Source organism: Perna viridis, chromosome 7, assembly GCF_037379345.1.
Source record: "Perna viridis isolate PV_CMFRI_1.1 ecotype Kerala chromosome 7, ASM3737934v1, whole genome shotgun sequence".
In the NCBI taxonomy this organism is placed as follows: Eukaryota; Metazoa; Mollusca; class Bivalvia; order Mytilida; family Mytilidae; genus Perna; species Perna viridis.
This window is the reverse complement of record NC_142451.1, coordinates 44,345,018-44,413,083: the sequence shown is the minus strand read 5'-3', so window position 1 is coordinate 44,413,083 and position 68,066 is coordinate 44,345,018. Positions and strand designations below refer to the sequence as shown.

Sequence of the window (68,066 nt, the reverse complement as noted above, 5' to 3'; positions counted from 1 at the left end):
AAAAGATAAAAAAATTTGATCGACATCGTTCACCACTCCTTTTCCTTTATTTCTATTTAGATAACTTGTTAAAGCTGTTCGTATCAAAAATTAATATGTGAATCGAAAAAAAGCCACATGAATCCAGTACATTTTAATAACAAAACGTTTTTTTTTTTAATCAATATGAACAATTACGGTAAATGAAACCACCAAATACCTTTCGCTCTAACGTTCATCTAACTGTTTTAAAGTTCTGATCAAATTTCAAGTTATCACATGTAAACTATTCGTTTAGAAATTAAGGGTCATTAAAACGAAAAGGCAAAATACCTAGCAATGAAAATAGCCTTACAGTAAAGTGATCAAATATAACTCTTAATTTTAGGACTTATATTTCCAAAGGCATACAACACGTTTTTAAAAAACTGTTTATGTGGGAAATACTTATATATTTCTCACTTTAAATTGGTAATTGTACCCGTCTCCCACTTTGAGTCACATGAGTAACAGGTGCATATGACGTCAATTGTGCGTCACAATTAGTTGCAGTAGATAGTTCAATTTTTTTTTTCGTCAGACCAAACATCTCCTCTACACAGGCAAATGTGCCACACGTGAGAATCATATGATTATCATATAAACCGAGCACCATATGATAATCATTTTCACAAACATATGATTATCATATGTTTTCAAGCCAACATTAACATATGAGAATCATATAATATTCAAATGTTACATATCATGTGGTTGCCATATGATTACCATACGATTATCATATGAATCGAAAACCATATGATTGTCGTATACGGCACATTTGGCTGTGTATTGCAAATCACTTTTTTTCACTATTTCTTTTTCTAAATTTGATGAAACACTTCCATTAAGAGTTACATTTGATCACTATATGTATCTGAAAAACATTACCATTTACTCTAATTGCTTCTTTGTAATTGCAGAACTTCAAAAAGAATTGAAAGCGCTTTTCACTTAAATGAACGACCGTTTTTCTGTAAATAATTAATTTGCTACCTTGAATTAGCCGGTAATGTGAACGATTTAGATCTGTAACATTTCGAATTCAGGACTATAATCAATAACTGGCAATGGCATCTAACACATTTCAGAATGTATGTTTCAATGCTGATTCATGGTTATTTTTTATGCTGATTCATGGCAGCTATACTTTCAAAGGTGAAAACAATTTAACACACCATTGACTTTTTATGACAATCAGACAAGAGGTGATTCGTGCTAGGATAATTCCATCGACTTCACTTTTATTTCTAATACAGAAACACTTACAGACCTTATGAAAATTCATGTTTTGTACTTGAGATAAATATTGTATAGGTTGTGTATGATATTGGCACTTGTACTTGATTTGGCTTAATTTAGCTGATTTTGTATGGTTTTCTCAAAAATACATATCTGCATATAGAAAGGAGCATTGTTATGCCAAAAGGTAAAAAATGTCAAAACTGCATCGTTTGTCCGGTGGGTTTTCCTATACCGTGCATCACCTCTACCATAGGTATTGTCTGGATTTTACCTTGACTAGTATACTTGCATTTACATAGGAATAAAATACAAGGGTTGTCTAGAATGTGTATCTGGCTTAAATACATTTGGGAATTTAGCAACTCGATATTACTACAGATTCATTGGGATGTAGGTACCAATGGAGAGTAAATATCAAACACATTTTAACAATTACCAAAATTTCAAAGTATTAAAAACAGCTAAAAAGGAAAAGAAGAACAGAAAAAATATAAAGCTAGAAAATCAAATCGTTGCAGATTGATTGATTGTTGGGGTTTAACGCCCGAACAGCAATATTTCAGCTATATCCAGGCGATGAACATGAAATGGATGATAAAATGAACATGAAATGATGATGAAATAAAAAAGGGATGAGACACAAGGGCAACAGGGTCAACAAATTTAGATTACCACTAGAAAAAGGGAGGGATGGGTAGGGTCGGGCAATTTAGCCACCTTTTGCGGAGCGCAAAGGTTCCTACTCGTATTGAATACCGCAGCAGGGTTCTTTAACGTGCGAGGAACGTAATAGCTTACCTTCATTCACCTTTCGAGACCAATTTATCAAATTATGAGTGCAATATTTGAGCAAAAATCACGAACAAGAAACGTTACATGTGAAACGAAGCATAAAATATACCAATTTAAAGTTTGAAGTCATCACCTTGTCCGTCCGTTTGCCAAGTTTTCTGTCAATATTGCATGTACAAAATAAGTGCAACTTCTTCTAAATCGTTCCTGGAATACAATTGCAGCAAACACAAAGGTGCAGCATCAAATTTATAAAGATTAATTAATGTGTCATAATAAAAAAGAGCTATAAATTAACTGTTAACAGCTTTGCACAAAGTGAAAATTATTGTAGTATTTATGAATGCCGTACCTTTGGTTGATTGATTTTGATATTTCAACATTTTATTTAGCTCTGTGCAGGTCCGGGTGTTAAAAGAATAGGCCTGCAGCAGCGCTAAGCTTGTCGTATAAGGCGACTACAAAGAAACTGGGATGTGTGCCCCAGGTGGTGGAATGGGGTACCCCTGGCGTGTTACATACTGGTGTTGTCAGGCTATAATACGGAAATCCTGACCGCAAACCATAGTGGTGCACCGTGTAGGGAAAGATGTCACGTTCCTCGCACGTTAAAGAACCCTGCTGTGGTATTCGATAGGAGTAGGAACCTTTGCGCTCCACCACAGGAGGCTAAATTGCCCGACTTTACCCACCCCCCTTTTTCCAGTGGCAATCAAAATTTGTCGACCCTCTTATCCTTGTGTCCCATCCTTTTTTTTATTTCATGTTCATTTTATCATCCATTTCATGCTCATCGTCTGAATATAGCTGAAATATTGCTGCTCGGACGTTAAACCCCAACAAACAAACAAAAACAAATGTACATTTTATTCATGCTAGTCACCTTAAAGAAGCTAGAGGAAAATACTATTACCGTATATTATTACAAATCAACATGTAAGTTTGGCATTCGTTAGAACATCTAAAGATCCTGGGATTAATGAATTTCCACTACAGTCTTACAAAAACAAACCATTTTTGTACATGTTAGTGTTTTTTTTCTCTGCATTAATACATATTATATGAAGTTACTTAATCTGAATTTGAGTCTTTTGCTTATAATAGTAACCTCTGCAAACACGAAATTTTGAAAATTTGATGATATAATTACTGTAATAATCTATATTTTATCAGGAAGAGGCTTTTAATTCTCTGTGTTAAGTAAATTTGGTCGACGATCTCATCCTTGGGGAAAGCATGCACATTACCAATGCAGCCTGAAATATTTCTAATAATATATCATTGGAGTTAACACAGCTTTTTCAATTCTAACACAGTAATAACGGTATTATTATTAAGAACATTTTGTGAGTTGAGACATTGCAAAAAAAACATCGATGCTTCTTCTACTCAGCATATAGTTTGAAACTCAAATGTACCAATATTTGTAATAAGATAATTCAGATACTAATACATTGTGAAATAAGAAGCTTTTCTAGCAAAGAGGACAGTGACATGGTTATAACAATAGAAATCAGATCACGTGATCATTCGCATTTGTGATCGAATGGTTTTAACACACTTCCTGAGACATGATTTTGTAAACTAAATACCGCAGTAAAGTATTTATAACAGTGTCGACAGGACGGGGTTTCAAACCAGACAAAAAAATTTAAGGCCTTTTCTGCACAAAGATAATAGGGTCGACGAGTTCTGGATGCCACTGGAAATTGGGAAATGTAATATAGTTTTTTTGTCCTAGGCTTATCCTTTTGATATCCGAACCTGCACGAGGCTTTTTGTAAGAAAAAATGTATGGGATAAAAAGACATACACAATATTTTTAACATTACAATTTATTCATCGTTATCCTAACATCCTCTCAAAATCCTCTAGGAAGATTTAGAAAAAAACATTCGGATGTCATTCTTTGCATATATTTATATTCGAAAGGAAGAAACTTGTGTTTGCTCATTTTAATACCAATTTAGGTGTAACTTTAAGTTAACATCAAGCTAATTATTTTACGGAACATTATTTTTTTATTTGTGTACATATGACAACTGTGTAAAAGAATATTTATGTAGGTTTTAGAAGCACAAATATATGCAGCTGCTTTATATGATTACTCTTCATCTTTCCAATTATGTCTGTTTTAGAACGAATGTAGGCATGTGCTAATGGTTTTTATGTAATAATCTAACTGAACTTAAGAAGTTTTCAGATGGAATGTTTTAAAGGTGAAAGTTCGATTCAGTGGGGAGGGGTATCATTTCCATCATTTAGCCGGACATTTAAAAGAAAAATATATATTTAACCATTAAAACAGTAATGTGTAAAAATGCAAATCGATTCAATGCTAAACAGCAGGTGGTAACTAGGTACGTTAAACCAGTAACGTGTAAAAATGCAAATCAATAGATTGATTTGCATTTTTACACATTAATGTTGATTTGCATTTTTATACATTACTGTTTTAACGTACCTAGTTACCATCTGCTGATTAGCATTGAATCGCATCAAAATGAAAGATATGGGTAGACATATATTTTTCTCGTAAAAGTCCGGCTAAACCCCGTGCAGGTCCAGGTGTTCAAAGAATCGGCCTACAGCAGCGCTAAGCTTGTCGTAAAAGGCGACTAAATAGTGCTCAGAAACCTAGCCGGGGGATAGGCGCTCTGCCCACAGAGCAACTGGGATGTGTGCCCCAGGTGGTGGAATGGGGTACCCCTGGCGTGTTACATGCTGGGGTTGTCAGGCTATAATACGGAAAACCTGACCGCAAACCATAGTGGTGCACCGTGTTATGAAAGATGCCACGTTCCTCGCACGTTAAAGACACTGCTGTGGTATCCGATAGGAGTAGGAACCTTTGCGCTCCGCCACAGGAGGCTAAATTGTCCGACCTTACCCATCCCCCCTTTTTCCAGTGGCGCCCCGTGCAGGTCCGGGTGATGAAAGACTAGGCCCGCAGCAGCGCTAAGCTTGTCGTATAAGGCGACTAAATAGTGCTCAGAATCCTAGTCGGGGGCTAGGCGCTCTGCCCACAGAGCAACTGGGATGTGTGCCCCAAGTGGTGGAATGGGGTACCCCTGGTGTGTTACATGCTGGGGTTGTCAGGCTATAATACGGAAAACCTGACCGCAAACCATAGTGGTGCACCGTGTTGGGAAAGATGCCACGTTCCTCGCACGTTAAAAAACCCTGCTGTGGTATTCGATAGGAGTAGGAACCTTTGCGCTCCGCCACAGGAGGATAAATTGCCCGACGTTACCCATCCCCCCTTTTTCCAGTGGCAATCAAAATGTGTCGACCCTATTATCCTTGTGACCCATTCTTTTTTTTTTTCATTTCATGTTCATTTTATCATCCATTTCATGTTCATTGTCTGAATATAGCTGAAATATTGCTGCTCGGACGTTAAACCCCAACAAACAAACAAACAAACAATTTCCAGTGGCAATCAAAATTTGTCAACCCTATTATCCTTGTGACCCATCCTTTTTTTTTCATTTCATGTTCATTGTCTGAATATAGCTGAAATATTACTGCTCGGACGTTAAACACCAACAACCAATCAATCGTTGATAAAGAAGTAGCCCGTTAGACCTCCCATCCTAAGTAATGTTTCTCTCATGTCTGCTGCATGAAGATCGCTGTTAATGTGCATAATGCTTTTTGTTTTATCATTTCTCCAGAAAAGTGGATTTTTTTTCTTATATTAGCATTGTGACCTAAGATTTGCTTTGGTTTTGCTGTTTCAGTCGGATATTTAAAAGTTGATTAAAAAAAGTGTGAATAAAAAATGAATGATATCGCAATGTGTAATTTCGTTGATTTAAATCATACTACTTGTGAAAAGTTTTTTGACATTTATTAACAGTTTAAAGAATGTTTTTGGCGTTTATTGATGTCATAATTGACATCACAAATCCGTTTAGCTTTTCTTCTTTTTTATTTAGACATTACAAGTGCCAGGTGAGTGATTCATACTCTCTAGGTCTTCAGTGTTATGTGTTTTTCCTGAAACAAAAGGCATTTAATGGTGGTTTTGTTTCCGATCCATTAATCATTCTTTTTTCATAAACGTCACGTATTATAAAAAAAACCTTAAACTTTTGGAAATAAATTCGTCTGTATTAAATGTCTTCTACAAATCATATATAATATTCTAAAAGTGCATTATATCCATTATAAAGTGATAAAAGTGCTGTGACGTAAAATCTAAATAAAAATATGTAATATTTATCAAGGGATATTGAATATGGTATGTGGTTCCTTGGTTTCATAAGAATAGGTCCTAGTCTACAATTCAAATGCATGGATTTGTTTGTTGGGGTTAAACGCCCGAGCAGCAATATTTCAGCTATATTCAAGCGATGAACATGAAATGATGATGATGAAATGAAAAAAGGGATGGGGCACAAGGACAATGGGGTCGATAAATTTTGATTGCCACTGGAAATAAGGAGAGGTGGGTAGGGTCGGGCAATTTAGCCTCCTGTGGCGGAGCCCTGTGGTTCCTACACCGGGAGAATACCACAGTAGGATTCTTAAACGTTTGTTTTCTTTGTTTGTTGGGGTTTAACGTCCGAGCAGCAATATTTCAGCTATATTCAGACAACGACCATGAAATGAAAAAAAAAAGGATGGGTCACAAGGATAATAGGGTCGACAAATTTTGATTGCCACTGGAAAAAGGGGGGATGGGTAAGATCGGGCAATTTAGCCTCCTGTGGCGGAGCGCAAAGGTTCCTACTCCTATCGAATACCACAGCAGGGTTCTTTAACGTGCGAGGAACGTGGCATCTTTCCCAACACGGTGCACCACTATGGTTTGCGGTCAGGTTTTCCGTATTATAGCGTGACAACCCCAGCATGTAACACGCCAGGGGTACCCCATTCCACCACCTTGGGCACACATCCCAGTTGCTCTGTGGGCAGAGCGCCTATCCCCCGGCTAGGTTTCTGAGCACTATTTAGTCGCCTTATACGACAAGCTTAGCGCTGCTGCAGGCCTATTCTTTTATCACCCGGACCTGCACCGGGGGGAGGGGGTTCTTAAACGTGCGAGGAACTTGACATCTTTCCCAACACGGTGCACCACTATGGTTTGCGGTCAGGTTTTTCGTATTATAGCCTGACAACCCCAGCATGCAACACGCCAGGGGTATCCCATTCCATCACCTGGGGCACACATCCCAGTTGCTCTGTGGGCAGAGCGCCTATCCCCCGGCTAGGTTTCTGAGCACTATTTAGTCGCCTTATACGACAAGCTTAGCGCTGCTGCAGGCCTATTCTTTTATCATCCGGACCTGCACCGGGGGGGGGGGGGGGGTTCTTAAACGTGCGAGGAACTTGACATCTTTCCCAACACGGTGCACCACTATGGTTTGCGGTCAGGTTTTTCGTATTATAGCCTGACAACCCCAGCATGCAACACGCCAGGGGTATCCCATTCCATCACCTGGGGCACACATCCCAGTTGCTCTGTGGGCAAAGCGCCCTAGCCCCCGACTAGGGTTCTGAGCACTATTTAGTCGCCTTTTACGACAAGCTTAGCGCTGCTGCAGGCCTATTCTTGTAACACCCGGACCTGCACGGGGCTAGAAAATAATACCTATAAGGCCTATACTGCTACCACACTCCTTACAGAAGAGATTGTGGAAATCCATTAATCTGTTCTATCCTATTTTGGTCGCTCTACCACAGTCGATTATTGTGATTTACCGTCTATGTACTGCATTCCTGAACTCTACACGAATATATACAAGCAAGTTACATAGCTGGATCTGCAAAGTGTACCACCAAATTTCTTTCAAAACTTTTAAATTTATACTCACAGCTGTCAAAGAGGGTCTGCATTCCTACTTCAACACTTGTTATTCCCGTAATGGTATTAATTCAATGTGAATCTTGAGAAGTTCGGAAGATCTTCTGGGGACTATTATCAGAAAATTATAGCATTAAAACCTATTATTTTTCAACACTCTATACTTCTATTCCCCATACTCAGTTAAAATCCCGATTTCAAACATTATACATCGTTGTTTTTCAAAAAAAAAAGGTACACCAAGATACAAATATATAGTTCTTGGTAGAGATTCCTCATAATTTTTAAGACATAGTTCCAGATCATCTTCCCTATATATAGTGAAGATGTTTACAAAATGCTGGTATTTTTGATCGACAACAGATTTGTCCAGTGTGGTGGACGCGGTTTTTCAACAAACAGTCGGTAGTCCAATGGGAACAAATTGTGCTCCTGTACTTGCTGACCTATTCCTTCACTCTTATGCGACTGACTTTATAGCTGATCTGATCCGAAAAAAAGAATATCGTTTAGCTAGATCCTGTAATCGCAGTTTCCGATGACGTATTATCTACCGCTATAACCTTGGTTTCCTTGATTACTCTTTAAACAATCGTAATTTCGGGGGTTTGATGCATCGCATCTTCCCTCAAAGAACTTACAAGAGATACTGTGAGGTCAGCCTCATATCTTGACCTACACTTAGAAATCGTTCGTAAGGGAAAACTATTGACCAAACTTGACGACAAACTTGATGACTTTTCATGCAGAATTGTTAACTTTCCTATCATATGTGGCAACGTCCCGTCAGTACCCGTGCAGGTCCGGGTGTCAAAAGAATAGCTTGTTGGGGTTTAACGTCCGAGCAGCTATATTCAGACGATGAACATGAAATTGAGGATAAAATAAACATGAAAATATGATGAAATGTTTGTTTGTTGGGGTTTAACGTCCGAGCAGCAATATTTCAGCTATATTCAGACGATGAACATGAAATGGATGATAAAATGAACATGAAATGATGATCGAATGAAAAAGGGATGGTACACGAGGACAATGGGGTCGACAAATTTTGATTGCCACTGGAAATAGTGAGAGGTGGGTAGGGTCGGGCAATTTAGCCTCCTGTGCCGGAGCCCTGTGGTTCCTACTCCGGGAGAATACCACAGTAGGGTTCTTTAACGTGCGAGGAACGTGGCATCTTTCCCAACACGGTGCACCACTATGGTTTGCGGTCAGGTTTTCCGTATTATAGCCTGACAACCCCAGCATGTAACACACCAGGGGTACCCCATTCAACCACCTGGGGCACACATCCCAGTTGCTCTGTGGGCAAAGCGCCCTAGCCCCCGGCTAGGGTTCTGAGCACTATTTAGTCGCCTTTTACGACAAGCTTAGCGCTGCTGCAGGTCTATTCTTTTAACACCCGGACCTGCACGGGGGCCCATTGTAGTTCACTGAAATGATTATGCTAAATGCGCATACGAAATCTAACACTTTTGTTAAAAAAAAATAAAAAGATTGTAAAAAAAATACATTGATTTGCCAACAAAGAAATATTTTGGCAGGAAGATTTGCTAATTGCTGTTGCTTTTGATGATAGTTTTTGTTATTGTTTGTTTTTCTTGATATAATATGAAATAACAGCTTTAAATAGACCCTTGAGGTACCTGTCCATAATTCAAATAACTCTAAAACGAAAATTCGGGAACCTTTAAAAAAGTGGGAAGGAGCTCTCTTGCATCAATGCAAATATTATCAACCTATTTTAAGTTGAGTGAACATCTCAAATCGTTTCTCTGATAGATTTACAATGCAATGACGTTGATTCGTGAAAAAGAAACCGTGTTCAATTTTTCGCAATCTTCTAAAACTAAACTAAAATTTCTGGTAGATAGAATTTCTTACAACGTTATATAAAGAACACTTAACTCACATTCTCTCATATATTAAAGCCAAAATTGGGTGTCGCGGAACTCCTTTTCTTGCAATATCGAAAAAACTGAAATTGCCTATACATTTTTAGATAGAACGTTTTCCCGCAAATTATCTCTCCTTAGAAAAAAAATCCCACCAATTATATCCCCTTGGAAGAGACTTCTTTAAAATAATGTTCTTGATTTTATAATTCTGTATTTTTATGTAAAATAAATCATTTAGAATAATTTAAATAATATTTGTTTGTACATGTATAATGTTGTAAGATAACAGGAAAAAATATTGTGTAATAGTTACGATCTACCTAAAACTATTGTTTTGACGTTCCCGAATTACCAATTAGACCTTTCCAGTAGGTCGAATGAATTAAATTAGCTTCAGGTAAATTGGGTATTTTTTGCATTATTAAATTTATTTATTCAGAACCGTGCAGGTCCGGATGTTAAAAGAATAGGCCTGCAGCAGCGCTAAGTTTGTCGTAAAAGGCGACTAAATAGTGCTCAGAAACCTAGCCGGTGTGCCCCAGGTGATGGAATAGGGTACCCCTGGCATGTTACATGCTGGGGTTGTCAGGCTATAATACGGAAAACCTGACCGCAAACCATAGTGGTGCACCGTGTTGGGAGAGATGCCACGTTCCTCGCACGTTAAAAAACCCTACTGTGGTATTCTCCTGGAGGAGGAACCATAGGGCTCCGCCTCGAGGCTAAATTGCCCGACCCTACCCACCTCTCCCTATTTCCAGTGGCAATCAAAATTTGTCGACCCCGTTATCCTTGTGTATCCCTTTTTCATTTCATCATCATTTCATGTTCATTTTATCATCCTTTTCATGTTCATCGTCTGAATATAGCTGAAATATTGCTGCTCGGACGTTAAACCCTAACAAACAAACAAACGCATTGGACATTCTAGATCTACACATGGTCATTTGCTTGTTGGCGATCCTCGACCTGAGTGTATCCCATGTGATTGCCCTTTCTCTGTCAAACATGTTCTTCTAGATTATGTGGATTTTTCCAACACCATGCAAAATTATTTTGACTGCGCCAATATGTTTGATTTGTTCAAGACCGTTTCATCTAAAAAAATATCGCCGCGTGCAGGTCCGGGCTTAAAAAAAATAGGCCTGCAGCAGCGCAAAGCTTGTCATAAAAGGTGATTAAATAGTGCTGAGAACCCTATCCGAGGGCTAGGACGCTCTGCCCAGAGCAACTGGGATGTGTGCCCCATGTGGTGGAATGGGGTAACCCTGGCGTGTTACATGCTGGGGTTGTCAGGCTATAATACGGAAAACCTGACCGCAAACCATAGTGGTGCACCTTGTTGGGAATGATGCCACGTTCCTCGCACGTTAAAGAACCCTACTGTGGTATTTTCCCGGAGTAGGAACCATAGGGCTCCGCCACAGGAGGCTAAATTGCCCGACCCTACCCACCTCTCCCTGTTTCCAGTGGAAATCAAAATTTGTCGATCCCATTGTCCTTGTGTCCAATCCCTTTTTCATTTCATCATCATTTCATGTTCATCGTCTGAATATAGCTGAAATATTGCTGCTTGGACGTTAAACCCCAACAAACAAATAATAAAAACATTATCGATTTCTTGCAGGACATCGGTTTATTTAATAAAATCTAAATTTGATACCTTTATTGATTTTTCAATATTTTAAATATTTTATCGAAGTTATGTTTCTATATGTATTTCATGTCTTATGTTTACCTTTTTATATGTAAATAGCTTTTTGTTTTAATTTCATTATTTTATGAAGAGACTTTGATCTTGCTTTTAATATTCACATTTCATTTAATGTTCTTGCCGTGATACTAAAGCCGCTAAACTAGTTTTGTATAATTTCTGTAGGATTGTTACACACAGTATTTATGTAATGCTGTTGTGCCGCCATTTGTATTCGACACATTTTACAGCAGTTAAAAAACGTAGTTTCATTTGTACATGTTACACAAGGGGATTCAAATTTAACAGGAGTTACAGGATTTTGTTGAATTTATACATGATACATTATAAGAAACTTTTGTATACGCGAAGTAATCTTCTATGAAGGTATCGTAGCAATCTTCTTCGTATGAAAGTATCGTAGTAATCTTCTTTGTATGAAGGTATCGTAGCAATTTTCTTCGTATGAAAGTTTCGTAGTAATTTTCTTTGTATGAAGGTATCGTAGCAATCTTGTTTGTATGAAGGTATCGTAGTAATCATCTTCGTATGAAGGTATCGTAGCAATCTTCTTTCTATGAAAGTATCGTAGTAATCTTCTTGGTATGAAAGTATCGTATCAATCTTCTTTGTATGAAGGTATCGTAGCAATCTTCTTTGTATGAAGGTATCGTAGCAATCTTCTCTGTATGAAGGTATCGTAGCAATCTCCTTTGTATGAAGTTATCGTAGCAATCTTCTTTGTATGAAGGTATCGTAGCAATCTTCTTTGAATGAAAGAGTAATCAAGGGAACCAAGGATATAGCGGTAACCAGAAGACTGCAATCCAGGGACAAAGACCAGACATGGAAAACAGACATACACAACCATGAACATAAAGTAACTAAAATCATACATACAAAGGAACAAAAGTAGATGAGACTCGGACTCCACTAAAAACTGAGAGCATGGACCAGGTGCACCGGTAGGGTAAGCGTCCTCTGCTTTTCTAGGAACACCCGCCAAGTTGCTCATAAAAAAGTCAAGTCCGGTGTAGACAAACGAATAAAGGAAAACTATGACCCGTTGAATAAATCAGTTTTCATGGTGCAGATGGATATACCATAACGATCCACGAGTTCATGATGACGCCCATAAAACTTCTGTAGTGATGACTTCAATCTTTTAGCAACATAACCCTGTTCCAGAAGCCTATTTGCTTGAGATCTAGCGTGATACAAAAAGTCCGCGTAGTTTCGGCAAGCTCTGGCATAACGTATGAGTTGTAATATCAACACTCCATACGCAGGTGCAGAAGGGATGTTGCCACAGATGAAAGGAAAGTTGACAATTTTGAATGAAAAGTCATCACGTTTGTCGTAAAGTTTGGTCAATAGTTTTTCTTTACCATCGATTTCTAAGTGTAGGTCAAGATATGAGGCTGACTTCACAGCGTCTGTAGTATCCTTTATCTCAAGTTCTTTTGGGTAGATGCAATGTATCAAATCCCCGAAATTAGGATTGTTTAAAGATAATACGTGATCTATATAGCGGAAACTGAGATTAAAGGATCTAGCTAAACGGTATCCTTTCTTTCGGATAAGATCAGCTATAAAGTCAGCCCCATAAGAATGAAGGAATAGGTCAGCAAGTAAAGGAACACAATTTGTTTCCATTGGAATGCCGGCCGTTTGTTGAAAAACACGTCCACCACACTGGACAAATATGTTGTCGATTAAAAATTCCAGCATTTTGTAAACCTCGTCTTCTGTATATTTGGAAGATGATTTTGGAATTGTTACTTATAAAGTATGAGGAATCTCTACCAAGAACTATATATTTGTATCTAGGTGTACCATCTTTTTTGGAAAAACAACGATGTATAATGTTTTCAAGTCGGGATTTTTACTGAATATGGAGAATACAAGTTTGTTTGTTTGTTTGTTGGGATTTAATGTCCGAGCAGCAATATTTCAGCGATATTCAGACGATGAACATGAAATTGATGATAAAATGAAAAAGGGATGGGACACAAGGATAGTTGGGTCGACAAATTTTGATTGCCACTGAAAAACAAGGAGAGGTGGGAAGGGTCGGGCAATTTAGCCTCCTGTGTAGGAGCCCTATGGTTCCTACTCCGGGAGAATACCACAGTAGGGTTCTTTAACATGCGAGGAACGTGGCATCTTTCCCAACACGGTGCACCACTATAGTTTGCGGTCAGGTTTTCCGTATTATAGCCCGACAACCCCAGCATGTAACACGCCAGGGGTACCCCATTCCACCACTTGGGGCACACAACCCAGTTGCTGTGTGGGCAGAGCGCCCTAGCCCCAAGCTAGGGTTCTGAGCACTATTTAGTCGCCTTTTACGACAAGCTTAGCGCTGCTGCAAGCCTATTCTTTTAACACCCGGACCTGCACGGGGCGGGAATATAAGTATATAGTGTTGACAAATCATAGGTTCTAATGCTATTATATTCAGATAATAGTCTTAAATTGATTGTCTCCAAAAGATCCTTCGAATTTTTCAGGATTTACATTGTTTGTTTGTTGGGGTTTAACGTCCGAGTAGCAATATTTCAGTTATATTCAGACGATGAACATGAAATTGATGATAAAATGAACATGAAATGATGATGAAATGTAAAAGGGATGGGACACAAGGACAATGGGATCGACAAATTTTGATTGCCACTGGAAACAGGGAGAGGTGGGTAGGGTCGGGCAATTTAGCCTCCTGTGTCGGAGCCCTATGGTTCCTACTCCGGGAAAATCCAACAGTAGGGTTCTTTAACGTGCGAGGAACGTGGCATCTTTCCCAACAAGGTGCACCACTATGGTTTGCGGTCAGGTTTTCCGTATTATAGCCTGACAACCCCAGCATGTAACACGCCAGGGGTACCCCATTCAACCTCCGGGGGCACACATCCCAGTTGCTCTGTGGGTTGCAGGTGACCCAGAGTATAAATATTTTTTGACAGTTCAGAAAGCGGTTTATTTTCTGTTCCCACAGTAGAACTGTAGAAAGGTTCTCATTCCGGTAGAAATGACCTACCGACGTAGGTTCACATACACGTGAAGCCACAACTTTTACAAATTTAACACCCGTGCAGGTCCGAAGAAGACGTTAAACCCCATCAATCAATCAAATAAAGCCTATTAAGACGTGCGGTTAACAGGGAAAAAATAAGCGAAGAACCAGGGGTGGGGAGACAAGGTACAAAACATCATGGAAGGTAATACACTCAATGTTTAGCATGCATTCCTAGTAACCGAAGCAGAGAAATCTGCAACAAAAAAATTGTAACGATCGGACAATTGGTTGGTTGATTGATTATTGGGCTTTAAAGCCCGAGCAGCAATATTTTAACTATATTCAGGCGATGAATATGAAATGGATGATAAAATGAACATGTAATGAAAAGTGGGATGAGAGACAATAATATTGCTGCTCGGGCGTTAAAACCCAACAATCAATCATACAAATTTAACAAAAAATAAATTCATTTTTTTCCCTTTCCGTCAATATTTTTGTTTTATAAGCCCGATCGCTATTGGTTGATTATATAAAAGAAATCAGCCAATGGGATTCGATTTGACACACACAGGGGTTTACCATGCTCCCTGCATAGATCGAGTCAAAACGCGATAATGTAACTTACTTGATCGGTTTGATTCTTAAGTTCCGTTATGAATAGGGTAATACAGAGAACTCGTTACAAAAATAGAAAAGGGAAATCCGAATCATCTGTCAAAATCGCTCGACCACCGGATTGTTGAAATTTAATATTTGACCGCCCGATCGTAAAACAGGCAGTCTCGGGCGGGCTATAATTTCCAACTGTGCAGGTAGCTCCAAAGATTTCATCGAGAAAATAATGCGGGCGTCCTTCAAAAACCGATTCAAATCAACAAAATTATTTCTTAAACATTTTATAAACATATTTGATAAAAAAAAACTCGAGAAATCACAAGCTGAACAAGAACAGTTTCACGATTCAGAGAAACAACTGAACGTACTGAATGGTAAAATATTAGTTCATTAAAATTCTAACTGTAATTCAAGCAGTTGTTAATTTTCGCGGGAAGTTAAAACAATAGAAGAGCCTTGTTTTGTGCTGAAATTTGCACCAATAATCCACCGGTTTTTAAGAAATAACACGTATCTTTATAATTTAACTTCGGTTATATGAGTAAATGTACAGAACTAGAAAAATGCTGACCATTCCTCAACATTAAAGGTTTTTTTTTTTAAATTAATTTTTATTTATCATTAATGTAGGCTCGTTTGTATGACTGTTTTGGTACTTTTGTATCATTGACGACGGTAGATCAGCAGTCTACTGTTCAAAAAATCTAATGAGCATTTCGAAGAAGAATCAATTTTACATTTCAACTCGAATCGATGAGAGATTAAATAAGGATTTGTTTCTAATTTTACGCAATGTTATGATTAAATAGCAAATCACTTTTCACACTCGACTAAAAATGTTCCTGTTTTGCTTTAGTTTTAATACATTTTTTAATGAACAATCAATTTGTTCCTTTTATTAATATAAAAATACCTTGAAACCAGACATTCGATCGACTAAACACTATTAAAGCTCACAATAGTTATTTACCACCTGATGCAGCTAAAAAGGGTCTTTGCAAACCTATGAATGTTTTATGAGTATTAAGTTTCACTCCTCCAGAACATGTTCAATTTCTTTCTTGTAGAAGAATTAATTCATATCAAACTATGCATTGGCCGCCGCAGATGATTGATTGATATTTGGTATCAACAACCTGATACAGCAAAACATGTCTTTGATAAAACTAAACTGTTTTGTCAGTATCACATCTCATTTCTCCAAAACATATTTATTTTCTTTCTTGAAGAAGGATTGATTCATATGAGACCATGCATCGATGACTATCAAATCGTCAAATTGAAACTGTTTGTGTAAGTATATGAATGTAGTTTACGAAAATCAGTTGCCTTTATTACTTTACACAATATCAGATGCCTTTAGTACTTTACATGATATCAAACTTGCATTTATATCCATATCTGGAATGTGTCAAAATATTGCAATATTTAACGGAAGACTCCTTTTTGGGATTCAATATGTTTCTGTCAACTGCCTGTTGAATTGAACCCTGTTTCTTCCAATGCAACTGTCACTCTTGGACCCGTTGACGGTTTAAGAACTTTATCTCTCAGAAGATCATTGGAATTTCTTACTGAAAAAAAAATAATAGTACGATTAAAAAAAATGCTTAACATAGATGTTGCTACAAAAACATCTACAAATACGAAAGACAAAGTTTGACATTAAGCATTTACATTCTTTTTCTAGAATGTAAATGCTTAATATCAGACTTTGTCTTTCGTATTTATAGGTGTTTCTGTAAAAAGCAAGTAAACTTACTAGATCTTCAAATGATTGTCATGACGTTTAGAACAGAATTTTCGTGTTGTAGTATAAATAAACTATAGAAATTTACTACTTATTTTAGATGTTGTGGAAATCACAGTATTTTACTGGCTTACAATTGAAATGTTAAATAATTACTACGATCAAGTGGTTGGTGTATGTTAATTTGATTTTTAAGAAAGTCATTCCTTCGTTGTAATATATTATTTGCATCTAAATTTACACAAATAATTATTATCTTGCCTCCAACAAATCTTATCATGGTAGACATATGTGGTTATGTTTCACACCAGTGTTTAACATTTTTTTACACTTCAGGAAAACATTAGGAATATGGCATCGATTTCATAAAAGGTCGCAAGTGTAACGTTGATCGTAAGTAGTGACGTCACAACCTAAAAAGCATTGTGATGTCATAGTTTACGATCATTTCACACTAACGACTTTTTGCGAAATTGACACACGGTTATTTCCCTGGTTAAATTAAACGTCACCACTCTCTGATAAGTTACATCTCACTCATGCCACGTTATTGCTCAATAAATGAATATTTTACATGTTTATTTAAAATATCGTTTAAGTACAATACTATGCGAGGCATTGTTTTCAACATTTCAAATTATTGTTTAAAATAATCCCTTTAAATGGCCAGACCATTTTTAGGGTTTAAATCTGTTACAACGTTAACGACATTTGTTAAAAGAAGTTTTATAACTCAATGCATTTTACGTCTTATACATATACCATGTAGTATAGGTGTATCATTGAGCTTTAAATGGCAAGTTAAGACTAAGGAAAACATCTTAAGCAATCAACTTTTGATCTAAATTTCATATTGATGCCCGCGAAGTTCGTATTTGATATTTAAAAACTTCCAAGATCGAAGACAATTTTTTTTTAAAAGAGAGAGACAGTCAGTAACTTACCGAACACGCAGACAAACAAAAGATACACGGAGTAATACAAAATATATGATGAATTCGAATCCTTATTAAGTTCGTTGAACGGATAGTCGATGACCGACAACAAAATGTGGTAATTATTTGGTAACACTATATTTTCAAAGTGGTAATTGGATTCCGACTGATGAATGAGGGAAATCAGACAATACAATATATGTCCAATGACTCCTTTGATGGGAAGAGGGCAGGAATCTTTTTTTTCTGTAAGAGTCACGTACTAGTAAACGTAAGGGTTAAATATAGTTGCTAGTACACAACGTATAAAGAAATCTAACTCAGCATCACCCATATCAATAAATAAATAATATAATGCCTAATTGAATTTTTACATCTTTTATATTCAACAATCAAACGGTTGTCGACTTTGACGTGATAAACGACTTGGTAATGTCAGTTTCCACTATGACAATTCGTAATATGTCATGTGTAGTCTTTTTTAAAAGGATATGACCTTTCGCCGTTACAGCACGGGGGTGTCTTGCAAGTAGCACGCACTTCTTACTGATCGGGAACATATAAGTGCTCCTCTGGATTTATCGATATTCATGCATCACGTTTCTGTGTGTCCATATTAGTTTGTGTTTTCTGTGACAAATATACGTCTCTTGACTGTTTCATAATCCCTACTATGTTTTGTTCACGAATATTTCCTCCTTTGGTTCTCAAATATTTGTCTATTCACTTGCATTGATTTACAATATATAATAAGTTGAAAATATCAGTATATGAACAAAGTTTTGTTATATCGAATGACCGTTAACGTTACCTAATGATCAGTGTTAGAATTATTACATCACAGGCAACATACCACAAATTTCGATGAAATAGTAATCAGAACATTATAAGAAAAACTAAGAGAATGATGAAGATTAGTTGTAATTAGGTAGCACTCCAGCTAAAGATCATGATTCATGGGTAAAAAGCCTACATATGTCTATTTTGATATTTTGATTGAAATGTCATAGTAAACAGAAATTAACATGTGGTTTTTCATATTACCCGTGCTCTGAGGAGATAAAAATTATATAGAATGCAGTGTAGATTTCAAAATTAAGGGAAATAACTCTGTAAATGGCGCTCAAATACAATAGAATCTACTGGATTTTTTATGTGGATTATCTCCTAAGAGCAGGCAGATCTGAATGAATAATTACACATTTCATAGTATAGACCCATAAAACAACTTAATTACGAAAGTAAAAATATGTAGCCTTTTTGGGGTGTATCGCATTTTTCAGATTTTGCATGATCCTTACAAAGACAGCTACTTAATAACATTATGAGGCTAACGTGACTTGTAACAGTTAAATGTACAATGCGCCTTGGTGTGTTTATTATTGTGTTGAAATAAATTGTAACAGGAGAGCATGATTTGACTCATAAAATTATACTCCGCCACAGAGGATCAAACCCTAGACCGCTCGGTGACAAGCAAGGACAAACCGATTCTGTAAATAGCTTATAAACTCTAGACAAAGTTAAAAGAAATCGCCGAAAGGAAAGTCCATATAACAAATGGCAAAATCGGGGTAAAGACCGGTATGTTGGAAGCCGCCGCAAGGACTCTGACGTGCTACAGGCATTTCAGAAAGAAATGATGGGTTTAATCAGGCGTGCTAAACATGCCATTTCCATTACGTTAAATTATTTCCGGTACATTTCAATACAAATGGGCAGCATAAAAAATGGACACTGGTAACAAATTTCTTTTTATCAAAGGCAAGATTACAGTAGTGAAGACGAATAGTCTGTATGTTTTTTTTTATATAAAATATATTATAACAATATTATTTTACTGGGGAAATATGTGTAGTTATTTTATTTATTGTCTTTGTTTATTAATGTCATGTTTTTTTTTCTTTCTAACACGTTTAAAGAATATGTACAGAAAAAAATAAGAATGATAACCAAGAAACATTTTGTTATCTTTTCAGTCTGAATTTTGTGTCGGTTCCAGAACAAAAATGGGGTTTGTTCCATATGAACATCAATTTGCTTGATTTTTTTTTATCCCCAAGTCATTTCAAAAGTTGAGTTAACACTAAGGTGTGTTAATCTATAGTATGATCTCGTGGAAACAAGTTTTAATTTCAAAGTGAAAGTACACATTAAACAAGCGGCAACTATTTATCTTTCATTTTTTTTTTTTTTTTTTACATTTTCTCATTTTTGCTTTAGGAATAACTGATGTCATTTTAAATAGTTTCCATCAATCCAAGACAACTGAGTTCCTTAAATTCTCTCTTCCAAATTTGTGTTTTTGTTTTGTTTTGTTTTTTTTTTCAATTATCATTTGTTCGAGTTTTTAAGGGGATTTCGTTGTCCTTTTTCACTCTGTGTAATAGTGGTTTGATGTCAAAATACCTGTAATCGATCAAAATAAGAGCAGTGAATTTAAGAATATAAACAACATATTCTGACCAAAAAAAAACGAGATGTTCCCTAGGCACCAACACTAAGGAAAAGAATACAAATTTATTTATAAAGTCAAAAGTATTATTTATCGATACAACACCATATTTTGCAGGTTTCGGCAGTGGTTGTAATGATGATTTAATATTTTTTGTAAGTGACGCTTTGAACACGACACCTGACCTGACCTTGATGACCTAAGAATAATTGTCTAGAGGTTGTTTTGTCAGTCAAGTACCAGGTAAACCATATGAATCACTATACTGCCAATTTGACACCTTGGGATATTGCAATCCAATCAAGTATTACTATGGAAGGTTAATTTTATAAGTACCTCTGTACTTTGAGGAAATGACACCTTGAAAATAAATTGGGTTCAACAAGGGGGTGGTACGGTGCGCCTTGGGACCATCCCTGGATCCGCCACTGCCTAATGAACATAACACAGATTTAGGGGGTGGGTGGGTAAATGAACAAAAAATACATTGACATCAAAGATAAATCTAATACTAGAACCAATAGAACGTCCAATGGAAAAGAGAGGTAATGATCTCATAAAATTTTGTTAAGTTTTAGATTCTATATCCCTTTTAATTGTGTATTTGAAAAGCAGTTACCCAGCGGCATCATTAGCGGTAAAACTATCTTCATGTTTTTGACCCGATTATAATCGGCTATAACACAATATATAGTTACCGGTTTATCGTCTAAACATTATCGTTAGAAGTTGAACAGTATAAGAGTCATTATGTCACCACAAATTCCGATAAAAAAAATGTAATCAAAATATTGAAGGAAAGACTATTGCTTTACAATACAGCTTGATCCCTCTTCCTATATGTTTATTTGTTATTGCATGTGTTTGACTTGTGCTCACTTAAAACTTTCGGTATAAAGACACACAGGTTTGTTTAAAATCAATAATGTCCACGAACAGTGAAACCTGTAATCGCGAACCCCACTTTTAGACTTAAGAATTGGTTTAGACATTCGTCCGATTGTCAAAGGTTAAAAAAACATTTAAACTGGTAGAAAGGGATTTCTAAAAAATGTCTTATATAGGCAGATTTTTTTTATTGTTCAGGGTTCGGTTTAGACAGGTTCCACTCTATAACCAAATAATGATCTACTCGCCAAATTACTCCATTTAAACAAATCCTGTGACGCCTAACATAACAAATTTAAGGAGGTAGACCTAGGGTGAAGGACATAACTCATGAAATCATATATGAAATTCAATTTCACCAAAGCCTCTCAAGCTATCGTTTGGAACAGAATAAACTGAATCCAAGTTAATTAGATGCTTACATAAGATTGATGTAAAATGCAGAATACAAACCTTCCAATGATGTTTAATAGTTGTGTCCCTTACCCTAGGTCTACCTCCTTAAAGCATCAGCAAATATTTCATTATTTTTTCTTACCAACTTCATCTATATCCTTTGACATACTTAAAGAAACTATTAAAAGTATTCCACTCAATAGAATAAAAACACTGCCTATTACGATTATTCCACGAGTCAATTTCTTTCTAGAACCTTCATCCTGAAAAAATTTCAACTCCTCTAGTATGGATTTTCGAGGTTTTTGTAACGTACGATTAGACTTGTCAATTACATCGTATTCTGTAGATATGATTTCGATATTGTCGTCAATTTCTCCATCAGGTGATACGCGAATTGCAAGGAATTTAATATAGTTGGAAGACTCAAGTGACATTGTCTTAATTCATAATCCAGTTCACTTTCATCTTAAAGTAGATATATGTATGAACTTCTAGAAAGTCATACGTTTTGTAAATATCACATTGTTTTTACAAATGTTGTTCCTCCACTATCCTTCACACCCAATAAAACTTAACTGTTGATTTATAAAACTTACGATGCTACATTATAAAACGAACAATTATCTCATTTTACACAATTGTTAAAGCTGTAGGAATAATCGACACTTCAGAATTGTGCTAAATTCCTTTTCATATGTAAAATTAGCTTTAAGTTTAATACATGCAATAATTTATTGCGCCATCTGTATGACGATGTCAGAATACCAGTTTCATATCAAGAATTGAAATAAAACCAGTCGAAATAAATACTTCGCCAAGCAGGATCTGTAATGATTCCGTTGGCTTTTGTATTGACACATACTGATTTCCTCGCTGAATTAATTTCTCTTCCGTCACGTATTGGAAAATTCGGATGAGTCCCGACTTTATCCTACCGGTATTTAGTGTTTCCTCCGGAAATTATAAGTGATATTTCCACAAATTCATATTCCAGAATTGAATCATGACTAATCCTTATTCATTTTGGATTTCTTTGTTATTTTTAAGTCTTTTTTTCATTATCAAATATGATTCTATGGCTCAAGTCTTCTTTTTCAAAATATATAAGTAACTTCATAAAAGAATTGATTTTGTACTTTATTACTCGAACTTTAAATAACTAATTTCTATTATGCACTGAAAATGTACCATGCTATTCTGTTTGCTCTAACTCTTAAAATATACATCATGTAAAGTAAAAGCGAAATGAATCTTTTAACGTTTCCTACACTAAGAGTGTGTATTTTATCGAATCCACCATTAGCACGAACTTGCTTGAATGATATTTTTAATGAAGCGTCACTCTACATGATATTATTAGCATTGTGTACCGTGTTGCTCTAAAATCTAATGGAATGTTTGTGATGTAAATCTTCTAGTTCAAAAGAAATAATCGCGTTTGTGGTTACGTTTAGATGATGGTGACTCACTTCATCTAGTAAAGAGCTTAATGAAGCGTAAGGAAATAATAACAATGTTCGATATAATATTTTAACATTGGTCGTTAAAGATCACATTAATGTCATACCATGACGAGTTGATAACATTTTTTTCATGCGATATTATGAATTCCGCATGTTAATGGCGACAAGAGAAAATTTGTGAACGAACTGGTTACTGAAGTGATACTATCGGATTGTCAAAGATACTGTTAGCGTAAAACAAAATAACTGTTAAACAAAATAAATGGAAAAGATTTGTGTAAGAACTGTTTTGGGCAAAAGTATAATGGTCTTTTTTCCTTGTTTTTCATGTGTAAGATTGACAAACAATGTCAAATAATGTCCTAGCACCCAGTTTTTCTGACGAAACTCGGCTGGTACCCTTCATGTCAAGGTGTCTGGATCCGCCTCTGACGTATGCGACAACCAAATCCAAGATATACATGTTTGGATAAAGCTGATTTTCGCAGACATAGCGGAAGGGTTACTTTTGTATATGGGACTTTGTTCAAATAAATTCCCGCAGTTGAATAGTCGGTGCCTATTTTTTTTACGGATTCCTTTCAAACTTTACTGCTATGTTACATGTAGTAGCAATTATGACTTGGGTTGGCCAGATTTTCACAGAAGTGGGGCAAGAGACCACTTTTGTGAGGGGAACTTATTTGAAAATAAATGAATTATACCGCATACATTTTTCCGTCTTTTTTTCAATCTTTATCGAATGTTAAGTAGCAATTAAATTTTAAATAATAGTATTGATTTTCACAAAAATCAGTTAAAATTAATCTTTTTATTGAGTCCAAAGACTGCACTTTTCTAAAGAGTGCAATTGTGGGCGCGTTGGGTTTTTGTCGGTGTGGTCACAATGGTTCTTTAATAGTCCACACAATGGACAAGTTTTATTACGATTCACTTAAGATCAAACATAATCTAATAAGGTGGGGCAGGATGTTAGAGTAGACAAAGGTAAAAATAAGTATCAATTTAATTAAAATGCCTGGGTTTGAAGTATTTGGTAGTTTGAGTGAACAGGTTTTCAATGCCATTTTAATAGCTTTGTGAAAAACATTGCAGTTATTGACGAAGAAATAACATGATAACCAATTACATTCAAACAATATGAGAATAAACTGAACTCAGTTACACCTATATACTTTACAAAGATCACATATGTTTATAAATCATGTCGGCATGTCTTGCTTTTCGATTTGCAAACAATAAATTACTTCAATACCGAATGCATTAAAATGAAAACAAATAAACACACCTTCACAATGGCGTTGTTATTGGATTATATCTATCGCGTATTCTTTGGGAAACTTTGAGAAAGCAATCAATACTATCGACTTATCAAAAAATACTTGTATTGTTCTATACGATTCTTTGAATTCTTACTCCATGTGCTGAACTTCGAATAAATTATATGTTAACTGGTTGAAACTAATTAGGTCGACCGAATAAAAGGTTTCTACGATAGTCTGAACGAATCGCTTTATCTAATTACTCGAACCCTGGTTCCCTTGATTACTCTCTCTCTCTCTCTCTCTCTCTCTCTCTCTGATACGAAAACGGAAAGAACATTCCTCATAAAGACGTAAAGATTATATTAACGTGTGACACTCATGACCTTTATTATATATGTCAAAAGACTGGCAAATTTAGTAGCACTCCAGATAAGAATCATGCAAAATGGTTAGAAAGCCTAAATAGTTTTATAGGTAATAATATGTTTAAAATGTTGTAGTCAACAGAAATTAACACGAGGCTTAACATATAACCCTTGCTCTTAAGAAATAAAAATCATATCGAAGGTATTGAAGTTAGGAAATTAGCTCTGTTAATGGCACTGAAATACAACAGAAACTATTGGATTTTCAATGAGAAATATCTTCTATGAGCATACAGATGTGAATGAAAAATAAAGCATTTCATCATATAGACCCATAATGCAACTTAAAACCAAAGATGGAAATGTGCAGCATTTTTGGTGTAAATCACTAATTACAGATTTGGTATGATTCTTACTAAAAATTGCTAGTTGAAATATAAACGTGTACCCTTTGTTACAAATGCAAACCTCTTCCTAACTGTGAGCAAATACGTTATACGTTTGAAACAGTTGGACTGAAAATAGTTCAATTATTTATATTATACCTACCTAATTCGTCTATATTCTTTGACATCATCATTGTAGAACAAACCAGTACTATACAAGTTAAGAAAATTAAGGCAGCAAAGAAGCCGACGATTCTGTTTACTCTCCTCCGTTTCTTTTCTTCAACCTTTGTCTGTATTGTCCTTGTGATATGAACTGGCGTGAGTGGAGGTTCGAGGTGTATAATCTGAGTCGAAATGAACTCTATTTCATCTAAATCATCCGTGTATTCGGTCGTTGCATCTTCTGATGGCGTATAAGTCACATGGCCACAGTACATGATATCCTGGAAGTTGTATTCATTGATATGGTGTTCCTCCCTCTTTTTTGTCTTTTGGTTACAATAAACAGTTACACTGAAATACAGAAATAACATTTTGAGCCGCATTTTGGAAATACTATTAATAAAGATATTTTCTTTGTCTTATAAACGTGTTCGTATTTACCAGAATACTGCAAAATCAAAAGTAATATTTAGTATCTTATACACAGGCAAAATTATTTCACATGATTTTCACACGAATTTTACATTTCAAACGAATTTAGCAAAAGACGTGAAATTCACATGAATTGGTCACGTGTCATTTTATGTGAATTTCACGAGAAAATCACGTTTATTTCATGTGAAATTCACATGATTTCATGTGAAGCTCGATGATAAGAATTCCATTTGAAAATATTTTCCTGTGTAGAACTAGTTGCGTTTGATAAGAATTGATTAATGTTAGTTTCTTTTTCTACATTTTACTCTTGCTTTAAGTTGTTTTGTTTTGTTTGTTGTATTTGTGTGTTTTTGTTTTCGCATATGTCTATTTTCTTGGCTAGTAACTTTTGCAGGTCAGACCAAATAACCATATTTTGATTTACTAAATATTACCGCACCACCTTATGAGCTTTACTATACCTGATGTTAACATTTTTACATAGCATTATGAACCAACGAATCCCTTTAACTGTACTATTTGATATACAGAGGTGAAATTTAATACGGAGTGAGTCAAAAGTTAACAAAATTTGAAAAAAAAATAATATACATCTGTAAAGGATGTGGTTATGTAATACCGTAGCTTTCTATGTTTGTTCTTTGACAGAATTTCAAATTTTATTGGAATACATGATGGTGTCGTGTAGTGCTCAGGCATGCTGACCAGCTAATACACAGGAGTTTCACGTTTCAACCACTTGTATAATTTAAGTATCTTCTTTGTGTTATATTTGTAAGAAAATACTCGAAATAAGGTTTCATTGAATTTCTCCATGACGTGATGCCCAAAGCTGTATTCAAAACTTCAATTTTCAGTATCAAACAGTTTTATTTCAAGTAAATTGACTTAATCGGATATGGTCAATCCACAGTTTACTGCTCCTATATTCTAAACAGATACTATCTTAACGTGACAATACAGTAAATGTAAATAAGCTATTCAAATGTTTGGGTTTTTTTACATTGTAAACATATTATGAAGAACAACAACGTTAAGATTATCAATTCAGAACTATTTGTACGTACCAAAATAGACAGGCCATACTTGGATGGGTTTAACCTCCAATTCTTTTGTTAATGTATATACGGGGATTGATATTTGTAACGAGGGGTGGAGAATGAATGTTGAGAATAATGACATTAAAAGTATGATTCATTTTCAAAATTATATTATTTATTGTAATGGGAAAAAAATCTAAATATTGCAAATTAAAAACATCCTACTTTTTTGTATGTAATAATAAAATAACGAATACTAGTAAAGGGATTCTATACGGAAGTGGCGGTTGATTATGATGTTTAAACCTGAAATTTACAGCATTCAAGAATGGTATCTAAAACAAATGTAAGTACAACCTGAACATTTCCAATACATCTAGTAGAGGGTTACAAAGATAAGTTTCATGCTGATTCTTGAAATCATTTTCTTTACTGTTAAACATTACTGTCTGTGGATTGGCTTATTTATGCCTTACAGAGACAATATGTATAGAATTGTGATTGAATGTGACGTAAGTTGGTTAATTACAAATATACATTTTAGGGATTTGAGTACATTTTTGAAAAATAAACTATTATCTTGATACAATAATTACATTCATTTTATCCGAAGAGATAATTATGTTTGACTGCTTCGGAACCTTTGATAATTGCAACCCATTATAACGATATCGCGGTGTACCAGAAATCATGTATAAATCCCCCATATAAACATACGAAATCATCCTCTTTACGCAAGTATTAAATTAATATTCATTATAGATGTATCTGAGTGTATTTATTACCTTGTAGTCAACCAATTGTGCAAGATAAACCACAATTACATCATGTTAACGAAGGAAAACCAAGAATTGGTATTCATGAGAAAATTAGCTTTTTTTGTTGGTTATTAAACAAAACATCATATTTTTAAAAAGTCTTTAAACAACAAACATCACTAGAAAATAATTTGTTTCCGTAACAACCTTTCTGATTGGTTTGTTTTGTTTGTTGAGGTTTAACGTCCGAGCAGCAATATTTCAGCTATATTCAGACGATGAACATGAAATGGATGACAAAATGAACATGAAATGATGATGAAATGAAAAAGGATGGGACACAAGGACAATGGGACCGACAAATTTTGATTGTCACCGGAAATAGGGAGAGGTGGGTAGGGTCGGGCAATTTAGCCTCCTGTGGCGGAGCCCTATGGTTCTTACTCCGGGAGAATACCACAGTAGGGTTCTTTAACGTGCGAGGAACGTGGAATCTTTCCCAACACGGTGCACTACTATGGTTTGCGGTCAGGTTTTCCGTATTATAGCCTGACAACCCCAGCATTTAAGACGCCAGGGGTACCCCATTCCACCACCTGGGGCACACATCCCAGTTGCTCTGTGGGCAGAGCGCCCTAGCCCCCAGCTAAGGTTCTGAGCATTATTTAGTCGCCTTTTACGACAAGCTTAGCGCTGCTGCAGGCCTATTCTTTTAACACCCGGACCTGCAAGGGTATTTCTGATTGATTATTTATCTTTGAGCACACCAGGTTATTTTGTATAACCTGCCTTAGTACTATTTATGACGTAATGCACGTCGGCTGGTCTGCACTCCGTCGCAATTCAAATAATCCCACAAAAAAAACGTCTTGATTACAGATGTCCCGTGCAGGTCCGGGTGTTAAAAGAATAGCCCTGCAGCAGCGCTAAGCTTGTCGTAAAAGGCGACTAAATAGTGCTCAAAACCCGAGCCGGGGGCTAGGGCCCTTTGCCCACAGAGCAACTAGGATGTGTGCCCCAGGTGGTGGAATGGGGTACCCCTGGCGTGTTACATGCTGGGGTTGTCAGGCTATAATACGGAAAACCTGACCGTAAACCATAGTGGTGCACCGTGTTGGGAAAGATGCCACGTTCCTCGCACGTTAAAGAACCCTACTGTGGTATTCTCCCGGAGTAGGAACCATAGGGCTCCGCCACAGGAGGCTAAATTGCCCGACGCTACCCACCTCTCTCTATTTCCAGTGGCAATCAAATTTTGTCGACCTCATTGTCCTTGTGTCCCATCCCTTTTTCATTTCATCATCATTTCATGTTCATTTTATCATCAATTTCATGTTCATCGTCTGAATATAGCTGAAATATTGCTGCTCGGACGTTAAACTCCAACAAACAAATTGCTTACATATCATTTTTTAATATTTGGATTGTCAACCATTATAAATTAAATTATAGGTAATATTTCAATTTTTTAACAGGCCATATTTATAACCTTGTTTGGACCAGTTGACAAATCATGTTATTTCGTATAAATTTAAACTGTCGCAAACTGGGTTATTTCGTATAACCTGCTTAAAAATTGAAAAAATTCTTAAACGTTAAACATATTCCATGTTTATAATTTCGTTATCTAGTGAGCTGATAGTACCGTATAGTATGGACGAACTGAGTAACTAAATGAAAGTCTTCTACTATATGGTGGTTGATAAAGGACATACTCTTTATTGTTTATGTATACTTTAGTATCGACAAGAACAATCCTCATTTCGTACATTCTTGAAATAATTCAAAACAAAAAAACACTTCGTTTTGTATATGAAGTTGACACCAGTACAAAGACATACACTGAGATAATTGCGTTAGCCGCCGAACCATTATCGCTATAAGCCATTATTGTCGAGATATATTTTATTATGCAACACAAGTTCCAGCCAATGCAGAAATGAGAAGATAATGTCAATCCTTTTTGCAAGTATTTGTATAATTTCTCGGCATGATAATTTGTTTTGTCATTTATTCATCTGAAGCCATCGGGATGATTGTTCAAAATACTACTGCTTATCTTTTTTCTTACACATATCACAATAAAATAAATATTATATTGAACGAAGAACAGCCTTACTATGGAATAAGCATGTGTTACATTGATACAGTTGACTGTTTACAACAGTAAAAAAAAATAATACATGTACGTTTGAATAAATATAATTCAAATCATCTACAGAACGATAAAATTGAAAATAACCAAATGCAGATTATGCTTATGTTTAAAAAAAAACATGTTTTTATTCTCATGCAATTTCATGATAAAGTCTTGCTCCTGTCATTTTTTCTAAAGAAAGAGAACTCTAAAATCAAAAGTCTTCAACAATAAAACAATGTGACAGGAGTAACATTGCTCCTGTCATTTTTTCTAAAGAAAGAGAACTCTAAAATCAAGTCTTCAACAATAAAACAATGTGACAGGAATAACATATATATAAGACGAAAAGAAAAACAATTGCTCTTTCTGACCAAGAGAAGAATACACAAAATATTGCTCTTTTGAAAATTTTGTTACATGTACATGTTTTATATTCAGTGCAATAGACCTGATATATTACCAGTTATTTTACCGATGGTCCAGTGAGGATGAAGCTGATAGCTACACTTAGTACACATCTCTTTGTTAATTTTGCTTTGTAAATATATTAGTCTGAACAGATTATCAATAAAAGCATATAACTTAATTGTTCTATACACCAAATTCTCCGTGTTTGCATAAAAAAAAAATTTTATTTTGTGAGTTAAATTAAATCTTCGAATTTCCAATAATGACATCTATAGAAATCAAATCAAGGAAAATGGATGATACCTTTATCAACTGACTCGTCCCCTGTGCATTTCCTGATTATACATATTTTTAGGAGAAAATTGGATTATCCATGGGTATGCTGCTTTGTGACTGAAAGGTTTTGCCACTTAAGACTAGTTTTCGTTTAAAAAATGCTTTAAACAATGCTCTGCTTAAACAGTGTCAATATCAATTTATAAGTATAAATCAATTTTTGATACAAACAAAAGCTTCTATTTACTCACTTGAAACTCCTTTTTCTTACGTCCTGTGTGGTTTATTTATTTTCTTCGATGAGAAACACTGCTAAGAAAACCCAAAATCAACAACTTCTGTCAAAAATGAAAAAGGTGAACACTACAAATCATTGTGCAAAATCGATATACCAAATATCTAAGCATTCCTCCCTATAAAAGGTGAGAAGTGTGTTACAGAAAACGGATGGACGAACTAACTGGTAGGCAAATATGGTGATTGCAATATAATCTGGTTCCATAGTCAATATCATAAGCTAAGCTAGGATCGCTAAAAATGCATTTGAGAGAAACTTTTGAAACGAAAATAGTACCCGGGCTATCAGGTTAATGGCAATATAGCCGCAACTCAATAAGAGTGAAATCTTAAGTTGTAAATAGCAAAATTCCTATTGCATAAGTTACACACGACCAAATACTTGGAGTTATATAATTGGTAATGTTATTAAATTGTATAACTGCGAATTTGAGTGCATGTATCACTTATCTATGTGAACATGAAAAAAACAAAACACTTTACTACGTCAAAAAGTCGTTTACTTGTACTTACAAATTTGATAGTGTTACTGATGAGTGTGATTTGACATAATTGCATTATTAAGTTACTTATTTTGTTTATACAAGACGTGTGCGTGACTATGCAGCATAAATGCCGGCTTACTTAACAATCAAACACGCGATAATGTCAATCAATTTGCCAAAAATAAATAATTTGTTCTTAATACCACGAGAAATCATGTATACTTATAAGATTTTTTAAGATAATAGTGGTTGCAAAAAAAATCATTATAATTTGATCTCGATTGAAATAAGATGATAACAATTGCAAATAATTCACTTCATCTATTCAAGATTTTTTTTTTTCAAAAATAGTTTTATACTGAACATCAGTGTAGATATCTTCTAGTGCATATAGCTGTTAAAAGTTTTAGGTAGCATGGTGCTCTATTGTCTAAATAGGGACTTTAAAATAATCCTCAAATTTGTTATACTATTTTTACCCTTCCATTGGTACATATAAAATTAACCAGTTGACAAATTTAGATAATTCAATTTTTCAGCAATCTGTAATCTGCTCAATTCCAAACTCTGATCCGTTCCTTATGTTTATCTGACTTCAGTATTATACTGAAACTAACTACACGGCAGACATATCAAAATTTTGAACTATCTAACCATCTGAGACCATTGCAAGAATTTTCTTCTTAAAGAAAAAGAAACCCTACTCAAAGCGATCTAACGGAACTGATTGCTGTTAAAACAAAAGATCATTTGCATTTTTGTCCTATACATTTTTATACAATCGTGTTAAAGACCGTTGTATATCATTAAAAGTGTGTTTGTTTGTTGGGGTTTAACGTCCGAGCAGCAATATTTCAGCTATATTCAGACGATGAACATGAAATTGATGAAAAGAAAGACATGCGAAATAAATGCTTTAAAATAGTTAAAAACGCGATTCTTGTGCCTCACTTGCAGTTTTAAATCTATGATTGAAAGAATTTGAGAATTGGCAATATGAGAATAAGATCAACAACCCTCAGTTGACCTTGAATTCTCCTTATTGTATGTTTGATCTAGTCATAATGTCTGATAAAAGTGTTACTTACAATTTATTATTACATTTGCAATTTATTCAAGGCAAAACCGTCATTAAAAACAAATTTACAATATGTTTTTCATGTTTCCTTCTTTGCTCTATATCAATTGGCAAATAAAGAACATAATTCAATTGAAACTTGACTATCAAATTCACAAACTTATTGGTATATCCAGGTTTTAGAAATATGCTGACTTGTTTGTTTTCAATTCTTCCTATGAATTCTTATTAAGATTCTCTTTTTTATTTTGACGTCGCAGTTTTTTGGATCAATGCCTACTTTATGCATGTTCGAAATTATTGAATCGTGCTCAATACACTCATGTTCAAGTTAATACTAGAAAACTTTAACACGGAAAATAAGGGAGAGGATTAAAATGAAGCCTTTTATTAAAAGTGAAAAAAAAAAAACAATGATTTTAAGAAATATCTAACAACGAAAGAGAAATGAAGGGATATCAAAAGAATGCAATCCAGGGGAAACAACAAACATAGAAAACAGACACTCACAAAAAGAATATAAATCAACCAAAATAAAACATACAAGCAACAGGAGTAATTGAGCAACTCGTACTAAGACTGGGAACCCTAACAAGGTGCACCGGTAGTGTAAGCGTCCTCTGCCTATCTAGTAACACCCGCCAAAATGCTCATATAAAGTCAAGTCAAGTCCAGGGAAGACGAAAGAGGAAAGGAAATTATGACACGCTGAACAAATTAGTTCTGAAGGTGAAAATGGATACATCGTAACGATCCACGAGTTCATGACAGCGACCATATAACTTCTGTATTAATTACTTCAATCTTGTATCAACTAAACCCTGTTCTAGGAGCCTAATTGTAAGAAGTCTAGCGCAGTTCAAATAGTATGCGTTGTAACGCCAAGCTCTGGCATAATGTATGGGTTGTGATACGAAAATTCAAAGGTACAGGAAGGTGAATTGATCGAACATACTCACCTTTCCCTATTTCCAGTGGCAATCAAAATTGGTCGACCCATTATTATTGTCCCCCATCTTATTTTTCATTACATGTTCATTTTATCATCCGTTTCATATTCATCGCCTGAATATAGTTATGGCTAGGGTTCTGAGCACTATTTAGTCGGCTTTTACGTCAAACTTAGCGCTGCTGCAGGCCAATTCTTTTGACACCCGGACCTGCACGGGGAGCTTTATTTGAGTAGGCTTATTTTTTTTATCATGGCATATCCTAAACATGTTATTCTATTTGTAAAAGACCACCCATATGGGACAAGCACCATTAGGAACAAAGCTCATAGTTAATCTATACTACAACCAAAAAAATGTTTTGTTTGTTTGTTGGGGTTTAACGTCCGAGCAGCAATATTTCAGCTATATTCAGACAATGAACATGTAATGGATGATAAAATGAACATGAAATAAAAAAAAGGATGGGTCACAAGGACAATGGGGTCGACAAATTTTGATTGCCACTGGAAATAGGGAGAGATGGGTAGGGTCGGGCAATTTAACGTGCGAGGAACGTGGCATCTTTCCCAACACGGTGCACCACTATGGTTTGCGGTCAGGTTTTCCGTATTATAGCCTGACAACCCCAGCATGTAACACGCCAGGGGTACCTCATTCAACCACCTGGGGCACACATCTCAGTTGCTTTGTGAGCAGAGCGCCCTAGCCCCTGTCTAAGGTTGTAGGCACTATTTAGTCGGCTTTTACGACAAGCTTGGCGCTGCTGCAGGCCTATTCTTTTAACACCCGAACATGCACGGGGAACATGGTGTCGGACCTCACCAAAATAAAAAAAAATACATAAAAAATCTTTACAATATTGACGCAAGTTTGCTGGCTTGAACGACGGCCAGAAGGTGAGATACTTGTCAAACACACCCTACCATAACGTAAACGTACCCAAACCTGATTGGACAATAGCTTATTTCTTTGTTGGGGTTTAACGTCCGAGCAGCAATATTTCAGCTATATTCAGATGATGAACATGATATGGATGATAAAATGAACATAAAATGATGAAATAAAAGAGGGATGGGACACAAGGGCAATGGGGTCGACAAATTTGATTGCCACTGGAAATAGGGAGAGGTGGGTAGGGTCGGGCAATTTTGCCTCCTGTGGCGGAGCCTTGTGGTTCCTACTCCGGGAGAATACCACAGTAGGGTTCTTTAACGTGCGGGGAACATGGCATCTTTCCGAACACGGTGCACCACTATGGTTTGCGGTCAGGTTTTCCGTATTATAGCCTGACAACCCCAGTATGTAACACGCCAGTGGTACCCCATTCCACCACCTGGGGCACACATCCCAGTTGCACTGTGGGCAAAGCGCCCTTGCCCCCGGCTAAGGTTCTAAGCACTATTTAGTCGGCTTTTACGACAAGCTTAGCGCTGCTGCAGGCCTATTCTTTTAACACCCGGACCTGCTCGGGGCGATTGGACAATAGAAAATATCGGAAACACCGAAAACTAATATATGCATACCAACAATACATTATTTTCCCGCTATACTATTCGAAACGCGGAAAAAATACAATTATAACTACAAAATCACGATTGTATTAAATTACCTTGTTAAAGCGTATTTCATTTACACGTGCATCATGAGGTATTTTATTTGTAAGGGTCTTTGTTTTTTGCTGTGGTACGATTGTAAAAATTAAATTCAAGTTATTCTGGTATCACTTCGTCGCCTTAGTAGTCTTGAAGTAGTTTTCATGACGAAGCTCGGTTAGAATGCTTAGATAAATAAGTAAAAATGACAATATTCTGAAATTTTTACTTTCTATTTCGCAGTTTCTCAAAAAATGGCTAGCGTTTTAAAGTGTGAAAATAGCAAAAATTAGTACGTTGTCAGTAATTTTCAAGTTGGAGGTATACGGGAACTTAAAATTCATATTTCAGTTGGATAGTAGTGGGTTGCACGAGGGTTATCTCAGTCCATGTTCTAATAACGTGTTACGTCATTATGGTCTTTAATGGTCAAATCGTGATATTTGAAACAGTAATACATGTATACATATTTCAAGTTTAATTGCCTACAACTATCGCATATGGCTATACATTTAGCTTTAGCATTTTAAATTTTAAAATCGTTTTCTGCTTTAGGCGTGGCCTGAGTGAAGTCGGAAAGGCAAATGATAATTTTAGATTATGCCACTGCTGATGAGGTGTTCGAATAGTGTCTTAGAATGATTACTGTCTAAAATTATTAAATTATCAGCATCAAGTCTTTTGTAGTATCATATATTTTAAAACGTTTCCATCAAAAGGACTGCGTGCGTAATGACAGCGAACATGCTAGTAAATGGATCACTACCTGATTATTTCTTTTACAAAGACCAGAATATATAGCCATTTACAAAATGGAAAGAAACAGTTACCCCAGATTTGATAATTTATGAATTTCAAGTCATATTGTGGTCAATAATGCGAACATATTAGATTCTCTCTAGGACAGAAAGCTCCTTTTTTCAATCTTAATTTAGAAAGATTCAAGATTATTTGGTTGCAATTACAGTCACTTGAGTCTGTTAAGTAGAAATTTTCGTCGCAGTAGTGACAATTGGATTGCCTTTAATCACAGACTTTTAATTTCTTCCTTAATATGTGATTGAGTACAACATATTTGGGGATTACAAAGTACACTTGTGGTTGGTTAACTCATCATTATGATGTTGGATTTAACCAACTTGGGTGTTGATAAAGCAACGAAAACTTTGATTTACACATGATATAGCTTTTATTTCATAATCAGCAGTACTATAACCAAATACATAGGAAGAAATAAGTCGAAAATTAAATTGTATACAAGAGGTACTAAAAACAAACAATGTCGAAGTAAGAAACCAAATTCAGCACCGAAAAGGTCAAGCCAATGCAGTACATGCGGCGAGATCTTGTTGGCATCGTATATTGAAACCTCCCTATAAATTACGTAACCCTATTACAATTTAATATGTATGGTTCATTGTTTTCTATGTGTTGACTTAAATTGTCATTTGACTAATTAATGTGTAGTTGAACGACTAAGTGCCGATAATTTCTATTAGTCTTTTTAAGAAAACACAGAATAAATGTGTTAGGAAATACAACCTAGAAATGTCCTTCCAATATTACGTCTTTGAAAGTGGAACTACAGATTTTGCTACTAAAATTATAAAGAATAAAAAAAACTTAACATGCACTTTCAGCTTTTCAAAATGATATTTTTCAAGACTTTGTTTCGCACTAGACTTCTTACCATTAGCCTAATGAAACAGGTTTATGTTTTTACAAGATTAAAGTGATCACTACAGAAGTTTTTAATCGTCATCATGAACTCGTTAATTGTTACAGTGTATCAATTTGCACTATAAAAAATTGTTTTGTTCAAAGTGTCATAGTTTTTCTTTCAATCTTTCGTCTACCTTGGACTTGACTTTTTATTTCCAACTCTGCGAGTGTTTCAAGAAAAGCAAGAGGACGCTTATCCTACCGGTGCACCTGGTCCATGCTCCCTAGTTTTAGTGGAGTTCGAGTTGCTAATTTACCTTTGTAACGTTTACGTATTATCTTGATTATTTTATGTGCTTTGTTGTGTGTGTCTGTTTCTCATGTCTGGTTTTTGTGCCTGGATTACATTCTTTTGATTTCCGCTAGAATCTTGGTTCATTGATTACTCTTTCAATATCTTTTACACTTTTATATCACATGTATGTTTAACAGGTATTCAGCTAGTCAAAATCCTCTGAATAAACTGTCAAATTGAGAACTTGTCAAAATCCTGACACAAACATCAGAAAGCAAAAGGTAAGTAAAATATGGAACTAATCAAGTTTACATTACGCTTACCCTTCCGGTTCACTTATTTCCCCTGTCTAGTTTTCATTCTTGGAATATATTCTTTTGATTTTTGCTCAAATTTTGGTTCACTTGATTACTCATTCAATATGTCATTTTTTTCAGGTAGGAATATTTATCAACGTTAAGAATTGATATGAATGTGATAAATGTTTAATGCATTCAAACGTCAAAACTAGAATGGGACTTTACAATGAAATAAAACAAATGTGAGCGACGAACCAAGGCTCATGGGTTCTTGCTGAATATCTTGACTGCAGAGTGATATAACACTAAGTATTACATCATTTATTCAATACATTTCTACATCAATTACTTTCTGTTACTTTTAACTAAGATTTAGCATCAATGTGTAAACAAACATTATGTAATGTTTGCGTTAATATTCATGGATTCGGTAAGTGGAGCATATTCGATGGTAGATAAGCAGTTCCATAGTGTAACATTACTTACAGAAGCACTTATTTCTGTATACTTTTCTTGCAATGATAAATTCCTCGTCAAAACACTACAATTAAATTACAGCTTCATTTTAATATTTTACTTTACAACATTTTTTTTTTCAGTAATTTATAACGTTTATAGCGTATGGGAAAACTAATGTTTCCACGTGATTTTATCGGTACAAAAACATGAATTTCCATATCGGTCCTAAACATATGTTTCCATATGTTGTTAAAGAGTAGTCAAGGGAACCAAGGTTATCGCGGTAATCAAAAGAAATCTATCCAGGGACAAAGACCAGTCGTGGAAAACAACAAAGAACACAAAGCAACCAAATTCATACGCACAAAGCAACAAAAGCAATTGAGCAACTAAAAACTGGTAGCATGGACCAGGTGCGCCGATAGGGTGAGCGTCCTCTGCTTTTCTATAAACACCCGCCGATTTGCTTATATAAAGTCAAGTCTGGGGTAGACGAAAGAGGAAAGGCAACTATGACACGTTGAACAAATCAGTTTTCATGGCACAGATAGATGCACCGATCCACGAGTTCATGATGACGACCATAAAACTTCTGTAGTGATGACTTCAATCTTGTAGCAACATAATCCTGTTCCAGAAGCCTATTTGTCAAAATTCTAGCGCAATACAAATAGTCTGCATAGTTTCGGCAAGCTCTGGCATAACGTATGAGTTGTGATATGAACACTCCGTATGCAGTTGCTGAGGGGATGTTGCCACAGAAGAAAGGAAAGTTGACAATTCTGAATGAAAAATCATCACGTTTTTCCTAACGTTTGGCAGTAGTTTTCCTTTACCATCGATTTCTAAGTGTAGGCCAAGATATGAGGCTGACTTCATCGTGTCTGTAGTATCCTTTTTCTCAAGTTCTTTGGGTAGATGCGATGTATCAAATCTCTAAAATAAGGATTGTTCAAAGATAATACGTCATCTATATAGCGGAAACTGAGATTAAAGGATCTAGCTAAACGGTATTCTCTTTTTCGGATCAGATCAGCTATAAAGGCAGTCTCATATGAGTGAAGGAATATGTCAGCAAGTAGAGGAGCACAACTTGTTCCCATTAGAATGCCGACCGTTTGTTGAAAAACGCGTCCACCTCACTGGACAAAAAACCAGCATTTTGTAAACATCTTTTTTATATTTGGAAGATTTGAAATTATTTCTTACAAAGTATGAGGAATCTCTACCAAGAACTATATATTTGTATCTAGCTGTATCATCTTTTGTGGAAAAAAAAACAACGATGTATAATGCTTTAAGTCGGGATTTTAAGTGAGTATGGGGAATCGAATTGAACATATGGAAACATGGGCAGCAATTTTGCCAGTGTACACGTATGACAAATTTGACGGGGTGGAAGGATACAATCCAAGGCTTTCTTGTTTTACAGCAAAGACTTTCGAATTATTTGGTCATGCTTTCATTGTCAAACTACTATGAATGCACTTACATGTGCTCATAAAGCTACATTAAGTTGAGAAATAAAGAGTAGAATTCAGTTTCGTACATGTCTTACGAAAATACGGTATTCATTTTTTACGTCATGACATTCCGCTATCAAGTATGCTCTTTGAGTAGCGATATAAATATCATGTCTTAATTTATTTCATGTTGAAAACAACTTTTGATCAAAGCAGTAACAATAAGAATTATTCAATTGTACTGTATCCAAAGTATTTGAATTGTTTCAAATCATTTTGTGTAATTTCGCACCAAAAGTGTATTAGATATTATATAATATGCATTCAGCAGGATAAACAACTTTGTGTTGTTCAGATGAAGAATATTTATTACAATTATTGGGGTTATTTTTTTCCTAGCCCGCTTAATCATGTTTTCAAGTCTTTTTTTTCATGTCATAGTTTTCGCTTGTTTTGTTTTGTTTTTTGGGGTTTTTTTTGTTTTTGTTTTTGTTTTTGTTTTTGTTTTTTTGTTTTTTGGTCCGCTTTGTTAATCACCGTTGATTAATTATTAATTATTTGACAATACACAGAAAAATAAAAATTTTTCATACTGTTTTGAAAACACCTGAAAAACATCTGTTTCTCATATGTTCAGAACCGCCTAAAAACCAATATGATTGGAACTAAAAGAATAATTTATGAAAAACAGGAAAAATAAAACTGATGTGGTTATATGTCTTCAATGTATAAAAAAGGTATGATTTTGATATAGTTGTGGAAAACTGTTGTCTCTACGTGATTTTGTAGGCATGAAAACATATATTAATATCGGCCCTAAACATATGCTTCCATATGTTTTAAAATATATGTGAATGCTTTACTATGACATAATAGACAGTCTTCAAAAGTAAAGCTATTGCACATCTAGTCTAGACAAGTGTAAGGGGAACTTATCTCAGGGGTATATTTATTATGCTCTATTTTAAGAAGAGAAAAAGGGTTAATAATCGAATGAAGAAAACTATTATCACAAAATTATCACAAACGAATTAATTACCTTAAACACTAAGATAACTGATATATAAATATCGAGAAAATATTACCCTTATCTATAAAGATTATAAAAGATAAATTTATATCGCGGGCCATTTTTAAAACTCCAACGCCGGTTTTCTTTAATTGGTGTCAAGAAACGAAGTGTGCTGCCATTAAAATGTTATAATTATCTGCATTTTTTATTATTTTTTATATGTTAAGGTATCTTTTGCTGGTGTTTTATTGTTTATTCATCTTGGAGATGTTTTAAGTCAGAATTCTACAGAAATCACTACAAAATCAGTCAGAAAGAGGAACTAAATTATAGTAAGTGCCGACTTTTAATTATTCTAGCCCCGTGCAGGTCTGGGTGTTAAAAGAATAGGCCCGCAGCAGCGCTAAGCTTGTCGTAAAAGGCGACTAAATAGTGCTCAGAAACCTAGCCGGGGGCTAGGCGCTCTGCCCACAGAGCAACTGGGATGTGTGCCCCAGGTGGTGGAATGGGGTACCCCTGGCGTGTTACATGCTGGGGTTGTCAGGCTATAATACGGAAAACCTGACCGCAAACCATAGTGGTGCACCGTGTTGGGAAAGATGCCACGTTCCTCGCACGTTAAAGAACCCTGCTGTGGTATTCTCCCGGAGTAGGAACTTTTGCGCTCCGCCACAGGAGGCTAAATTGCCCGACCTTACCCATCCCCCCTTTTTCCAGTGGCAATCAAAATTTGTCGACCCTATTATCCTTGTGACCCATCCTTTCTTTTTTTCATTTCATGTTCATTTTAGTTTGTTGTTTGTTTGTTGGGGTTTAACGTCCGAGCAGCAATATTTCAGCTATATTCAGACAATGAACATGAAAAGAAAAAAGAGGATGGGTCACAAGGATAATAGGGTCGACAAATTTTGATTGCCACTGGAAAAAGGGGGATGGGGAAGGTCGGGCAATTTAGCCTCCTGTGGCGGAGCGCAAAGGTTCCTACTCCTATCGAATACCACAGCAGGGTTCTTTAACGTGCGAGGAACGTGGCATTTTTCCCAACACGGTGCACCACTATGGTTTGCGGTCAGGTTTTCCGTATTACAGCCTGACAACCCCAGCATGTAACACGCCAGGGGTACCCCATTCCACCACCTGGGGCACACATCCCAGTTGCTCTGTGGGCAGAGCGCCTAGCCCCCGGCTAGATTTCTGAGCACTATTTAGTCGCCTTTTACGACAAGCGTAGCGCTGCTGCAGGCCTATTCTTTTAACACCCGGACCTGCACGGGGCCATGTTCATTTTATCATCCATTTCATGTTCATTGTCTGAATATAGCTGAAATATTGCTGCTCGGACGTTAAACCCCAACAAACAAACAATTAATTATTCTAAATATTTAAGGAGAAGTGCCTGCAGTGTTTTGATCAATCTTGGATATCACAAAAGTACAATGATGTATACAATATTAAATTGTGTTAATGTCCTCCTATTTCAAAACAATTAAATTTGCTTACGGTATGATCCTTCGGGTTTTTTAAAGATTGCTTCCGGTCTATAGCAAGGAAGTCAATTGAACAAAATAATAGTAACTCGCTATGGAATGCATTATCAGCTAATTTGTAAAAACAAAATTAAAAAAAAAATACCCAATAGAAGACCTTTCAATTATTCGATTCAGTCGCTGCATGTAGGATCAATAATAACACTCCGTTCTACTTTCTGTTCTGCCAATCAGATTATTCCATCTTTCATGATTTTGAAAGCATTATTCAAAATTTAAGGGAAAAATCGAGAATTCTGAATAAAACATCTAAGCAGAGAGTAGAATTGGGTGTTTTAGATTCTACATGCATTGACTGAATCCATAGATCTAATTCTAGATAGATTGCAAAATACAAGCAGAACTGGACGTAAACGTAGCCGTAGACATTTCAGAACTGAAGTGATTTTCACCAAACAAAACAAGTCAGTCATCACAACCAGTATTTATCAGATTCATTTTGATAGTTTTCTGGAAATTTCTTCGGTTAATAAACTGAAACCGTCTGTGGTCTCACCCTAATAGATCACAATCATATTTAAGTTGTTTTTACAGACGATTTAACAAGCATTGTAAAAATCGAATCGTGAAATATTTTTTTTATGACCGGTGGCCACATGGTACAATTGCGACAGTTCAACAGATAGGACAGCTCGAAGACAATTCGTCCCGAGTCAGAAAGTACATAAGACGTCACCCAACTTACTATGAATGACATATCTTCCAATAATGCCTTTCTGGTTGCTTATAACTTATAACAAAGATTATCTACCATGTTTATAAGATTGCATGTTATGATGTTATAAATTGTGTGATTGATTAATTGTACGTGATCTCTCAAATCGTATTGGTTTAGATTATGTATGGCTACATCGAGAAAGCATTGGTTTCTCATTTGAAATCGTAGAACTCATAGTAAATATCAATTTACAAAGCATTGGGTTGCATCCATTCAAAAAAAAGTAGATTGTTTGTTTGTTTGTTGGGGTTTAACGTCCGAGCAGCAATATTTCAGCTATATTCAGACGATGAACATGAAATTGATGATAAAATGATGATGGGACACAAGGACAATGGGGTCGACAAATTTTGATTGCCACTGGAAATAGGGAGAGGTGGGTAGGGTCAGGCAATTTAGCCTCCTGCGGCGGAGCCCTATGGTTCCTACTCCGGGAGAATACCACAGTGGGGTTCTTTAACGTGCGAGGAACGTGGCATCTTTCCCAACACGGTGCACCACTATGGTTTGCGGTCAGGTTTTCCGTATTATAGCCTGGGTCACACAACCCAGTTGCTCTGTGGGCAGAGCGCCCTAGTCCCGGCTAAGGTTCTGAGCACTATTTAGTCGCCTTTTACGACAAGCTTAGCGCTGCTGCAGGCCTATTCTTTTAACACCCGGACCTGCACCGGGCAAAACTACGTGTTTACTATGATTTAGAATCTTCCTTTTGTCTTGACCACTATTTAACTAGTCATCAAAATGTTTATATACTTTCGAAGTGGCACATTAAGGTTAAATGTAGAAGGTGGTCTTTATATAAATATTAATTGAGATTGTCGTTTGTGTTTATGGTGTAATATGAAAGCTTTAGAAGATGAATGCCACTTTGTGCTAGTTTGTCTAAATTTGATAATATTGTTCTCCGTGTTTTCGGTTGTCTGTCATAATACTTATAAATATTTGTTGTAATAACGTGTTTATGCTTTATGCTAATCATTATTATATAGATAATAGTGTTTTATTAAGTGTTCCCAGTGTAGTAAATTCGGTAATTTCACTCTCGGACTTCCTCCCGCCAAAACGTCATAACTTAGATATCGATCCGCCTATCACAAAGTTTGAATTCATGTTGAAAATATCAATAAACTATGAAGAAAATCTATAAAATAAATAGGATAATCAATTGGTTTTCGTGAATAACCAAAATATGATCACTTGTGCCAAGAAATACGCCTGGCTCATATAACATGGTTCTTTTGAATAAAAAACGACATGTGATATAAATATATACAAAGTTATAGATAAAAGTTGCGCAGGAGACAAAAAACAAGTAGACGTTGCGTTTATACGTTTCATTCTCATTTTTAAATATTTAAAGGAACAAGACCTGGTTATTCAAAACTTTACAAGTAATTTTAATTTATCGTTTCAAGAAATTTCTTACATCATTTGATTAGTAACGTGAGTATTACCTGATATATTTACATAGAACCATAATAAGTTTTATTACTGTTAGTAGTGACGTAATAAAAGGGTTTTAAACACAACTTTTCAATTAAACTTTTACGATGCAGGTGTTTCCGTTTTTATTACTGTTTCATAACTTAACAGCAATGTTTAATGACGCGTAATGATTACATTTAATGATATTCTAACGCAATTTTGCACATTGCGCAAGATAGGTATCTGCTTTCTCTTACTGTTAACAGGTTGTAATTATTTATAAACACAAAAGTTATGAAATAATGGAAATTTGTGTTGATTTATTACTACGCAGCATTATGTTTCAAAGTGTACATTTTTTGTACGCAATGCAATATGACATTAGCATTAAAAGAAAAGGGTGAAATATCAAAAGACAAACATGCATTACTGGTAGCAAAAAACATTATTTATAATAACATCGGGAATTAATTTGATGGAATGTGTTCTTGGTATTGATGTGAGTTTAGTCCGTCCGTAAAGTAAAAACTTTATAAATGATACTTTGTTAGACAATTTTTTTGCTTTAGTTATTTCTCATAAAGTACATTTGGAATATTCGAAGTGAGTAATTCTGTTATATTCACGCTATAAAACCTGGTTAAACCCACCTTTTATTTTGAAACGTCTTTACCAAGTCAGGAAAAATGCGGTGGTTTCCAACTTTCCGGTGTTTACCCCGATATTGCCATTGTTATACGGACTCTAAGTCTTGTCCTTTTAACTGCTGTCTTGATTTTATCAGTTCGGTAATTTTCCAGCCCCGTGCAGGTCCGGGTGTCAAAAGAATAGGCCTGCAGCAGCGCTAAGCGTGTCGTAAAAGGCGACTAAATAGTGCTCAGAACCCTAGCCGAGGGCTAGGGCGCTCTGCCCACAGAGCAACTGGGATGTGTGCCCCAGATAGTGGAATGGGGTACCCCTGGCGTGTTACATGCTGGGGTTGTCAGGTTTGTTTGTTTGTTGGAGTTTAACGTCCGAGCAGCAATATTTCAGCTATATTCAGACGATGAACATGAAATTGATGATAAAATGAACATGAAATAATGATGAAATGAAAAAGGGATGGGACACAAGGGCAATAGGGTCGACAAATTTTGATTGCCACTAGAAAAAGGGGGGATGGGTAAGGTCGGGCAATTTAGCCTCCTGTGGCGGAGCGCAAAGGTTCCTACTCCTATCGAATACCACAGCAGGGTTCTTTAACGTGCGAGGAACGTGGCATCTTTCCCAACACGGTACACCACTATGGTTTGCGGTCAGGTTTTCCGTATTATAGCCTGACAACCCCAGCATGCAACACGCCAGGGCTACCCCATTCCACCACCTGGGGCACACATCTCAGTTGCTCTGTGGGCAGAGCGCCTAGCCCCCGGCTAGGTTTCTGAGCACTATTTAGTCGCCTTATACGACAAGCTTAGCGCTGCTGCAGGCCTACTCTTTTGACACCCGGACCTGCACGGGGCGAGGTTGTCAGGCTATAATACGGAAAACCTGACCGCAAACCATAGTGGTGCACTGTGTTGGGAAAGATGCCACGTTCCTCGCACGTTAAAGAACCCTACTGTGGTATTCTCCCGGAGTAGGAACCACAGGGCTTCGACACAGGAGGCTAAATTGCCCGACCCTACCCACCTCTCCCTATTTCCAGGGGCAATCAAAATTTGTCGACCCCATTGTCCCACCCCTTTTTAATTTCATCATTATTTCATGTTCATTTCATCATCAATTTCATGTTCATCGTCTGAATATAGCTGAAATATTGCTGCTCGGACGTTAAACCCCATCAAACAAACAAACAAACGGTAATTTTCCTTTTATCCGTCATTGGTATGCGACCAGACGTATTATCAAGCTCCAAAACAAGTGCTGAATTAACTCTAGACGCTGCAGCCAACCCTCTTAGAAAATTCAAGAATCTTGCAAAGTCGGGAAAAGTAAATGATTTCATGCGACATTTTCCGATTTTAAACGTTTGATTTGAATAATATCCGAGAATTTCGAAAGGCCTGTCTGCAGCGGCTAGTAAGAGAGGAAGCGAATGCCTGCCGCTACGCGGAGCTTGACGAACTATGTTTGCATGGTGCCGATTTGTTGATTCAGGATTATTATTACGTTATTATTTACTTACACCACCACCCATACAAAATCACAAAATTTCGGTAGTCGGTACACAGTATTAACGACTAAATGATATTGACCCGGCTGATTGATTCCATTTAGTAAAATCACACAAATTGTAATAGGTACATTAAAACCGATAGATGCATATTGATCAGAAACTGATCGCAGTACTTTTCTACAATATTGGAGCCCCGTGCAGGTCCGGGTGTTAAAAGAATAGGCCTGCAGCAGCGCTAAGCTTGTCGTAAAAGGCGACTAAATAGTGCTCAGAAACCTAGCCGGGGCTAGGCGCTCTGCCCACAGAGCAACTGGGATGTGTGCCCCAGGTGGTGGAATGGGGTACCCCTGGCATGTTACATGCTGGGGTTGTCAGGCTATAATACGGAAAACCTGACCACAAACCATAGTGGTGCACCGTGTTGGGAAATGCTTTAACGTTCCTCGCACGTTAAAGAACCCTGCTGTGGTATTCGATAGGAGTAGGAACCTTTGCGCTCCGCCACAGGAGGCTAAATTGCCCTACCTTACCCATCCCCCTTGTTCTAGTGGCAATCAAAATTTGTCGACCCTATTATCCTTGTGACCCATCCTTTTTTTTTTCTTCATTTCATGTTCATTTTATCATCCATTTCATGTTCATTGTCTGAATATAGCTGAAATATTGCTGCTCGGACGTTAAACCCCAACAAACAAACAAACAAACAAACAATATTGGATCGAAAACATCGAGGTCTCCCGTGTTACGCGAATTTGTTGTCTCGCCTGAATATTACTAATATTGATGTTCGGGCGTTATACCCCAACAAACAAACGAATTTGTTGTCTAAATTAAACAGTGTCAGTTGATCATTACAACTTTTAAACTGTAAGTCGAAGAAACGTAGGACCTCCGTCATTGATATAAGATAATAATTCCAATCTAATTAGCATATGCCTTTTTCGTGCACTACGATTGGTTGTTTACCTTTTACGACCTCAGCAATGACAGTTTTTACAACAGTGTAAATCCCATGTACATATCGTAAACAACATGTCTACCATCGCTTTGGCAAGATAGAGCCGATTAGATTCTTTCAACAGTATTTTCTGCTTTATTCCATTCATTTTCGGTATTCTCTATTCAAAACAACAATTTTAGAAAGAATACAGTTGACACTTTGAATATTAAAAATGACAACTATCTCACGTTGTTGAATACCACAATTTGCAATGTCGATTTCGGGTGTCAATTTCATTGAATGAGAGCCTACACGAAAAAACTATTGATATATTTAGGATTATATAGTTAATGATTGGAGTTATAAGGATTAAACACGGTTTTTTCAGAATTTATGGACGTGTAACCATGTGACCATTCATTCCCAAATTTACTTGTTTTGTTAGTGAATAGTCCGATTTTACACACCCATAAATTATGGAAAAACATGTTTAATCCTATAATGTGTCGTGTAATCACACGACAGTATTCAATAAAATGTCTTATTCGGCGTCATATAATCACTATATAGCCTGAGTAGCATGTTTTTTTAAAGTGTGCACCATGGGCACTGGGGTTATTTCAAAAAGACCGAAAAATATGTAATTCATTAAAATTTAATTTAAATACCATATTTCAACGAGTAAATCATTAAAAAAATTATGACGTCACAGTCATTACAAAATTTGGTCTATGAAATGTTAAACGATTTTTTTTTTCTTTGTCCAATCAGAAAACCGTGCCACTCTTAAAATTGAATTATAAATCGGTATCTAATGATTTCGTGCATGAAGGTTACTGTGAAATTCAAGGATAACCGCCTATTTTAGACATTCTAAAACACGAATATGTCATCTGAGCAGTCAAGTTGGGTTAAGGAAATCTATTTTAGCTTTTGTGACAGCTTTTAAATGTAAAAGAAACAAAATTATGGACTAAAAAAAAAGTATAAACATTATTATAATGAGACTATCTAGTCTGCAAATTTGTAACCAGATTCAATCGAGCTATAGATGTAACTCAAATTGAATTAACTTTAATCAATATTTATTATAGATAGTTCTTTGAACCTGAATTGCTTATTTATTGTGAGGTAATCATAGTTTTCACGCAATATTTAAGTAAAAGTCTTGATAAAAACCAGACAGGAGATGATTCATGCATATAAAAAAAACCACCAAAGTCAGTTTTATTTCTTGTTCAGAAACGTTATAGATCACATAACTAGTCTTAGTTTTTCATTTGGGGGTTGCGCTTTTGAGATAAAATTTATATAGATTGTACATGAAATTAGCACTTTGCAAGAGTTATCGTTCTTGATTTGATTTGGTTGATTTTAGTGGGAGCTTAAAATGTAGTTTGTTTTTTTTTTTCAAAAGTACAGATGTAAATACAAAAAGGACTATTGTCAGATGAAAACATAGCATATGTAGACCAAAAACGGATCGTCTGATCCATGAGTTTTGCTACACCATGAATCAGCCCCGAGCAGGTCCGGGTGTCAAAAGAATAGGCCTGCAGCAGCGCTAAGCTTGTCGTATAAGGCGACTAAATAGTGCTCAGAAACCTAGCCGGGGGCTAGGCGCTCTGCCCACAGAGCAACTGGGATGTGTGCCCCAGGTGGTGGAATGGGGTACCCCTGGCGTGTTACATGCTGGGGTTGTCAGGCTATAATACGGAAAACCTGACCGCAAACCATAGTGGTGCACCGTGTTGGGAAAGATGCCACGTTCCTCGCACGTTAAAGAATCCTGCTGTGGTATTCGATAGGAGTAGGAACCTTTGCGCTCCGCCACAGGAGGCTAAATTGCCCGAACTTACCCATCCCCCCTTTTTCCAGTGGCAATCAAAAATTTGTCGACCCTATTATCCTTGTGACCCATCCTTTTTGTTTCATTTCATGTTCATTTTGTCATCCATTTCATGTTCATTGTCTGAATATAGCTGAAATATTGCTGCTCGGACGTTAAACCCCAACAAACAAACAAACAAACACCATGAATCACTTTACCATAGGCAGTGTCTGAATTTTATATTGACTGGTACTTAAACATTTGGACTTGATCACATGGATAAAAGTCTCATAAAGAGTATATTAATAAAGCTTTAGGTAGATTTGACGATAAAAATCAATTAAAATTACATAATAGAAGTCTTTGATGAACCTACTTCTTTCATTATTTATAATGATTCATTTTCAGATCACCTTAAGTGTAAGGATAGATTTTTTTTGTCTTTTTAATAGAAATAATGTAATCCGTTGGGAGTCTTGGATTCTACTTCAATATGTACGATCAACCAGAGGCGATGATTAACAGCAAAGCTAAGACTTTCTAGGCTAGAACATTGAATTTAAAAAAAAAAGCAGTAACATATTTATGATTGCTTGCGAGTTGTTCCATTATTCTTGTGTTTTTGGTAGTTTCATCTGTTGTTTTGGTCTTTTTAACTTGTCTTATAAAGAAAATGTTTTTTTCTCCGACTCAGATTATTTTATTTATACGCTGTGTACATATTATCTAATTATTGTATGATACTTAAAAAATTAGCTATTGATTACTTTGCATGAAATTACAGTAGTTGTGTAATCGTGCAAGCCTTTTGATCGCATCACTTCTGAAAAAAAGACAAATGCGCTTATCGATTAACTTATACAAAAAATACAAAAAGTACGCAACTAATTGAAAAAGTTAAAGGGTATTTTACTGAAGATCTAAGAAACTAATTTCTTTACAACGAACATTGTGATTTTAAGCACTCGACAAGATATTTCCCTTATCTGCCAGGATTGTTTGGTTATTTGGCAACACCCCTTCAGCTTATACACGTGTTTCTTGACGGACGTGTTTAGTATATGGTACATACGCAAACGGTTTATCGTCTTTCCAAGTGTAGGGAAAGCGCTTTGAAACATGCATTACGATTTGATGTCAATCTTGTCGGACATAATGTGTTTTTGTGTCATTCCTTCTTTGGTTTGTATTGATTTGTTTTCGTTATTCTCATACAGTGTAAATAAAAACATGCAAAAATTTTCACCCGCAAAAAAATCATTCCCTATTCCCCATTTCCCACAATTCCCCGCCCTCCTCCATGAAAATCCCAATTCCTAATGGAATTCCCATTTCATTTCACTGGAACAAGGGAAATTACATTTATATTTTGTTTATTTCTTAAACTTTTAGAATTATATTTTAGATTAATAAAAAAGATTTTGAACTAATTAAATACTTTAAAACCAATTTCACAATCTTTCCTCGATTTAAATTCTGATTCTCCAATTCAAAATTACAATTTCCCTTGCTTCATTCCTCTTCTCTTATTTACCATAAAATGGGAAAGGATTTTTCACAAAAGTACTTACTCTTAGCACGATATCCATTTTATTCCTTGGTCTTCTAAATTTGTGCAAAATGTTGTTTAAACCAAAATAATTACCTTAATTTGTTATAAACTTCTTAAATCAAAATAAATAGTTTACTTTGTTTTCAGTAACTTCTTATTTTTAGATTCTAAAGTTGGTGCCAGTGTTAGATTGGTATAACAAAAATAGCTCTAAAATACCGGTAAAGATAATGAATCTGGAATGTTTACTGATTTTACTACAAGTAGATAATATAAAAAAAGAAGAATGTAGCTTAAATTTTGAAAATGTTTTCCTGAAAGTAAAATAATTTCAAAGAAATGTGTCTTATCAAGATCTTGGGTTAGTAGTACAATTCTTGAATCGGGAAAGTATTGGGTATCAGTCTCTGTAAGAATCAGGCAATGGGTGAAACAAAGTATGAGAAAAATAACATTTTGAAAGCACAATGGAAGATGTTTACAAAATGCTGGAATTTTTTTTAATCGAAAACATATTTGTGTGGTGGACGTGTTTTTCAACAAACGGTCGGCATTCCAATGGGAACAAATTGTGCTCCTTTACTTGCTGACCTATTCCTCCACTCTTATTAGGCTGACTTTATAGCTGATCTGATCGGAAAGAAACAATATTGTTTGGCTATATCCTTCAATCTCAGTTTCCGCTATATAGATGACGTATTATCTGTAAACAATCCTAATTTCGGGTTTTTGATACATCGCATCTACCCAAAAGAACTAGAGATAAAGGATACTACAGACACTGTGAAGTCAGTCTCATATCTTGACCTACACTTAGAAATCGAAACTTTTCATTCAGAATTGTCAACTTGCCTTTCATCTGTGGCAACATCCCTTCGGCACCTGCGTATGGAGTGTTCATATCACAACTCATACGTTATGCCAGAGCTTGCCAAAACTACGCAGACTTTTTGTATTGCGCTAGAACTCTAATAGATTGGCTTCTGGAACAGGGTTATGTTGCTGCAAGATTGAAGTCATCACTACAGAAGTTTTATGGTCGTCATCATGAACTCGTGGACCGTTATGGTGTATCCATCTGCATCATGAAAACTGATTTATGCAACGGGTCATAGTTTTCCTTTCCTCGTTTGTCTACCCCAGACAACTCGGCGGGTGTTTCTAGAAAAGCAGAGGACGCTTACAATACCGGTGCACCTTGTCCATGCTCCCAGTTTTTAGTGGAGTCCGAGTTGCTTTTGTTACTTTGTATGTATGATTTTAGTTACTTTATGTTCTTTGTAGTGTATGTCTGTTTTCCATATCTGGTCTTTGTACCTGGATTACATTCTTTTGATTACCGCTATAACCTTGGTTCCCTTGATTACTCTTTGAATATTTCATTGAAAAAAGACAAGATTTTCCATATCATTCAGATAAATTGAGTTACAGTTTCATTGAAATGCACTGAAAATGAACATCCCAAGGGCAGATAACTCTGTAAAAAAACCTCATTTTTCCAACACGCTATTTAAATGGTTTTTAACAAATCGAGGTATTTTCAAATAGAAAAATAATCGTTGAGTGAGATTGATGGGTATTTGACATGTATGTTTCTGCTTTTTCCCCCATTTTGCCTGATTCTTACACATTTTTAAGACTTACACTTAACAAACAAAAAATCGTTTCTCTTGGTGTTCTATATCAATTATTCTCTAGGATGGCGTTATTTTTTTTCTCATTTCAAAGGAATTAATTAGTAAGATTCTAATAAGAGAGAACGCATATTCCTCGGGCAAAAATGTAGAACTAATTATTTTTAGAGAGGTAGAGAGAAATTTAATAGTGACACAATATAACCACTACATCAAGTCCACTTATTGTTCCAATTCAATCTGGCATCCCAATTAAATAAGAAGACAAAACTTTTTTTAACCATATTAGATTTTCGTGATTTCGTTATTTAGTATTATTTAATATAAAATCTGAGACAAAGAAGGTAAACTGAGTCAAGCCAGCAGTTAGTGAAAAGAAAGTGATCTTTCAAAGCTAGTGAAATCTTTTTAAAAATACTTAATAGTTCTACACAAAAGTCACATAATACCCTTAGTGGACACCGCTTGATAAACGAAAACCAAATTAGCAAAAGGGATCTGAAGAACTGGTAAGATAAAATAAAAATTAAACATGTAAGTCTTTTTTGCTTACAAAAGTAAATTTTCTTTGGAGCACTAAAATTAAACTTTGGCTCTGTATATCTAAAGAATTTAAATGTTACATATTTCAATGCTTCGAATAATATTGCCAAGAAGACTTTCTATAAACCAATAAGAAATAAAGTTAATTGTCTATCCACAAAAGATAATATATATTAGTTTGAAAATGAATAGACATTAGGAAGGCAATAACACGAGAATTACAACTTAGGTGTGTCAGGTTGGTATCACTTCTTATATGAGTTTGTAAGTACTGGTCTTATTAAGAGTAATCAAGGGAACCAAGGTTATAGCGGTAATCAAAAGAATGCAATCCAGGGACAAATACCAGACGTGGAAAACAGACATACACAACAAAGAATATAAAGTAACTAAAATCATACATACAAAGTAACAAAAACAAATGAGCAACTCGGACTCCACTAAAAACTGGGAGCATGGACCAGGTGCACCGGTAGGGTAAGCGTCCTCTGTTTTTCTAGAAACATCCGCCGAGTTGCTCATAAAAAGTCAAGTCCGGGGTAGACAAACGAGGAAAGGAAAACTATGACCCGTTTTTGCGTATATGTAGGTTTCCATTCAAAATAGACCCGTGCAGGTCCGGGTGTCAAAAGAATAGGTCCACAGCAGCGCTAAGCTTGTCGTAAAAGTCGACTAAATAGTGCTCAGAAACCTAGCCGGGGCTAGGCGCTCTGCCCACAGAGCAACTGGGATGTGTGCCTCAGGTGGTGGAATGGGGTACCCCTGGCATGTTACATGCTGGAGTTGTCAGGCTATAATACGGAAAACCTGACCGCAAACCATAGTGGTGCACCGTGTTGGGAAAGATGCCACGTTCCTCGCACGTTAAAGAACCCTGCTGTGGTATTCGATAGGAGTAGGAACCTTTGCGCTCCGCCACAGGAGGCTAAATTTCCCGACCTTACCCATCCCCCCTTTTTCTAGTGGCAATCAAAATTTGTCGACCCTATTATCCTTGTGACCCATCCTTTTTTTTATCATTTCATGTTCATTTTATCATCCATTTCATGTTCATCGTCCTAATATAGCTGAAATATTGCTGCTCGGACGTTAAACCCCAACAAACAAACAAACATCATTATTCATTTTGAATTAACCGTTTTCTTTTCAAAGTGGGTATTTCCGAGCGCTGTAAAAATTGTGCTTATTCAAATTAAAGATTACAAAACATGTTCCGATATTAAAGACGTGACAAAATACACCTACTTTGATACATATTCTGTCGATATTCTAAAAATAATTCGCTAAACTTGGGAGAGATGATGTTGATACCAGGTGTTAATATAAGATATAGACCCACTCGCATAGTCATCTTCTACAGTTCCGACGCAAAAATAGCTTTTTATCTCAAGATTAAAGTGGCGAACGAAAACAGAAGTAGACAAATCAACAGACATAAAAGAAATCATTGTAATGAAAACGATACGCTGATTAATGGCTTTTCACAGTTTTCCGAGTAACTGACTTTCAATCAAGTAATCCACGCATTAATACAGTATAATTCGCAATGTGAATGACAAAACATCATGATGGATAAACTGAGTGCAAAGTATGGTAAAGAAAGTACTATAAAAGTTTAAGATGGTGAAGTAAGTACACGATGAAAAGATTTTACTGATTAAAAGGGACAATAACAAACCCGTGATAAATGTGTTTATCTGTCTTGTATGTTTGAATGTGAGTTTTCAGTTGATACAACGCGTTTTAGAATGTACACATTATTGTTCAGCGTTAGCTCATCGACACTTTTGATGTCTTCATAGAATAATCTTTTGACCAACATTATTTGAAAATATATTACTTTCTCAGAAAGGAGCTCATTTTACCCGAAATTGGGAAAATTTTGATGAAATGTCTTTCCCGTTCCCCTGTTTAAATACGATTACCGAAATCTCCTGTGTAGATGGTATATTTTCTTACGCCTCAGCTAGACTCAGCACAAAACCCGGCATATTTATGCAAATTAAGAAGTCATGCCCTGCGATATGTACGTTTCATATCTTAAATAACAGTGCATATAAGCTAGAGGAAGTATACTTGGGTAGTAAATCAGGAAGCGGGTATATGTTTGCGAAGGAGATGACGTGAAAGATTGTACTATCAAACATATTCCTTTTACTGATCTATCTAATATCTATCTCACACCAACATTTCGGATTGCTATAGAAACTTTAATGTCTATTGTCAATTTCTTCCCCACAAATAATCTTTTGGGAAATCAGACTGAATGTCATATTGTGACACATAGATTTTGTGACGACATCGCTAGAACTAATAATAAATATTTTTTTGAAATGAGAGATATTTTACTGTAATGATTGATAACTTTGGATAAGCAAAATGGTCTTCAAGGACGAAACTAAAATTAGCATTTAATCTGTGATAATCTGTAAAGTGAATTTCGATTTTGACTGAGAATCATAAAGGGCGCCATACTTCACAAGACCCAATGCTGCTATTGTTCAACTATAAATTTGATTTCGATCGAATTCTGATTCCATAGCATTGTAACCGACAACACACAACTTCAGATAAATAGATAGCCTAATGAAATAGTACACTGCACTATCATACCAGTCACTGAAATGGATTTCATTGTCTCAAAATGGAAAACCAATTTGTTTCGGTGAAATTAGCTTTAGTCAAAATCGTCTAGACATCGAATTCTATGATGTTACTACTGAACGGAAAATTAAATGAACAATATAGATTTGCTTCATTTAATTTATACATCAGACTGGTAGAAATTTCCAATCAACATTTCGAAGCCACATAAGAAATTGAAAAGAAAAATCATTTTTAGTCGAAGTTTATCAAAAGCTGTACACACTGAAATGGAAACTTTATAGCTTCTTTTTTTTCGAAGGTTGAATTTCAATTTTTAATGAAAGCTTTTGGTTTAGTTTTTTTTTTGTTAGATTGTTTGCATATTTTGTTTTGTTTGTTTGTTGTTTTTTTTTTTATTTAATGAAAGGTATTCAACCACACTTAACCAATTACATAAAAAATCATGTATTTATTCATACGTTTGTGTACGTACAAATAGACATTTATAGACAACAAACAAACGGACAGACAGACAGACAGTAGCGTTGTCTAAAACAATATGCCTGTATAAGACAAAAACAACCATTGAAGTATGAATTTAGTACTTGACTGACAAACAGCTTCAGAATACACAGTTCTATAAGACTGAGGTATCGAATTATAGATACAAAGAAGTGATATTTCCGACTTTGTAAGGGGCCTGTGTAGAAAGTTACCCCAGATTTCTAGTTATCAGTTAACTGTATTTAGATAGTCAATTAAATCGTCCGGAATGGTATAATTTAATCTATTGGCTGTTATATTAGAAACACTCGGAGATCAAGTAGTAATATAATTATAGGATTTAAGTCTTTCTAGGCATTAACAAGCAATAATGAGGGGTGCCAAGAGAGGAATCTGCTAATTATGCACCCGTTTGATATTTATAGCTGGTAATTTGACACTTGACAAGAAAGGTGAAAAAGATTGTAATTTGAACAATTCGTTCTTAGATCGCATTGTAATAATTTGAACTTTGAACTCGAACTTATATGTACACATAAAATTGGAGAATCCCAAAAAGTATTAATACATTGAAAATGGTCTTTTGTTTGCAATAACTTCTAATTGCAAATGAGAAAGTCATCTGCCAAATACCAAGCAATGAATAATTAAATCACGGTCTCTGGTGATGGACAAACCACATATCATAAAGCAAGCTGTAAAAGGCCCCAAAATAAATGATGTAAAACTATTCATAAAAGACTAAAATCGACCTAATCTATAGAAAAACGTAAAACAAATAACAATGAACGTAAAAAACAACGACAACCACTCGACTACAGGTTTCTTACTTGGGACAGGCACATAAAGTATGTGGCGTGGTTAAACATGTTTGTGAGTGCTCAACCTTCGTCTTAACCTTGGAAGGTGGTGGGGTGAATACGACAATAAAAGGAACTATAAAAAAAAGTTGTCGAATTCTGATTTAACTCTGGAGATCGATACAGATTACAAACACCTTAACAAAGCAGACAAAAGTTAACAAGCTGTACCCACCTCCAAAGAGTACTCGCTGTCACTTTATCTTATAGAAAACTACTTTGGGTTCAAACACATCGTCAGGTTGGATTTTGATAATATTGCATTTCTAATTTTACAATTATTTCCTGATTTTTACAAATACTTGTGCTCAAAGATATATAGATATTCATCACCGTTCCACAGATTTTATCAAACACATAAATTGATTTTACAACTTCGTCTAATAAATATTTCACATGGCGTATCTGTATTTACTGATAAAAGATGAGATTTGAAAAAAAAACTTATAAAACATTGTATATATTGTACAAATTTTGTTGTAGTAACAATTTCAGGGTATTTGGTAATGAATCGACTAGAAAGAACCTGATACACCGTGCATGGCCATAAAAGGATTCTTTTAAATAAAAGGATCGCGAAAAAAGGACATTTTCGGAATATTTTAGGAAATAGAAATGATGACATTGAACATCATCAATGAATTATGGTACAGGAGAGGTAATTGAATGAAACCGATTCTTTCACGAAATATTGTAGTCTTTTTACATGTGGTTTATCCCAATGTAATTCTATTTTTTCTACAGGTTATCCAATTAAATATGCACAAAGGAAGGTCTGTCGGTCTCTTCGGAGTTTATGTCGATTTTATTCAACACGTTAACATCTTTAAATATTTTGTGTGTAATATTGAAATATTGCTGCTCGGACGTTAAACCCCAACAATCAATCAATCAATCAATCTTTAAATATTTTGTGTGTAATATTCTTTACTTGTAACTTATTTGCTTGGTGTTCTTATAGTGATATTTAAAAAAAATATGTCATAATAAAAAAAAACTTGGCAACGGATTCTTTATCATGAAGTCATTTTTGGCAACCCATTACTTTCGGATCATTTTGGCACCGGATGAGTAAAATGCCACATCATGAACTGACTATTAATACTTAATCATTTAATTCCGATACTTTGATCAAAGTTCACCTGTATCATTGTAGAGACGACGTGCTCTCTTGATTTACACGAAGTTCTTTTTATTATTGTGTACCATTTTCACGCGCTAAACGTGATATTGATAGCTTTTCATTTCCTATAGGTATACATGTATGTCCTTGGCAAGAAAGGTCTGCGTTTATGCACCGCGTAATATTGAATCTATCACATGAGCTATTGATACAAGAGACAATAATAATCGTATCGTATTTTAGGTTAATAAAACATAATAATCTTTATATTCCTACTTCTGATAAAGACGTATAGCAATTCATTAAAATATCACATACAAAAAATTCACATGGCATTTTTACCCGTAGCAATGCGCCATTTTGCGTAATATACAGGTTTGTTGTTGGTTGACATAGAACACAAATAAACGAACACAGAACTCTCCGATATTCTACATAACTGAACTACAAACTACCATTTTAACAAGGGCCTTTTAAAGTTTCTAAATTTTAAAGTCGAAATTCAATGTAACGAACTTAATGTCGAAATTATCTATCAAAACTTTCACAACTTGAGCAACCATCGTTGTAATCAATCCTTCCCTTAGATACGCATCTGTCATCTACATGTAGCTACAACTACATGTATTTATCAGTCTGTAAGCTATAATAACTCAGGTGCTACAAATTGTACAGTCAAACCTGTATTAACAGGCATCTGCATTCAGCAATAATTTGTTTGAAAAGACTATGATAAAACAAATTAAAACAAATTTTCTATGTATTGTATTCTACTTATGTAAACAAATAACCTGAATATAAAGATCTGTCTTATATTACCATGATGTTGCTCAACCTTGGGTCACAATAGACATTTAGATAAAAAGAGCAAATTATAGCGTGGAACTACTTTCTTTATCGCAATCACTCCCCTTTTTTGTAAATATTTGGATCCGTCCCTACATGACACGACTGCAGCTTGATCACGTAAGTAAGGATCTTGTGCAGCAATCTTAAAGTGTCCTTTTCTCGATTATGTTTACATTTTTGCTACAATTTCTTATATACATACGAAATCAATGTTAAAATAAGTTGTTGACAATTTCGTGTTTCAAGGGAGACATTTAAACTGCTAATTACATTATTTTTTTCTTCATCAGTACAATACTACGTTCACACCACAAATGATAATGTTTTCGTGGCAGACGGGCTCGATTTTGGATTGTGAAAAAACAACGAAAACAAATTCTGCCATGTTCCCACGGTAAAAAAATGATTAAATGAATGACCGGAAGGTTTCGTCGAACCACTGTCTGACATACTAGGGAAATATTTACAAACGAATGATTACAACATACACCCATTTTCTGGAAATGATCCGGAATGGTCCTGTATGCTATTTCTTTATGGCCATGCACAGTGTGACGTTGCAGTGTTCTAAAGGACACGGGATTCACTTAATTTAAAGACTTATTATTCATGTGTTATTATCATTATCAAAGGAATCCCCATCTGGTGGCAGGATAATTCGTTAAAAAAAACTTCACGTGAAAGCATCGTACACATGTATCAAACCTGCCTTAGCTACTAGAAAAGGAGAGGTAAAAAAACTAATTCGGGCTGAAATACATTCAATGATACTGCAAGTTTGCATTGTAATGAAAAAATATGGACTTTTTTCTTGGTGACCAAAACTTACTACTGCTTATATAAGGAAAAAGTGCGAGAAAATTTTCCCGCAATTTTTCTATTGTGCATTTCAACTAAAATTTGACCTTTCAATATCTTGAAAATGCAAATTTTACAAACACTTGGTTTATGCAATAAATTCTCTGCATTTATTGTCCTTCATGTGCCACACCTAAACATTTTGCCCGATTCTTAAACATGTTTGTTTGTTTGTTTGTTTGGGTTTAACGTCCGAGCAGCAATATTTCAGCTATATTCAGACAATGAACATGAAATTGATGATTAAATGAACATGAAATGATGATGAAATGAAAAAGGGATGGGCCACAAGGACAATGGGGTCGACAAATTTTGATTGCCACTGGAAATAGGGAGAGGTGGGTAGCGTCGGGCAATTTAGCCTCCTGTGGCGGAGCCCTATGGTTCCTACTCCGGGAAAATACCACAGTAAGGTTCTTTAACGTGCGAGGAACGTGGCATCTTTCCCAACACGGTGCACCACTATGGTTTGCGGTCAGATTTTCCGTATTATAGCCTGACAACCCCAGCATGTAACACGCCAGGGGTACCCCATTTCACCACCAGGGGCACACATCCCAGTTGCTCTATGGACAGAGCGCCCTATCCCCCGGCTAAGGTTCTGAGCACTATTTAGTCGCCTTTTACGACAAGCTTAGCGCTGCTGCAGGCCTATTCTTTTAACACCCGGACCTGCACGGGGCGATTCTTAAACAGAAAAGTGCTAAAATATATCACAAAAGCTGGTTAGTATGCCGAAATACATGTAAAAAACACTGATATTCCCCACAAAAAAAAACTTACTTGATCTAATTCTCCCATAGAAGCCTTTCATAACTCCCATAGAAACAGATTCCTTTCACGTGCAAGTTTTATTCATCTGAAACATTTTTATTTTTTTCTGCGCATTCCTCGAGAATTTTTTAATCATGCTAAAGGAACGGCATAGAAAATGATTCGGATTAGTTTTCTCCTGAATCCGTAAGTAGTTTGACTTTTACTTCAGTCCCTATTGTGTTAAAAATAACATTGAACAGTTCTGTCGATCATGCACAAAGTTCTTTAAAAAATATATATATATTAAAATCCGTTGTACCGATTCCTTTGGTGCTTTGTATCTTTATTCTTTTTTTAAACTACGAAATTCTTCTCAATTTGTAGATATATCTTTAATGCACTTAATTTCCTAAGGTATTTAAGGTAAACAGTCCCTTGGGTGTATCTAGAATGTATGACTTTCATCAAAGTTTTATCGCACAGAAAACACTTGATCGTATCAAACAATTTTCATCCCAATCAGCCGTTAATGAGATTTCCAAAAAAAAGTTTCAGAACTACAAACAGCTTTAATCTTCAAGGTTTTCCCCTATTAAACACATGCACTCTTTTGCGATAGGTAAGCTTTAACGATCGGTTTCACGTTCAAAATATTCATTGGTTGCTCAGTAGTTAAAATAATAGTCAAACTAGCCCGACAAGTAAATGACCTGAATTGTAGTTTTTGTTTAATGCTAGAAAATAACTTGTACCTTAAACTTATGCGCAACGATCATTTAGCTTATTTAAACATACTGGTCAATTCTCAAAAGATCAATTTGCTAATTTCATTTTTCAGGCCTGAACTGTTGGGAAACCAGGGCGGAAGTTGAATAATTGAAGAACCATCGTGATCCGGACAGTACGAGAACCAATATGACATAAATAATGCATGGTTCCGAGGATGGATGTGTGAGGAAAGAAATCAAATCCGTAAAGTAATTACGCCTTTCAGCGGGTACGTGACGGATTGTTACGTGTCGAGATATACTGTTATGTTTGGTTTGGTTATTAAGGTAATAACCATCATTAATGTGATTAGTAGATAAATCGATCAATGTGTGTGAATGTTCTAGCAATCTACTTGTTTCGAGAAGATGTTTTCTACAATGAGATTATAAAAGCGTAAACCTAAACACCTTTTTCCCACGGCTTCAGTTCGTTAAAAACAAAACAACCGTATAATGGCGTGAATGGTTGAAAAAAAAAAAACAAGACGATATGAGTTGAATATGCTAAAACCCTTTGGGGGGTTGTTGTCTCATTGATATATACACCATACTTATTTTCGTTATAGGATACATTTCAGCGCAACGATATCATAAATCACTAAATACAAAACATTCCCTGAAAACAAATGAACCTGTGATTATTTTACACAAATTGGTTCCATTGAAATGCCGTGACTAAATTTGTCGTTCTTGACAGTTTAAGGAAGTAGAATTAGGATTAGGGACATAACTCTTGAAATCAGTAATATGTTTGCATCATATTCAATTTCACCAAAGACTATCAAGCATTCATTTGATACAGAATGAAATCAATCCAAGTTACTTTGATGTGTGCATGAGATTGATGTTATCAACTACTTTACACAAACTTTCCAATGATTTGTAAGAGTTATGTCCCTTACCCTAAGTCTACCCCTTAAGTAAATTAGAGCTTGAATGCAATGCTAAGTAAGATAGCATCTAACAAAATTAGATTTGGTTCTCTTTTCCTTCTTTTTTGAGCATGCCCATATCAGTCTTCTTGTGCTTCTGTTTGTTAGCGTAATCTCGAGGGACTTGCTCACACTCTCATATTTCGTATCTATATATAGTCGGACTGCATATGGTATTTGACAGCTAGTATTTGGCATATGGTTTTTTGACAGCTAATAAATGTGATGTTATATGACAACTAAAAGTGATACCTTAAATCACAGAGAAGGGTTTGTCTTAATATAATGACAACGTTTGCGTAGTTGCGAAATTGAGAAGTACCGAGTTGTCCTATTTTTGTCATGTAACCACTGACAACCTTTTACATAGCTTGCAGAGATGCTTGGGTCATGCTTGTTACCATGTAGATTTTTTTTTTCAGCGGCATCAGGTATATACTAATTAGCATCTCCAATGTATTTGCGTACACAGGCAAATATTTTTTCATGTGAAATTCACATTAACTTGACATGAAACTAATTCAAAGTTATTTTCCCGTAAAATTCACTTAAGGATGTTCGCTGCTCTGCTTAAGAATAACGAGCATTTCAAAAGGTTGTGAAATCTTTTAAGATCTTTCATGCAAGAACAATATAAGTAAAAAACATAAGTGCAAAAAATATCAACGCTATGAAATGGATAAAATCAGAGGACTCTAAAAATGTGACAAAAAAGGCTGAACACGAGCAGCAAACATCTTTAACATACAAAAATCACTTAAATTTCATGTGAAAATCACATTAAATTCATGTGAAATAATTTTGTCTGTGTATCATATACAAGTTCTCCGGGTTTCGGAGCTAACTGATAGATACGTCGCTTGGTTTCGACAGGTTTAGTCTAATGTTTGATAAGAGTATGTAAACATGTATTATATTTTTTTTATTAAATAACAAGGTTTTTTTCTAGACAAACACACATCAAATTAATACTTACATGTTTAACATGAAATATATCAGAACTACTTCAGTCAGGATGTTCAAAGGAAGCCTGGATTTTGTTTATTTGTACCTTGCGTATAACTACTTCTAACTTTGTGATACGGTACCCAAAATGTAATAGCTGTAAATGGAGAAGACAACTTACATTCTCTTTCATGTAGAACCGTATGAGTGGTTTGATTATTTCTCCACTAAAGATAAAGAAAACTATTGCGTGAAAGAGTAATCAAGGGAACCAAGATTATATCGGTTATCAAAAGAATGTAATCCACGGACAACGACCAGGCATGGAAAACAGACATACACAACAAAGAACATAGAGTAACTAAAATCATACATACAAAGTAACAAAAGCAAATGAGCAACTCGGACTCCACTAAAAACTGGGAGCATGGACCAGGTGCACCGGTAGGGTAAGCGTCCCACCGAATTGCTCATAAAAAAGTCAAGTCCGGGGTAGACGAAAGAGGAAAGGAAAACTTTGACACGTTGAACAAATAGTTTTCATGGCGCAGATGGATACACCGTAACGATCCACGAGTTCATGGTGACGGCCATAAAACTTCTGTAGTGATGACTTCAATCTTGTAGCAACATAACCCTGCTCCAAAAGCCTATTTGTTAGAATTCTAGCGCGATACAAAAAGTCTGCGTAGTCTCGACAAGCTCTGGCATAACGTGAGTTGTGATATGAACACTCCATATGCAGGTGCTGAAGGGATGTTACCCCAGATGAAAGGAAAGTTGACAATTTTGAATGAAAAGTCGTCACGTTTGTCGTTAAGTTTGAACAATAGTTTTCCTTTACTTTCGATTTCTAAGTGTAGGTCAAGATATGAGGCTGACTTCACATTGTGGTATCCTTTATCTCAAGTTCTTTGGGGTAGATGCGATGTATCAAATCCCAAAAATTAGGATTGTTTAAAGATTATACTCATCTATATAGCGGAAACTGAGATTAAAGGATCTAGCTAAACGATATTCTTTCTTTCGAATCAGATCGGCCATAAAGTCAGCCTCATTAGAGTGAATGAATAGGTCAGCAATTAGAGGAGCACAATTTGTTCCAATTGGAATGACGACCGTTTTTTTTTAAAAATTCGTCCACCACACTGGACAAATATGCTGTCGATTAAAAATTCCAGGACTTTGTAAACCTCGTCTTCTGTATATTTGGAAGATGATTTGGAATTATTTCTTGCAAAGTATGAGGAATCTCTACAAAGAACTATATATTTGTATCTAGGTGTACCATCTTTGTTGGAAAAACAACGATGTATAATGTTTTAATGTCGGGATTTTAACTGAGTATGTGTAATAGAAGTATAAAGTGTTGAAAAATTATAGATTTTAATGTTTTTGTATTCTGATAATAGTTTTGAACTGATTGTCTCCAAAAAATCTTCCGATTTTTTCAGGATCCACATTGAATTAATACCACTACGGGAGTAACAAGTGTTGTGGTAGGACTGCAAATCCTCTATGACAGCTGTGAGTATAGAAGTCAAATGTTTTGAAAGAGGTTTGGTGGTACATTTTGCAGTTCCAGCTATGTAACGTTGTTTGTATGGATTATTGTGGAGTTTAGGAATCCAGTACATAGACGGTAAATCACAGTCATCATCCTTGGTAGAGAGACCAAAAGAGGATAGCACAGATTTATGGTGTTCCACAATTTCTTCTTTGGAGAGTGTGGTAGCAGTATAGGTTTTATCACTGCTATTATTTTCTACGTCTACCTCTGATAATAAACATTGGATGTAAAACGTTTTGCAGACAAAAACAATGTTGTTTTGGGCTTTGTCTGCTGGTACGACAACATATGTATCATGTATAGTAGACAGTGTTATTGCTACATCATGGTCCTTGAAAACTGATGAAGCATTGACACTCATTGACCTACTTAAAAAACTTTCATTCGTTTCAAAATTAACGGCCTCATAGCCTTTAATCACTCTGACAGAGAATCAATGCCTTCTTGTTCTCGTTTTATCCATTTTCTTGCGTAGTCCTCCACGGCATCCATAAGAACTTTAAAGTTATAATTCCAACTTATGGAGCGCGGTTCATGGTACTTGGGACCTTTAGAAAGGAGATTCGTTTTCGATGATAGACAAATCTCCCATAACGACGTGACCGGAAGGACCATATTTGAATGGAGAGTTTTTATAAGAACAGTCAGGTGGTTTAGCCTTGAAGTCCTCAATATCGAGGTTGTGCAATAGCCTTTTATAATTGAAAATTTTGGATGCAATGGGTGAAGTATAGGAATATGAAATAATTGGTATGGATTTGTCTTTGAAATATGGGGGAATTTTGTTGGTAACGTTTTTTTGATGGAGGATGTTAGCCAAATTAATTGCATCTATACCTTTGTTGACAAACGGTTGTGGAAGAAATGATTGTTTTTTTTTTTCATCTTGACTTTTCACACAAACTGGTTTAAAGAGTCTGTGGAAACCTATATCTAAAATGATAGCAACAAGTCTGTATAACGATGAGATAGGGTCAGAAACGGGAGTGTCAAGACTTGTTTTGTAATGGGAGTGTAGTAGAGTGAGAGGTATAGAATAGAGTTTGGTTCTAATGTGATGAAGTCCAAGGGGTTTTTGTATGAAAGGAAGGAGACCATCTATTGAGACATCATGTAACTTAGGTGACGTATAGTGGCGATGCCCATGACTCCTTTCCCGTCTTTGAGTTTTGTCAGATAAATTCATCACATTTATGCTATTGTTATATTGGCTTGAAAGGTTCCTATACTTTTGATGTTGCCATTGCATCCGTGAAGAAATGTATTGAATCAAGACCTTGCTAAAAATAGAATAGAATTCTCCATGAAATGGGGAAAAACTCGAAAAATATGTTTGTTTGTTTGTTTGTTGGGGTTTAACGTCCGAGCAGCAATATTTCAGCTATATTCAGACAAAGAACATGAAATGGATGATAAAATGAACATGTGTAAGAAACTGCTCAAGATCAATCCAAGTGGTTAAAGAGGCGCTGAGAATAGGATAAATTATGATCACTTAGTGTTTATTCTTTACGTTTTTAATGAAAAAATATTTAAAATACATATGAGATGCCAACTCGTAGACCTAGACCGATGTATTGTATGTAAGTCACTTTTTGTTGTTTAAATTCTGAGTTACACCTCTTAGTTAACGAGTGCTGATCGTGAATCTTTGTTATTTAAAAACAGTTTGTCTTGACGTTGATCGAGATGACGATCTAGGAGTGCCCACACGATCGACATGTGACACCTTCTGCTGCACTGAACCAAGTCTAGTGGTCGATTTTATAAGATCATACGGATATTCGATGCTCATTTCGGTCCATTTGAGTTTTGACGACACTACTTTGACTTCATCTTCCATTTGTTTTATTTGTGCACGAATAGATGCTAGCTCCTGTACTGCCTGTGTGTTTCCAGAATTTTCGTGAATGCTGTCCAGAAGCTTTTTATAATAATTTAATGTTTTGTTCTTTATATTAAACGCTCTTGATTCTTTTTCGAGGTCAGATATTCTCTGAGCATGGATTGTATCTAGTTCTGTTGCAAGGTTGTCTTCTAGTTCATCGAAATGATTGTTTATTTTTTCCCGGAAGTTTCGAAGCTTTTCCCTCTCAGATTTAAGCTGTTCATTTAACCTGATAATATTTTGTTTTCGCCCCTGCTGTAACTTTTCAGTTTCCGATTCAAGCGAGTCAACCGCCTTGCGCAACCTTATAGTGCTCGGATCCATTTTTATATTGTTTGCAACTTGGTGTAAATGAACAACGTTGCACCCTTTGTGCATGACTTTGGCGCATATTGTGCAACATGGCGTCCACTCTTCTTTACAGAAACGAGTCATTTCTTCATTTGGATGATACTTGCATTTTCTTACGAATTCGAAACTTCCTGGATTTAGCATGTCCTTAAGTTTAACAACGGGGTGTTGCAATCTTGTCGTTGTTAAATCTTTATGGTAATCGGCATGATCTTCACACAGTGCTTGGGCACAGTATCCGCACCACGCAGAGGCTTTAACATCCTTACCACGTGGTTTGCAGCGACTGCATGAAGGCGATGATGCGCATTTTCTGCTCATAACAGTAGAAACTAACGTACTTGATGGAAGATTCTCTGCGAATTCTTTTGCCGAAATGTTTGTCAACGAAGTGGATGGCATTTCGCACACAGGACAGGATACATGCGTGGTAGACTTACTTTCCTTCAGAGTTTGGACGTATTGTTCAATACATGCCTCGCAAAAGGAATGAATGCATGGTAAATGTTTCGGTCTACACATATCCTTTTTGCAGATAGAACAGCACGTCAAACTTGCAGTTCCGTCAGAAACATGATAAGAATTATGACTTGCAATAGAAGCAGAGGATTCGGACCTCTCTTTGTAATTCGGTCCTTTCTTTGTTGTGAATATTTTACTCGACATCTTTCTCAATAAGGTCTGATTGACATTAAATGAACAAACCAAAGTGAAACAATACCGTTAGAAGTATGAAATATTAAATGCAAGCTGTGCTATGCTGTGTGTCTTAAGGTGTAGTTAACTTTTGTATAAAATAATAACAGTGAAAAGAAGTAACGTTCCGGATTAAAGTTTGTAATCGATAATTTTACATATCATTTTGTTCGGGTGTAGGTTTAGAAAAGAAAAGAATGAAACCAACGTCTTATTGTGATAGCCAAGACTCTAATCATCAACGTAATTTTTCTCTTCCAATAGGCTTAAAATTAGACACTATATAATCGAATATAAATTTAGTTTTCCTCACTCCGAAAAAAATGGCTACCAGCAGTGTACTACTAAGTATGCGTGTGTGTGATTTTTTGATCGGTAGTTCCATTAGTTTACTTACTAGTACCTTGAAACAATTCCCAACAAAGATGGGTACTTGTTATTATTTTACTTAGTACCCATGTGCAGCTCGATTATTAATGATGTTATAACTAAGTAATTAAAATTTATGTCAATGCAATGATCCTGGCTGGCAAGTGTCATAGGGACACTAAGTTTATGTTAACTTCCTTTTACTTGGTAAAGGGGTACCTACTTATAATTTAACCTATGCCAACTTCCGGTGTGATTGATTATTAAGAAGTCGAGATCAATTCTGAAATGACGTATTTGAAGTATAATACTAAGGTCTTTTGATAATGATTTACTAATGACAAACCACGATACAATCCTGAAAATAGAAACTACGATTTAAATAAAAATGAAACGGAAGGAAACACACAGATATTATTTTGACGTAATGAGAAACAAAGGATTCACTCTTTGAACGGAATGAGTAAGAAAGGGCCCCGCCCAATATGAGATGTCATTTGACCCATTGTTAAACATAATTATTTACTGTTAAAATCTCTTAAATCACTTTTGATTTTGAATCGTTTTTTTTTTTAAAGTATGAGGAATCTTACCAAGTACTACGTATTTGTATCTAGGTGTTTCTTCTTTTGTTTGTTTTTTGTTTTGTTTTTGTTTTTGTTTTTGTTTTTTGTTTTTGGAGTAACAAAGATGTATAAGTACAAAGTTCAATGCACCCTGGTGGTTAGCTTAAGAGATTTTGCGCCCAAGAAAATTGTTGACAAGACAGAAAGATCAGAGCGAAAAATATAGGGCCTCAGCGTCAGTATGTAGGACTCTTATAATCTTGTATTACCCCTT

At 35.6% G+C, this 68,066-nt stretch overlaps 2 protein-coding genes across 5 annotated transcripts; both read right to left on the bottom strand.

The window, feature by feature from the left end:
* Nucleotides 1-15,345: 15,345 nt before the first annotated feature.
* LOC148612865 (uncharacterized) lies at nucleotides 15,346-60,313 on the bottom strand. Of its 4 annotated transcripts, XM_088594711.1 has the most exons (4): nucleotides 59,733-60,313; nucleotides 37,374-37,428; nucleotides 25,165-25,517; nucleotides 15,346-16,669 (listed from the first exon to the last, which is right to left on the bottom strand). In XM_088594711.1, exons 3-4 carry the CDS (start codon nucleotides 25,439-25,441, stop codon nucleotides 16,563-16,565), a joined length of 384 nt encoding a protein of 127 aa, XP_088450837.1. In that variant the 5' UTR covers nucleotides 25,442-25,517; nucleotides 37,374-37,428; nucleotides 59,733-60,313; the 3' UTR covers nucleotides 15,346-16,562. The 4 variants fall into 4 exon arrangements, with proteins under 4 accessions (XP_088450837.1, XP_088450836.1, XP_088450838.1 ...); XM_088594710.1 differs by lacking the exon at nucleotides 37,374-37,428 and having other exon boundaries at nucleotides 59,733-60,312; XM_088594712.1 differs by lacking the exons at nucleotides 37,374-37,428; nucleotides 59,733-60,313 and adding an exon at nucleotides 30,478-30,600.
* A 5,110-nt stretch (nucleotides 60,314-65,423) lies between these two features.
* On the bottom strand, nucleotides 65,424-66,936 carry LOC148612864 (E3 ubiquitin-protein ligase TRIM56-like). The gene has a single exon (XM_088594708.1). It carries the CDS (start codon nucleotides 66,825-66,827, stop codon nucleotides 65,577-65,579), a length of 1,251 nt encoding a protein of 416 aa, XP_088450834.1. The 5' UTR covers nucleotides 66,828-66,936; the 3' UTR covers nucleotides 65,424-65,576.
* Nucleotides 66,937-68,066: the final 1,130 nt, after the last annotated feature.

What these genes read in the sequence shown, in the direction of transcription:
- LOC148612865 (XM_088594709.1), bottom strand. Translation starts at nt 21,956, where the DNA reads ATGTCACTTGAGTCTTCCAACTATATTAAATTCCTTGCAATTCGCGTA. An exon ending in AAAGGATATAGATGAAGTTG is followed by an intron (nt 16,670 to 21,661) that starts GTAAGAAAAAAT and finishes TTTTTTTTTCAG; the next exon opens with TAAGAAATTCCAATGATCTT.
- LOC148612864 (XM_088594708.1), bottom strand. Translation starts at nt 66,827, where the DNA reads ATGTCGAGTAAAATATTCACAACAAAGAAAGGACCGAATTACAAAGAG.